We start from the raw sequence: 71,687 nt of genomic DNA, 5'->3' as shown, positions 1-71,687 counted from the left end.
TGGCACTTCCAAAGAGATGTCTGAGAGATGCATTTGCTTCTAGCCCCCACGGGGCTCCAAATTCAGCAGGAACTGAGAGCTCCTGCCACAGGCAGAGGCGCATCTTCAGCTGCCCGCCAAGTTTCCATTGGCTCACTTAATAGTTGACTGGGGAAAGAAAAATACAACCTACCCTTACTTTGTTGAAAGATTGCCAGCCTTGGAATAAGGAAGATGGTAGGTTAAGACCTAGGATTGTATGGGAATTAACATAGAGAACAGATCTCAGGAGGATAAATATTTTTTCTACGCATGTTCCCCTCCTTCCTTACGTTAAAGCACTGCACTGTAATATTGCAGAAGGACTTGGGAAAATAAAAAGGTTACCTCTGTTATCTTCCCAGTTCTCTCACTCCATCAAAACCTTCCCCCTTGACAGCCATTCTGCTTGTCCAAGTTTTACTTCTTAAGACTTTAATCCCGTGCTTGCTGTCTGTATTGATTTAGACAGCAGATGAGCACAGTCTACTTCTCTGACTGGGTACTGATCTACTGAACTGCTGGAATAACAAATCAGCAGAGCACCTGCTGCTGGTGAGAGCAGGATACGGCAAGCAGGCCTGTGAACACCCTGGGGAGCAAAAGGATAAAGTGTGTGGGGTGTCCACATACACGTAGCATGTGTGTGCATGTACAGCTGGGGGCTGAGGCCTCCTAGGGGATTTGTCAGTGTGGATAAATGTAACTGGAATACTAGGGTAGACTTAGCTAAGAACAAATTCTGACTCTCTCTAAAGCTGTTCCCTATCCTTACCTCAATACTTTTACAATAATCAGAGAACCGGAGAGAGGAGCAAAGTTGCAGTAACCCCACATGCAACTTAGCACTCTCAAAGTAATTTGGGCGACACATAATTCACTGTGCTTAAATGTACCCATTTATTGTGACAGATCTGTGTAAAGGATCACTATGCATGCAGCTAGTTCAGTAGATCTGAAAGGGCAATAATATACAACAAGGTGACAATACACAAAGGGCAATTTGTGCACTCATGAGTTGCACATGGTGCCTTAGGGTGTTTATCTTATTACTCCGTTTCACTTGTCCGTCTGTCTGCCTGCCCAAGCCCTCAAACATTTCAGAATTTGAACAACTGTCCACAGATCATATTACAGAGCAGATAAAATTAACAATCATCATGAGAAGAACATACAGAAGTATGATTAGAATAAACAGCTAGCAATTGAAAAATGATTAACATTTCCCAGCCCTCAGACAAAAATATCTTAGGGATGTTCTTTCTTCTTTGTCATGGTGACTGATGACTTGTCTGTGCAGACAGGCTGCAGTACAAGAAGAACTGATAAGCACAATATCCCACTATTAAATAATCATCAAGGAAAATGTGACGTTTCATTTGTTGCACAAGAAATAATTCTCCATCAGCCTGACTTTTTGAAAATTATTTGCATCTGTGTGAGAGGGTGAAAAACCCCATGTTGGTCACATGTTGTTAACAAACACTTTGCACTGATGTGAAATGGAAAAAATGTCCTAGGGGTGAAACTGTCCTCATGGAGTCAGGATATGTGAGTTCTGTTTTAATGCATTCCTAGCTTCTATTCTTTCTGTTTCTCATGTTCTTACCAGTAAAATGAGGTTTATGAAATTTTATGTGTGCGTTCACATTTAAACTGCAAACATTTCAGAAAAGGAGCCATCTCTTTGTTCTCTCTTGTAACGTTTACAGCCATGAGGACACCCTTATTGCCAGGAAGTCAATGGAGTCCACACAAGCTTTTGGTATTTCCAGCATTCTGTTTTGCAGTTTAATTTAACACTTTCTGAAAAAATATCCTTCTTCTGGTTGTTTTGAGCTGCCACTTCCTAGGTCTTTTAATGTCCATAGTTCTTGCACTGGAAAAATCCATGAGCAATTTACTCCAACCAGCCTTTTTATGTTACTTGTGATTTAGCAGATTTCTGTGTGCTTACCAACAGCAGTTCACCCTCCTTTTAAAAAAAAAACCTCATTTTTATGATGCTCCATATTTAACATCGCATGCAGTTATACCCAGTTCTGTTACATCTGCAAGGATCTAAAGTAGCTACTACGCAGCAATGTTTTGACAATGGCATTTTGAACCAGGTTCTATATGCTATTTAGTCAAGTAATCAAAACAATGACATTTAAAGATGCTTTTCTCCTTCAGAGTTCCTGAGCTATCTCATTCGTGGAACAGTTGCCGGCTGTCTGAAAAAATCACCTTGGCTCCACCCTCAGATGAGTGTTAGACCCTTCTGCAGAGGTGTAGACCCAGCCTTGTGCTGTGAGCTGGTGCTCTGCCCTCACAGCCTCTTTGATTTCCCTCAGCACTGTGGCTGGGCAATAGGTGAAGGAGAAAAGATGAAAAATGTTCCTTTCTTATTCTAATAGGAATTTTAGTCTATGGGCTTGAAACATAAACTAATGTGTTAATTTGTTACAATGGTTTTTATCCTAAACTTTCTTCAATTTGCTATAATTATTCTACCACTAACTCTGAGTACTTACCTTTCCTCTGCAATTCATACTATGGGAGTTTCCTCAGGGCTAAGAGAAATACATTTTTACTTGGATATTATTGTTCTAACACTGTCAAGCAAGAAATCATCCTCAACAAATTTTATTTCATAATTTCATTTAATTTCATTTATTTTATTTATTAAGATAAAATGAGTTCTGAATTCACGGATTGAAATCCTTAGTTTGAGTGCACATAATTCGGATTACTATCAACAGGAGTTGTGTGTTGAATGGATGAAGTGCTGCATTATGATAAATATCCTGATGAGGAGATTCCATGCATTCCAAACTGATGTGCAGTTACTTTTGAACTTAATTTCTCTGAGGCAACTTTCTCTCTATAAAAATGTGCTAATAGTACCCTCCTCCTGAGCAGGACACAGGTCTTCTTGGGCAGTTCAGTTGTCAGTGATAAGTTGCAATGAAGAGATCACGTTGAAATGATGAAGAATAGCATTCAATAAACAAGAATCGAATCTCTCCTTGAGCAACAGTAGAAAACAAATAAATGTGCTGATTTATGTGACTGTATGCTTATACACTGAAACAGGCACAGAAGGCGAAACAAAGCAGAGCAGGATGAAGCAAGGTTATCTTTAAAAAATCATAATTATGCATCAAGTGTAGGATGGTCTAACTTTTGAATATGATAGTTTGCAACTTTAAGATTGCTGCCATACTGAATTGGCACAAACCACTTCCCAACAGGGAGCAAACAATGCTGAGGATGCTGCCTTCATTCATGTCAGCAGGAAGCACGATCTGGAATTCACTGGAATGAGGAAGGAAAGAACAAACCAGGAGGTTCACTCACTTCAGAAGTGATGTGCTATGAAATAACCTGATGGCACAGTGCCTTGTCACTGCTGTAATATCTACCACAAGGAATTGGCTTCCTCAAGGAACTGGGAAGAATATAGCAGAGGGAACGTTGAAATATAGATGATGGTAATAAAATGAACTCCAGCTACCTGAAGTTGGATTCAATAGGTTGGGTTGCTGCACTAGAGCTCAGGAAACTTTATTCACTTTCCACTTGTGTCACTGACTTAGTGTGTGACCTTAAGGAAGTCACTTACAAATCACATCACCTTAGCTTGCCAACCTGCATGCACCCTTTAATAAAACCTGCTTTGAAACTGGTTAAAAGATGTGCACACCCTCTTTTTCTCTTACTTTTTCATTGAATTCTTTCTCAGATTCTTCTCAGAATCAATGGGTCGTTGCTTTCATCACCGCACCTGGAAAAGTCACAGAACCCAATTTGACCCTTTTACCCAACAGACAGCTATCTGTATTGCCACAGAGTGGAAGCAGGTCAAGAAGAGAGAGAAGTGATTTACTCTAGAGCCGAGATTATTTTAATTTAGGTGTTTCTTTACCCCATTAAGCATTTACACCAAATATGGACCCTGACAATTGTATATTACAGCAAATAAATATTCATTATATGTGGTAATAGATTGTTGAGATAAGTAATAAATTAAAATATGTATAGAAGCAAGTATTTTTATGTATAAAGTGTCTATAAAGAGATGAAAGCTTTTAAAAATGATATGCAAAAGATGGGTTGAACACTCTGAAATCACTGTTTCATCTCAAAAGAAAAAAGAAGGTTTTTTTTTTTTTTGTTTGTTTGTTTTTTGCATCAGAGGAGGATGTTTTATGTTCCGTGCAGTCTTCAGTCTATCTGGATATTTTATTATATTTATTTTTATTTTTGGCTGAAACAACATATGCTGATGTAACTTATCTTGTTATATTGTTTTTAGCAAAAAAAAGATCTCTATTACAAGTGAAGATTGCCAAATGAACACAAACTGTAAGCTCATTAAAGACATTCAATTACATACCACAGCAAAGGGAAATGATTTTTGTGAAAGCAAGTATGTACGGTCAGCAACTTTTGTTTTGTCTGATATTTTTTTTCCCTGTACTTGGTTGGAAACGTAACTGTGCTGTAGCCATGGGACAGGCTAAGCCAGTCAGACCAGCTTCTGAGCAATGAACAATGTTTCCACTGCTAACTTTGCTATGGCTGAGGTCCTCTGTAAACATAGCCCTGCCAACTATATCATTTATTATGAGCTCTCTGGTTAATTTATCCATTAGCACGTATCTTTACGAGCACAACACTGGCCTGTGTTTCTTAGCAGCCTGCAGTGTTCACAAATGTTTATCTCTACTTTTCCCAGTCTGAATGTGACACTACTTCTCAAAGGACCATTCTACCCTGCAGGTTTGCCCTAGCTAAATCACTACAGCAGAAAATGGAAAGCCTAAAGCACTGTGCCCTTAAGCCTGTGGGTAGTTACAGCAAAACGTACTGTACATCTCTCAGCTTTCTATCCATCCTCAGTTTCCTACTGTGTACTCCACTCAGATTGCCCCCAGTTCGATGCTCAGCATAAGACTGTACAATTCCGCAGACGTTGGATGCACCCCAGCCCATTGACTCAGACAGACTGCAGCTGTTACTGTCCTCATCTTGGCCATGCTCTTGGGATTGTGTTTTCCTGTAGCATTAGGATAACAAAACACCTCCAGAAGGATTTAACAAGCTTTCCATACTGCTGTTCTTTGTCAAACACAGTGTCAGTTTCCTTATTCTTTACTGTTTGTGAAGCAACAAGAAGAAAAGATGTGGAGAATCCCTCTGAGCAGTTTTACTGAAGGCTTCAAAAGACTAGTGGCAGAAAGCTTGTTTCATAGCACATACTGTAAAGCTGAAGTGCAAATCAAAGCAATGTGAAAATATACAGAGAAAACTATTTTCCCTTTTGTGTGGCACAAACCATCTATGCTATTCTGGAAGAGAACACAAACAGTATTTCCTAATATTACTTTATTTCAGCTGCTGAGGAAATTATTGGAAATATCAGCATTTAGCACTGGTAAATTTTCCACATACAGTTTTTTTTTCAGTTCAGTAGATTTCATTATCATTAAGATTTCCTTCCCCATATCCATATCTTCAGTTCTCGTAACAGTAACTGAGAAAAGGCAAAAAACCATCAGACACTTGTTGCCATTCCATCTGGAGGTGATGCATATTTCTCAGCATATTTATTGTAATATTGACATGTGCTCTAGCCCTGTTACTCTTGGATCAGGTTCTGACTAAAGAAAAAAGATAAGGGAAATCCAGATTAATTCCACTGATTTAGGTGGAGATATTACAGATTCAGATTAATGCATCAGTTTGGATGTGTCTTTCTTGTCTTGCAATCTACATGTGTAATCTACTATTATAACCTAAAGTGAATCTTTAATTGAAACATTTATACAATATTGTTATTTGACATTAATCATATAATGGTTTAACTGTGTCTTCATATATACACTGCTATTGGCATTTACTTTTTTCTACTCTGTTTACCTCAGCAACTTGTGCATATAAAACATACAGGAAAATGTGGTACTGATGATTAAAAAAATGGATTAGTACTTTACTTTAAAATGAGTTTAGATGTAGCCTTATTTATTATTCTTCTCTTTCAGACATTTTACAATACTGACAAATGTAATGAAAATAAAATGCACATCTACAAGACATTTATTATAGTCATGGGCATATTTATGAATATGGCTATGAAAACAAATGTGTATATATAGACCTAATATATAAATATAACCTAGCAAGACAGGGTGATAGAAGAATCAACTGAACAAATTATACAGCATATTTTAGTCCTCTACAAATAGCACGTTATGCAAGAAATGTCTTGCATAGCTTCTTTCCCCTGGGACAAACATGAAGAAACAAAATGTAGGTTGCGTCTTGTTGCTTAAAGAAAATCAATTTTGTTACTCCTCTGCTGTGTATAAAGTCTGTAAATTCTTAGGTGTTATGATGGAGACGGCATTTTCATTTTAGTCTCCTTCTATTACAAGTGAAAAAAGTCACAACACATGGAGCCAAGAAAAATGAAGCAAAACACAAATTTATCAGCTACTTCATGACAACCAAGATGGAACTCATGACAACTTATTGTAATATAGCCCTAATGAATTAGAAGACATAATTACTGAATTAGAAAAATGAAAGTTGCTTATTTTCTCTGCTGCTATCTCAGGATAGAAGTATGAAACCATGGCGTAGTATGTCTTCCAGATGTAAGAAGTTTCATTTATTTACTTTAGCTTCGCAATAGACACCTTGCACTCACGGCAGATGAACTACAACAGGTTTTGGGCAGTTCAGAAATAATTCCAAGGTACTGTAGTAGTTGGCGCAAGAGGTTACTTCTTCCCATTATCACATCCTTCTGCGCAGAGCTGCAACTTACACTGAGATAACTGTATTAGGGATGAGGTCTCACATGCAGGAAGGAGCAACACTTTATCTCCAGAAGCAGAAAAGTGAAGGGAAAAATCATGTAACTGGAGAGCACGATATGATAAATTATCATATTTGAAAAGAGTTGGTGATATATTTGGAGTACACGGTTAACAACAGATAAGAATAGCCTCACAAATTGTAATGTAAGTCAGGAGGGGATAGAAGATAATAATTCAGAAATAACAAACACATTTTGGGGCATTTTTCATTCCCATGCATGCCTCACAAATGGAGGCTGTTTGCTACCACACCACACTTAGATTTGACATGATGTGCTCTGAGAGCTGAACGAGTTCAGCAAGAGCAGGTTAGTGTTGCAAGCCTGTTCAGTACAGCATAGCTCACAGAACAAAAAGATGATGGTTAGCTCAGAAATGACTGTGAGGAGAACACAAAGACAAGAGCCTGTGGGAGAAGAACAGACCAAAGTGTGAAGAAACCCAATGATGTCAAAGTGCCCTGAAGCTAAAACACAAGATTGGGTAATAAGGTTTAAAACATGGAACAGTCTTTCATACTACATTTATTGCCCTGGTAAGGCACTTTGAGGTTAAATCATTTACCTTAAATGTCTAGTAGGTGCTTCAGATGGAAGAGGATTAGCAAAGAAATCGTCTCATAATTCCTTTGAATACAAAGATTTGTGAGAGTGAAATTTCATGGAGTACCAGCAAAAGTAGGTGGTAATTCAGATCCTTTATCATAATAAAATATGGAGTTCTGGCCCAAGCACAAACAGTCAAGAACCATGTTCTTGAAAGCTAGATCAAAGAAGTGAAAAGAGAGGGAGGAATACAGAGAAGCTGCTGCGTGAACTTGAGCAGGCTGTGACTTAAGAATGTCCTTGACAAGAGCTATCTTCTAGGACACAGCACAAAACAGAGCACTTTTCAGAGCACATGCTGAGTACACAGTGTAAGAACTTGCCCAGCAAAACAGAGATTTCAGAAGAAGTCAATATGTTATCCTTTCACAGCTTCACTGAACAATATCAACTAGATTAGGAAATGTCATTATCTTTGTAGCTGCATAGGGAAGCCTAAACCTATGTCTGCAAAACAAGATCATCAAACACTGTTTTTGTCTCAACAGTGTACTTCAAATTGCTATAAAGTAGGCAAACTTGTCATAAGAACTCGGGAGGTAACTCTCATCAAATGTTTGCATTAGAAAAGTGCTGGAGAAAAACAGTTAAGAGTAGAAGTGGAGCAGAAAAGGAATGAGTAGAAAGAGAGAGATGGTGAAAGATGGAGAGAGCAGCAAAAAAGGAACAAGGAGAAATGAGAAATAATGACAATGGGCATGAGATTAGGGCTTTAGATGTAGAAAGCAAGAAAAAAGGAACGGAGAACAACGCAGGTGCTGCTATGCTTTCTGAAGAACAGCATGGCTCCACAGAAGGGCCTTATGAAGACGTTTCACAAAGTACAGAAATTATTTTATTATACAGACAGCTGGAAATAAACTGTCCAAATCTCACAGGAGAGAACTTCCCAAAATCAAATATAAACACAACTTTGGATTCCCAAATAGTTTTTGTTCCTATTTATCGAAAAGACAGAGATCAGATACAAGTATTAAAAGGAATGGAGACAGCAAGAGCAGAGACAAGCTTCCTCTAAGCTAGCCTATACCTCACATGCAGTGCTGGCCACATGAAGAAAGAGTGTCAAAAAGAACATGAAATGACTCCAACATTTGACACCAGGCAAGATGCAAAAGAGAATCCTAAAGGTAGAGGACCTGTTTATTCATCTCGTACCTTGCCTACTGAAAACCATCCACAACCAGGAAGCTTCAGCATATCCTTGGGATACAGTGCAGTGTAACTACCAGCTATCACACTGAGCATCTTCGAAGGAAAAGGTAAGATTATGAAATTACATTCCAGAATATTTTAATATTGTCTCACAGTATTGGATTAACTGAGAAGCTGATATCAATTAACATGGGTGGTAAATATAAATATTTAAATTGTTATTTATAAAAGATACTCTGAATGAAGCATTCCTGCCTTTCTGTATTTGCAGAACATACTTTGAGACATATAAATGACTGAGATAGATTCTGCAAATGCTTATGTATGCGTTTATCTTTAAGCATGGGAGAAATCCCATCGGCCCGGAGAGAACCACTGGACTCCCCAGATTATAAACATTGAAGTTTGCAAGCTTAGAGTCTGCACGCAAGATTTCTAACCTCTGGACAGTCTTTTACTTTTAGAAGTTTTTTTAAAGATATTTTTATTCACATCTTATATTTCAGTATTTATGCAGCTCCATAGCTATCCTTGTTGTATTGCAACTTTTACTCATTGCCAGGTTGATGAATGCATATGCATTAATACTTCAAATCAGAGTAAATTTCTATTCTGCTTTTTTTTTTTTTTCCTTTCTAGTTAGGATGAGGAATGCATATGTACTGTTATTATTTTTTGGGTTTTTTTCCCCCCTAAGTGGGATCTTTTTCTGCCTTTTCAATGTCTTTCTTCCCTGCTCAGTACCTTTTCACACATTTTTCTGGGTATGGCACTGCTCTGGTTGCAGAGCCTTGTGCAAACATAAGGGCCTGTGCATACAAAGCACAGAAGAATGAAGAATGTAAGTTGCTTGTAAGCTTCTTCATTTTATCACTAAACAACTTCAGATTAGCTCTTATTGGATAACTGAAACGAACCGTTTATTCATTGCTAGGCCCTGACACTGCAGATCTTTATACACATTCTTAATATTATCGAGGTGAGTAGTCATTGTCTTCAGCAGAGTCACACTTGCATTAAAATATACATAAAGATCACCTCAGCAATAAAGTTCTATTTGCAGAAACTTAGGTAGCTAATCTGATCAGAAGACCCAGTATGTCTGCTTGCACTGCTCTCTGCAGTGAGCTTCCTGATTAATACATCTTTAACCTAACTTAGGAAACTGACAGAATTTACATTTAAGTGCAATGTGTTTGCTCTGCCAAGTGAGTGATGTTGGTACAGACAACAGAGAAGCAAAGTTTAAGGAAAATATCCCCGGAAATAATAGACTTGGTATTCTTTTTGTCTAATATGTTTTCTAGTTTTTTTTTTTTTTTTTTGCCTCCGAGTATGTCATCAAGGTTGTCTTTAAACTATACAGACTATTCTTAGACAGTTGGGATCCTTGATTAATCAGACTTGGAACTTTAAGGAATTCACTGAAGATTAAAACAAAACATCAGAAGTTGGTTACAATCCTTCCCAATCCCAAAACAGCTAAGAGTAACAGCATTTAGCCAATCCTTTTCATTACAATTTTCATAGATTCTGAGCAAAGAGACTGATTACAGCTTCATGTCACAGTTCTCTTTCCGGCATAAAGCTGGAAAGTCTTCCTCTTGCCATCAGTTAAGGACATTACTGTTAGATTAGGCTGTATTCATTGTAAACTCTAAACGTTGCTCCTGCTGATGAACAGGCACACCAACATGGTCCTTCCCCTCTAGCTCATTCGCCCTTGTATTGGGAGGTACTATTGTCGAACACACACAAACCTGTGCGGGTGTTGGTACCGATCTGCAGCAAGCTGACTCAGGCTGTGACAGATCTGTGAGTAAATGAAGGGCAACTCAAAAGACATGTCCGTTTTCAGCCAGACAAGCACCTCAAGCCAGCTGGTTCTCTGTAACAACACTAAGTGCTGCTGGAAAGGATGGAAGTGGAATGGGTAACTTAAGAGTAAAGACGAGAAAAACAACAGAGCAGCCTGGAATGGAAGTGAACTGCTGCAGAAGCAGAGCTCTACTGCTGCCTTATTCCTGTGGATGCCAGGGGATGGGACAAGTAGAAGCCATTTCAGTTACAGGCCTTTTGCGTTTCTTTGTATCAATGACACCTGGGCACTATCAGCAAACAGAACTTATTTACACCTCTAAGACAGCTGTCTCTCTTTCAAAAGTGTATTTTTTTTTTTTTTTTCATTCTCCCCACTCTCAGAGCTGCTTCTTCTCAACCTTATGTAAGCCTCCTCTCTGCGGGGCTGCGGCGGGGCTCGTTGCCACACAGCGCTCCTGGTGTAGCAATACACATGTCACCACAAGGCTGCCACCTCCCGCTCCGTCCTCATCCTTGGAAACATATAATTCCGTGCTTTCTCTCCAGCCCTCACAGCGCGTTCTGAGAACAACGCTTAAAATCCCCTCTAACTTTCTCAGACGGCGTCTGTCCCACTCAGCCACGCGCTGCTCCCAGCACGCTTCGCAGTCAGGACTGCCTGATGTCCCACCCCGCCCCCAGCTCACACCGGAGGACAGACCGCACCTCACGCAGCGAGGCCGCCCTCCCCTACGACCGTTAAGCACGTGCCCGGAGGCGCGGTGCGGGGAGCGGGGTGGAGGAGAAGCGAAACACCCTCACCCACCGCCTGGGGGAGGGTGAGTCACGTGATCGCAGTGCCTGCACATGACGGCGGTCACATGACCGGGCAGTGGGCGGGCTGTGATCACATGACGTGCCGCTGGCGGCCGGCGCTCTTTGACGTCCCGGGGCAGCCGCTTCGGCCCGGCCCGGCTCGGCTTGCGCCGCCGCGATGGCCCGCGCCGCCTTCGCCTTCGCCCCGCTGCTTCTCGTTCTTCTCTGCCTGCAGCTGGGGAACGGCGGTGCGGCCCTCGCGACCCTAGACGAGCCCTTCTTCCAGGATCTGTGCAGGTGGGCGGCAGGGGCGCGGGGTTGGGAGGGGCTCGAATCCGCAGTGCCGAGCATTTGTCCGCAGGCGTAGCGCCGCGTTCGGCACGGCGAGTGCCGGGATGGGCGGCTCCGTGAGCGCCCCTCGCAAGGAGCTACGGCCGGGGGCTGTGGCCGGGGCCGGGCTGCGGTGTGTGACTCTCCCTTGGGAAACGTGCCCGTGTCCGCTGCGCCGTGCGTCGCCTCCCAGCCGGGTTCTTGCCGGGGGTACCGCCGCATACCAGTAATTGAGTTAGTTGCGAAAGCCTTGAATAACGAGAGCCGCTGCATGGGAATGACTGTTGGTCGTGTTTTGGCCTGTTCCGGTAATGCGTTCAGCTGGGAATCTGGTTTGGGAAATATGTCTTGCTGGTCTTCATTTCTTCAGTAATGAGCTAGACTACGCTGTGATGCTTACAGGAGTATTTTATCTTCATCAGTGTTACCAGGCAAGCAGCAGCGTAGCCCCTGAGCACATCAGGCAGGTGGTCTGGGTCACGTGAGCGAATGGCAGAATCTGTGGGCACAGCGATTAAAAAAAAAAAAAGTGATGAAAGGGAGGAGGGCAGAAGATAGCTTTTCTTATGAGGTTAACCTATGAGCATAAAACGCTTCTGTGGGGTAACTGCCCTAATTGTGAAATTGGGACAGAAGTGAGAAGCTATTGTGTCTCTCGAATTCTTAATTCCTCTGGCTTTAAAGTGTGTTTTCTTTTCTTTTTTTTTTTTCCTTCTTTAATTGCCCTAAATGATTTGATTGTAAAACAGCTCCTATATTGAGAGTAGTATTAAGTCGTGCCAGCATCTACCTTGGTTTTGTTGCATGTCTGTTTGTGACTAGAGAAACTTTTAGGAATGGCATTGAGGGACACACTTGCCTCTAAAAACCTGTGCTGGCTGTCCTGCCTGGCTTTTTTCTTTCTTTTCTTTCTTTTTTTTTTTTCTTTCCTAAAGAAAAGCTTCAAAAGAATTCTGTCTAGTAATGTGTAAAGGGTAAAGGAAAAGCCAAACCTTTCAAACTGCAAGCTCTTGAAGATGCTGCGGAGATCTGTTCTGCAGGAAAACTGCTACACTATGGGGGGATGATGTGGTTAAGTGGCTTGAGCACTTATGCTGCTCTCTGAGGTCTCATCTGTAAGTTGTAAGACCTGATGTGGATATGCAGGACAGCTCTTGGACCAGTCTAATCTGTCCCTGTGCTGTCTTAGTAAGATTTTGACTAGTTTTACAAGAACTGTCGTCTTGTGTCTTGGGTTCTGTGTGGCCTTTGGTTAGGCTGGTGAAGCTGTAGCAGGCTCTCTAGTGGCTGAATGTCAAAAGCTGCATGAGGAAGGAAAATCTTGGAGTTGAGAATAGAGGTCATTAAGCTTTTAAGTAGTAGCAGAGAGGCACCTAATCTGGGTTCTAGTAGTGGGAAAGAAAGATTACAAATCTTCTGTCTGTTGGAACTGTAGTGTGAGACTGCCTAAGCCTTCGGTAGCTTATATTGCTTGTTTCTTGTAGCCTTATCGTGGGTATGTGTGAACAATGTAGAGAAGTGGAAATAGGAAAAAGCTTTCCTTTGCTGAAACTTTGTTGAATGTCACAGCTTGTGCTCTCCTAAAGCTGACTGTGCTGCTGTGTGACTTATAAATAGAGCCAGGGTTTATCTGTTGTTGAGGTGCATTGGGGGTTGCTGCAATGTCAAAATCTGGGAAAGGCTACAAAGAGTTTGGTTGGATATAGGAAGTTACTAGTCAGCTGTTCTTTAAATCAGTGTACTTCAATATCAACAAGATGAAGCTTGACAGTTCTCTTTAAAAGAAAAAAAGCAAATACAGGGTATGTTTTGAATGTGGTGGTATGGTAGGAAAAGTAAGCAAGCTCCTCTGCTGTGCTGAGTGTATTCTAGTGTAGATTATTTGGTGACAGATAATGTTTGTCTCCTGTGCAAGGATTAGAGTCAGTGTGTAGATTTTATAATTTAGATTCCTGAGTGAAAGGAATACTCAGAATAGCTGTAAGTCACAGGTCTGTTATTAGGCAGAACTGCTAACTTTTGAGTTGAAAGCCTAATGTTGAATTTTGAAATAATGCACTTGGCCATTGACGTGAACAGAACTGTATGTATGCTCCTTTCAGTATTTGTCATGAAACCACATATGTGCTCTTGTGCACCACCAGAAGCCTTGGGTTTAGTGTTTGGTGTAGCCTCAGTGCAGAGCATGTGCTGGCAGAGATGACCTGTAACTGAACTTGCTTGGCTCCCTTAAGTGCTTTGACACGTTTAAGTGGGAGATGTCATAAGTAACTCATTACCAGACCTAATTGTGTATGTACATGATTGCTTCATATGCCTGGGAAGCTGCTACTATAGTGGCTTAAATATGATTTCTCAGCACATGTGCTTCAATGCCTCTTGTATATTTGAGGTACAAATTGCTATCTCTTTTTTTATGCATTCTATAACACAACGTAGTGGATGAGAATTAGACTGCATCACAAAAGATGAAATGTCAAAGTGTGTGCAAGGATTGAGAAAGCTGAATAGCTTATGGTGTAGCTGTAAGACTGCTATGCATGATGCATAAAACCTTGCCTGGAGACATGTGCTGTGCGTGGTGGCTGGAAAAAGTGATGAGTAAACTTGAGCAGAGCTAAGCATGAGTAGTGATAGATCGGTGTTTTTTCATCTCTTGAGGCATAGTGATAGCTTTGTACATTGTGCCATTTGAGCTCTCTCTTTCTCTAAAGAGAAATGTCTTTGGTAGAGGAACAAGTTTGTGCCATGCATGTTTATGCTAAAACGTTAGCCACACCTAATAGTGATTTCCATGGGAAGTAGTGGATCTAAGTTGCTGGCATAAGATTAGGGTGGGTCATTCTGGAAGCTGTTCCCAAGCTTGTCTGCTTGTGCTTGTTGAACCTGTTTGCAGTAGGATCACAGAGGTGTCGGTCCCTGCAGTGTATTCTAGCAGAGAAGTTGCTGGATGTCTAATGAGGTATAGTTCAGTGATTTTTTTCTTTTTAGGTTACCTTGTCTCTGAGTTGAGAGGTCTGCGTTATACCATTTCAAGAAAACCAGCTGGTATGGTATGCCTGGAGAGCAATGTCTACTTTCTTGAAACTGCTTTATAGCAGTTGGGGAGGGGATACTCCTCTTCCAGTAGGAACTAAAGAAGTAGGAAGTGCAGCGTGGTTGTGAGAAAGGCAGCCCTGGTCTGTTGAGTGCTTTGTTTCCTTTGAGGTGGTTTACCAGTACTCAGACCTGAAAGCAGGTTGTGGCTCTAACTTGGTGCATGTGCTTTGGCAGCTGCTCATCTTGTTGAAATCTGACAGCTTGCAGTGCCAGAGCTACTCGTTCACAAGGTAAACCAGACTCTCTGAAGCTCATATGTTTTCCCTTTTTCACGCTACTTTTGCTTCTTTCTTTTGTCAAACAGTAAAGGCATATAAACAGAATGCATAAAGGCCTTACAATTTGCTGGAAAGGATTTTTATTTTCACTGCTTCATTACTGCTTTGGCATCTTGAATCACAGAAGATCACAAGTTGGAAGAGACCCACCAGGATCATCAAGTCCAACCCCTGGCTCCACGAAGGACCAAAGACTGACCTGCAGGCAGGCCTAGTCTGAGTGCTTGCTGCTGCTGTTTACACAGCTGCTTTCAGCCAGGCCTTGGCCCTGCCTCAGTGGGAGCTGCCTGCTGCAGCTGCCTTGTGCCAAGCCGTGGAGCTAGCCTGGCCTCCTCTGCTGCGCAATGCCTGTTGTTGTCACTATGTTAACTCTGAGGCAGAGCAGTTCTTGGATCTGGCTTGTGTTGTAAGTGGAGGCCAGAAATAACTAATGGAGACTGGGAGGGAAAACAAGAAGAGAACTTGTCCCAAAAGGTGAAAGTAGAGATGTATTTTGGGCCTCTAATGAGACAGTTTGTGGCAGATGTTATCTGTAAACAAGGCATCATGTTATGATTTCAGCAGAGATGGTTATTTTGCAATTTTCTTCAGGGCATATACTTATGAACTGCACCAGAAATGGCCATTTCAGTGGTGTGAGCAGGTGGCTTTCTTGCACTCACAGGACAGAGGGCACCTCAATATCACATCAGCTGTGCGGTGGCTCCCATTAGGACTGCTGGGGTTAGGTCTGTACTGCATGTCTGCCTGAACTTTGTCCACCTGTGCAGTCTGGTCATTGGTACAGTGGTACTGAGGGATTTTCCAACTCTTCCTTTCTCCTAAGTACAAACTAAGTTCACGTTTGTCTGCAGCTGACGCTTTGGAAGTGACATACTACTTCTCAGATTGTGCTTGCTCCTTCAGTTCTGACTGTGGCCCACAGCAGGCAGTGAGTTAATTGCTTGTGTCCTCACCCTGTAACCATTTCTGTCTTGTTAGAGCTGTTGCTATAGTAGCTCAGTTGGGGTGAATCTGGGGTGTCATAAGCGTAAGTTACTCTGCTAGCTGGATAACTGGCCAGAGCAGGTTGGGGAGGGGAGGATGATACCATGACGTAGTTGCAGGCAGGAGGCACTTTCTGAGCAGCTGGAGGAGAGCCCTTCGTGTGGATGGGCTGCAGTCGGGATGGCGGTGAGGCTGTGAACAGATTGTTTCCATTACTGGATGCGGCAGAGATCAGTTTGTATTCGTTGGAAATAGAGCACATGCTGCAGGGCTGTATGTGAACCTATCCCCAGACACTGATTTAATGTCAGAACTTTACTTGTGTAGGAAATTGTTCAGACTTTCATTGTGAATGCGTATTTTGCATCTGAGTTTAGAACAGCTGCTTAGATGGTATCCAACCTGCTGTTATGTAGGTTCAGTCAATAAGCCCTGCCCCTTCTGCTCTCTTTTAAAGAAAAGGCTCTTGAGCTTCTCTGAAAGTGATGGTACTCAGAAACTACTGTAGGTGTTCGCTTATGTGTACCATTGGAGGTGTGGTTTGGAACATGATGAAGCAAGAAATCCCACATTTACTTCCCTGGATTGTTTAGAAAAAATCCTCAGACTTCTTGTGTAGATGTCTGAAGGAACAGAGAGGCTCACTTTAGGGGCTATTTTGTTTCTGTTTTGTGAGCATTCTCATCTTGTTTCTCTTCTGTTTCTGGCATGCCGATAAACTGGCTTAAAAGGTATTGATTTCTTCTCTTTCATAACATGGAGCTGGAAGAGCAAGAAACTAATCTCTAATAGATTATAATTCAGTTGTATGAAGGAATCAGATTCTAGTTCAATTTGAAAATAAATTTTAGTTTCCCAATCACCTAAAAGTGCTGAATAGCTACATTTACTCAATCAGCAATTTATTATCACCTTAGCATTATATATTACTACTTCTATTGTCTTTCAAAATCGGTCAAAAAAGAGCACTGGAGCCTTTGGATTTTTTTTTTTTCAGCAGAATATTAACTTTCCAGGGTTGTATTTGAGGAAATTGTATTGTGATTGAAATATACATTTTCCTGGAGGGAAAGAATATGTTTTAGTCTTGATCTCAGTCTTCAAAGTCCTTGAAGCCAGAGCCAAGTTCTTCCAATTTTGGGGGGGAGAGTGGGAATGGGGGTGGAAATCATATGTTGTTGTACAATAATTCCTTCCTGTTTTTTTTTTTCCTGTACTATAGCTTAATTCCTGCATAGGCATTGTTTTTGACCTCTTCAGAAACGCAAGAAAGTGGCTCAGAGAACTAATCAGTATGATTGTAAAATGTCAATTCTTCTACTTGTGAGGGTAGAATAGTGGCGAGTATTTGTCTAGGATAGAGTCACTGTCCTCGAGTCTAATCATGCTGATAAAAAGTAGTTTTTATTAGTGTTTCAGGTATGACTTAGAACTTGATATGTTGATTCTTATTACAGAATTATAAGGCTCAAACAACAAGAATTCCTTCTGTGAATTGAAACCATTTCTACTTGTTCTCTACTTATTCCAGCCATTAGCAGATCAAAATTAAGGCTGCTGTAGTACAAGGAAGCCAAGAACCATATAGTCAGTGATTAAATGGAAAATAGTGTGGTATTTTACTGCTGACTCTCTGATTAGAGATGCAGTACAATGGATTTCAGAGGAGATCTTAAGGGATTCAGAAATCTAGAGCAAAGTAGCTGAGCTGCTCCTGTCTTAGCCAGGAATTAGGCTTCCAAAGTGAAACAAGAGTGGGTTTTCTTCCTGGGGGGATCTAGGATATGGCAGCACTGAGGGATATAGCACCTTTGAGCTAGAGATCAAGGTAGATTAACTGTTAAGGGTGAAGCTTCTGATCGACTTCTAGTCTGTTGATGACTGAGAGAGGAAAGCTGCTTTCTTGTTAGACTTGTTACTAACCTGTAGTGCAGGTCAGATTCATTAAACCCTAGGTGAGCTGTAAGTATCTGGAGTACCTAATAAATTGCTGTGTTGCCTTCTGTTTCCTGATGTGATGAATCTGCATTAAATCCTAATGAAGTTGCCATTTCAGATAGAAAAGCTAGGGAATCTTTTACACTGCAAAAATCAGTATAATCCCCAGGATGCATGCTCTTGCCAGAACAAGAGGAGATGTAGCTGAGCCAAGCTGATGATAGTGATTATTTACTGAGCTGAGCCTTCCTGATGGAGCTTGGATGGTGCACTATGCCAATAAACCAGCCTGTCTGAGGAGCTCCTGACTCCAGACCAGTCGATCTGGGCATAGTCCTAACTTGGGTGGTGCCATGTTGTATAACTGATCATGTCAGCATTGTGATCTCAGTGACTGTGAGGAGGGAAATGTGTCTTTAGTCCTTAAATGTGTCCTTGGAGCTACTACACTACATTTTATTTTTTATGTTCTGTTACTGTGATTTATTCCCCATTGTGTTTAACCAGAGTCTTATGTTCCTCTATCAGATTTTGGTCAGCTGATTTTTTTTTTTTTTTTTTTTCCTTGATGTGGTTGTACCTTACTAGTATGATCTCTTTCATTGAATCTCATAGATAGCTCTGCTTGCTTTGCAGCTTCTGACGTTACCCTAAGGAACTGTCCTTTGAATATTGAGTTGCATGAAAAACGCATAAGGGTGCAGCGAAGTCCTAAGATTCTTACAGTATTTGAACAGAAAGATGCAAATAATACTTCTAAGTCTAATTTTTCTCTTGAAGGTGAATGGATCTGCAGCTGATGGGGATGGGATGTGGACTGCTGCTCTAGTCCTCTGAGACTTAAACTTCCATTGTTGTTGGGTATTGCTGAAGGGCAATTGCATGCTGTCTGCCCAAGATGTTTGACAAGTTTATCAGGCTTTCAAGGAAAAGGACTCGCCACCTGTAATCTGCTTATTCAGAGCAGCCTTTACAGGGATTGGAGGGGAAAAAGTGATTGGTTGGGTGCTGCAAGAAAGATGAAATATATGCTTCTCAAGTGGCTAAATTGGTTTAGCTCTTGGCCCTGGTTCAGTAACAACTGTTTCTGATACTTAATGATCTAGAACATAAATAGGGAACTTGATGTAATGGTACACTGAACTTTACAACTTGGTTATTACAGGGACTGGTGTCTAGAGGATGGCAACATAAATGTGGATATTAACTGACAGGCTTTTTTCTTTTCAGCTACACATGGGAAGCAATTGATACAGACAAACGTGTGCTTTATAAAATAAACCTCTGTTTTGGTGTTGAAGAGTGTGGAAGATCAAGTGCAGTCTGTGCCTATGATGTTGATAAGAGAACGTATATGTCAGTAGGTAAGTAAAGAAATGTCCTTTCTTGTAGGTATTTCAGAGTCACATTAGTACAAGGCCCCATATCTGTATTTTTCCGAACTTCTTAATATATTAGTAAAGATTTTTCTTTTCTAAACAGTTCAGAACTTCATTCTATTGTGGGTTTAATGTGTAATTCATTATATTATTTCACATAATTCAGTGAAACTTATTTACTGGTTTCACTACTGGAGACCTAGTGCTGCATAGTTCCACGCTATCTCAAGCAGAAATAAACATGTCTACTTGTGGTAGGATAAACAGTTTGCATACCCTTGTTTGAAGCTTGATACTAAACACTGGAAAAACTTAATTACAGACTAGCTTGATGTTACGTTAGCTCTTTGACAGAGTTAGGTAACTATGTCATATGCAGTCTAGAGTACTGCTAACTTTCTGGGATGTCTTTAGGTTATTAGACGCAGGGGAAGTGAATGATGTACAGCCTTCCATTTTTCAGTTTGTCAAGTCTGATGGCTGCTGTAGTAATCCTGAGATGTCCTTGATATCCTAAGTGTGTGATGGACTACTGGGTGCTGAGTTAAGTGTTAAACTGGCGTATTCCAGGGCGCATGCCTGCACGTGGTATCCTCAATTAGAAACAGCTCATAGTTTGAACAGTACTTGTGTACTTATTTTCATAGGTATTTTTCACTGTAGAGGTTACTTCTTCAGCTACTGAAACCAACAAAGAGGCTTTCTGATAGCTACTTCTAACAGTAATGTGGTAGCTTTCTGTAGAGTATTATCTTTTCAGACCACCTCTTTGATCCTGCAGATCTGATATGTGAATTTGATTGTGTTGACCAATCTTGCCTTCCATTGGCAGATAGCTCTTAAGAGAAGCTCTGAGTCATCACTAAAAGTGTATAAGCTTGGATTGCTGGAAGATAGTGAGAAAAAGGATTCTCAAGTGCATGCAGACAGCATCTAGTAAGCCACTCCTCTCCCTTAGCTGCAGTGATACAATCAGTGCTTTTCAAACTAGTTGCAACTTCAAATCACTGTGTGATGAGTAAAAAGCATGTCTCAACTCATGGCTTTATTATCTTTTTGTAATGCATTATTTCTAAGCCTCAGAGTTTTCTGGAATGACTGGTTAGATACAAAACTGCCATCTGAACTTAGATGTGTGACAGAGTCTACCACTCTGAGCAGCATGATGTTTTACTAGACCACTTGACACTGCTAATGTTTTTTCATTCACAAAATATGTAAGAACTTTGTTTCCTGCTGAAGTGGATCTCGCTTCTGAGCATTCAGTTGCAGGTGGATCACAAAGTGAAAGAGCATGCAAGCCACAGTTTTAGCGTGTTCTTTTTAATGGGACTGAAATGTGTCTGCCTGGGTGCAGTTTGAAGATGATTGTTCTCTCCAGGGAAGTGTTGTGAGATCTAGAGGCCTGTGTAGGTGTGACTCACATTTCCTTTTTGAAAGGAGGAGTGCAGATCTGTGTCGTAACTGTGAATGGTAGCAAATATTCCACTCTATGCAAAGCAGAGTGTCTTATCACCTGACTGCTGCTGGATGGAAAAGAACTGAGCAACAATCACAGTAACTTGGTCCTGAAGAGACCAAACAGAAATGAGACTCAACGGTTAAGCCACAAATACTGCTCGAGGGTTTTTTTTAACCACTCTGCAATAAACTAGGGAATCAAGGCAGTACAGTTAACATTGAAATTGCGTTTTATTTTTTCTCTGTCCAGATTGCCAGTTCTGTTCTTGTTCATGATTTGAAACTTGTTACTGGCATCTGCCACTCATCAACATACTGCCCTTGGTTGTATTGAAACTTCAGCACCATCACACTGAGTTGAGGTCATGCTGGCAGATTATCAAGCTTCTTGCTTGTCAATAAGTCTCTCTTAATGAGAGAAGGGGAATCTAGCTCTAGACAGATATGGATTCCCAGTGTAGGTTCTTGGCTAAGACAGCTAAGCCACATACCTGTCTTAAAGAATTCTAGCTGGTATGAACTTACTTCTGTGTTTAAGACTAAGTCCAGCTGGAGGGCTTTGATTTGGGGGAATGAGGAGCAAAGTGCCAGTTAACAAAGTTTATTAAGTAGTAAACTTAATTCCAATATGAGCTCAATTGGATTTCTTTTCCTTTCTTGCAGAAAGATGTGTTCACTGCAAAGAATAGATGTACTTTTAAATATTAGTTATGTGAGAGGTAATAGCTGTAGGTACTGATACCTAGAACTTTGGTAGGGATTAAAGCTGTGTGGTCCATGATTATAATGATACTACCTAAGGGAAGTCTTGTGGTCAGTGTTGTCTCAGTGGGACAGTGGGTCAGTTTTGGTACTGAGATTCCAAAGGCTTGTCCTAGAACAGGACCTTCAGCTTTATTGACAGACAAGACATATATGACTTGATTTCTGTTTAGTTTGACTACTACTACAGTTAAAGACAGAAGCATTACATATTAACCTGAGTGGTGAAAATTGCACTCTTCCAGCTGCAATAGAACTGGATATGGAATGATAACTGCCATCTAAATGTCTCTTTCTTACGGACAGCTGTTTGGATGCCTTCCATGATAGCCTTTCTCCTTCCAAGCAGCTGAAAAGACTAAGGAATAAATAAGTAAAAGTTGTTGTGGGCAGTGCCTTTACTGATCTAGTACAACTTTGTAAAGTATCTGATACTATATTTTTTGGTAAGCTGTAGTAGCTGACTTCTGTGATGCGTAATGGAAGGACTGCATCTCTAAAATCAAGATGAAATGTGATTGATTGAAGGTAAAGATTCTCCAGAACTGGTGTTCTGGAATGACATTCATGGGAAGCTGACAGTGCAAGGAGGTAGTTTGGTGGTTTGAGACTGTTCCCCCAGCCCTGCTCATGGGATGTGTAATGTGCAGCTGAAGAGAGCAAAAACCTTAGCAAGTTCCTAAACTAGATTTAAGCATTCACAGAGGAGGAAAGTAATCTTATTGGCCTGACTTAAGCAAGACATACTGGTTTTGCTTGTTTTTTGTTTATATTTTCCTGCCTTGAGTATAACTTTAAATGTGGAAACTGGAGTCAGCTAACAAACCTTTAGAGCAGTGTAACATGTTCTCAGAATTGGGAGAAAATTAATGTGTACAGGAGCCTAAGTTGAGTCCTCAAGAGTGCTTTTTGACTAGAAAGTTATGTTGCCTTCTTTCCCTAGTGAAGAAAAAACATGAATCGGCACCAGTACTGGAAGCCTTAAAACTTGAAGACAACGTTTTGGTGATGAATGCCAAGACATAGGAAAGGCAGGAACTGCTGATAGCATCTAGGTGCTGAAGAACTGGTTCTGAACTGCAGCTGTGCTAACATATGTAACTGCAGCAGGTTCTCAATCTGACACAAATGCTGTGCACCGTGGATATGTGCAGGTTTACTCTGCTACCTTTCTTCTGGGTTGACAAGTTTCCATTCTTACGTTCCCTTGAGAAGGCAGATGGTATGGAATTAGATATCTGTCTTGTTGCCATGATTATATAATGGATACTGTGAGTGGCTGCTTAGGTGTTAGCATCTTAGTGTGGCTTTGTGTAACACAGCATCAACAGACACAGCCTGCACTACTGATGAACTGTTGTATTGGTTGGCTGTCCAGTTCTCATTCTGATTGCTACCATTTCAGCTTGATGACTATAGTAGATTTCTCCCTGCAATGTTTCAAAGTAATTGATAGCTATCAGAAACTATCACAAATACATCTTTTTCCAGTCTGCAGGAGTGATTTGGATGATAGTGCTGAGGAACCTGATGGAAAGAAGCAAAAGAACACTGTTGCTATCAGCACTATCACTGATGCTATCAGCAGTTCCTGCCTTTCCTATGTCTTGGCATTCATCACCAAAACGTGATCCCACATTGTTAGGGGAAGCACTTGCAGCTGGTAACAGTGGCTGGAATGGTGTTCCTGTGAAACGTTGCCTTGATTGTTTTTGCCCCTTCCTGCTCTAAATGGGGAGATAATAGGCTGAGCAAAGTTATGTGAAACGGCAAGTGACCTAGACACAAAGCTGCTGTCTGCAGTGATGGCAGACTTGTCGTTCTATAGCACAGACATAAAAACAGAAAGGAGAAAGCTAGGTGATACTGACGTTTTATAGTGCTCTCTATTTCAACCCAAATGTGCTGTAGCAGCAAAATCTACCTGCAAAAATAGGCAGTTAGCATGCTACATCTAAAAGGAGTTGGTATTTAATGCTGACCAAAGTAGGTTTGAGTAGAAACGTTTCAGTGGATTGAGCTGGTTGTCGACATGGCTTGAAATGTGCTTCACTTTTTCCATTCCTGTGAGGTGCTGGGTAAAGAGGGACATGCAGTGATGTATCACTAACCCCAGCATGTGGGCTGCACTGAAGGAGATGAGAGCTGCAGGAGGGCGTGCATGCATATAGCGGGACTGTGCTGGGTTCAGCAGTATACGTAATTCCATACAGTCTGTGTGTCCAGGCACCACTGAATTGTTCATTAAGTGGATTCTCTCTGATATTGTGCTGACACTAGCCATATAAAAGGCGCAACGGCTGAAAAGCTGATAGAAGCTGATGGGAGAAAGGAGTGAATTGTGATACTTGAAACTAGTTCATAAGTTTTTCATTACAAACCTTTGAGGAAGTAGAAATGATTAGAAAGATCAAATACTGTCTTAACTGGGACCTATATTTTAAAGATCACAAGAATTGCAAGGAAAGTCTTCAGTTGTATTCTGTTTAAGACTGTTTTCAAGTAGACTGATATGTCTCGTGCTGCTCTGTGCTTGACCCTGGACTTGACTCTCTGTGAGCTTCTGTGAAGGTGTAGTACTGTGATAAATTCTTGACTTTTTTTTCGTACCCCAGGTAGCTTAACTTTGCGAGAAATTTCTAAAACTCTTTTGGTATTCAACACTACAAATAAATGTTCCCAGCAAGGCACTCAGCACCAAATTCAAAGCAACATCAACTTCCTGTGTGGGAAAACTCTGGTAAGTCTAAATCACTTATTCTTATCTTCCGTGGAAGTAGCATGTCCTTTTAACTTGCTTTGCATGGAGACTTGCTGTTCTAGTGGGTGTAGTAATTATTGAGCTTCATAGTTTAAGGAATAACCAGTTACAGTTTAGTACCAAATTAAGGATGTGATCCAAAGCAGCTTCCAAAATACAGTCAAGCTAGAAAATAATTGCAGATCTGCAGCTTAGCTCTGATCCTGGTCTCTTCTGGGTCTTTAGTATTTTCAGAGGGATTGCACTTAATGCAGTGTTGATGAATGAGTCAACTGTGTGTTGTAACAATAAGAGCTATTTTTTCAATAGTGGCTGTACTGAAGCTGTGAACCTGAATTGTCAGTACTGAAGAACGTGACTGACCTCTGGTGTGGGTCAGAATAGTACGTGTTAGATTTTGTCCGCATATAGCTGAACTTAGTGCTTGTACATCAGCCGGGTTCTGGAGGCACAGTTGTTAATGGATATCCACTGTGAGTGCCAATATTTGGAAAGTGTTTGTATGCAGTTGATCTTGTGCTGTTGGAGTTGCAGCTAAAAAACATTTAACTGATACCACAGCTTGATATTCTATACAGATCATGATCTGTGTGTGTATTTGTGTATCTGATTAATGCTTATTAAGGCTGCTTTTGTAAGGCATGCTGAACACCATTCCCCTCTCTTGGAAACTTAGCCAGTTGAAACAATTTGCTGTGCACCAGAGAGGTTTAAATGCTTCCTGTGCTGTTTTAGCAGATGATTCTTAAAAAAATTCTTGCTCAACTTCAGCTGTAACACCACATCATAACTGCCTGCAAACTTCTAATTAGCATGGTTTTGACACTTCCTCTCCATTTGATGTAGTCATAGGGTCTGGAACAACTTGTCTCCAAGGTTAAATGGAGGGGGGAATAAATAGGTTGAAGTGTTTCTAGTTGGAGTGATGAAAGAACAGTGGGAAAAAATGTGATTGTCTTTTTGTAAGCAGTCGTTCAGTTGAGCCTCCAGCCCTGAACTGTGGTAGAATTCTTGTCTCAAAATAGATGCAGATGTGTTTAATGTGAGCCTATAAGTAGTGGACGTCAGAGGTGTAGCTGAAGAATTTGCTAATTGGCCTTCTCTGTGGGGTGAAAGATAAAGAAATGGCAAACTACACGTTGCCTTGCTGTTCATTTCTTTATAGACGCTTATTTTGGTGTTTTCATTTTTAGTAGTTGTGGCTGGTGCTCCTGCCAATAGCAGTTGGCATAGTGAGTGCTTCTGAAAGATACAGTACAATTACTGCATGTTAGGATTGGCAGATGTTAATTTGAGAGCTTACATATGCAGAGTGAGCAGGATTTTGGCAGTCTGCATTTTGCTGCATTTACCAACAAAACTGCTGAAAACATACAACCCAGTGATCTTGCTATCAACAAGAATGTATGTTTTTGGTTTGTGACATACCATATTCTTAGTTCTTAATGCTGAGAGTGTGTGTGTGAGAAAAATTGAAGTCTGTTTTTCAAGTAATTAACTTTTTTCTCCTTTAAATAGGGTACCCCTGAATTTGTAACAGCAACAGAGTGTGTACACTATTTTGAGTGGAGGACCTTTGTTGCTTGCAAGAAAAACTTGTTTAAACCTGTGAAAGAGGTAATGTATGTACTATCCATACAGAAGTTACTTTTCACACTTCTGGTAATTTTACTTTACCAACCCTCCTACCCAAATAAATGCCAACAACCTCAACAAACTTCTTCATAGGTATATAAAACAGCTGTTGGAGGTTGGTGGAGCTGAGGATTTTAAGCAGCTCTTTGACCTTTGTTACCTCTGTGGCTTATAGTAAAACTCCTGTAAAAGCTGGAGCAGAACAGATTAACTTTGGGTGCTTTGTTTTAGCCAGCGTATCTAGCTTTACATCTGTCTGGAAGTACTTCAAGAAGTAAAAGCCTTTTCCATTTATTGAAGTAGTTCTATAAATACCTGCTCATAACTTCTCTACCTCATTAACATGAGTTACATGTAACTTTTTTCTTTTAGGTGCCTTGTTATGTATTTGATGAAGATTTGAAGAAACATGACTTGAGTCCTCTCATCAAAGTTCCAGGATACTACTTGGTGGATGATTCTGATGATGATTCCCTGTTTATAAACGTCTGCAGAGACATAGGTGTGAACACTTGCTTGTTCTACCTGTCAGTATGTACATTTCTACCAGTATGGTAGTTTCCAGTTGAGGCTGTTGAGTGACCAAATACTAATGTTTTAGGAGCTGTGCTTCTGTTTCAAAACTATTTCTGATGATTTGAAGGCTGCTTTGTGTGAAGCTGCAGCTTGCACTCTTTAACTATTGAGCTGTTTAGAGATACTCCTCTTCTGAAAGGGTGGGGACTGTTAGAGGCATTTACTTAAGCTCTTCCACTTGAGCCAGTCTTGCAGCTGCTTCTGTTTGCTGCCAGATAAGACCCAAATAGTTTACAGCATTTCTTGTGCTCTGAATTTATTGCTTGCTTTGGGCTCCCATTCAAGCTGCTGCTTTGTTTCAAATGAATATCCCATGGTGCAGCTAAAATAGTCTTGAGGTGCTTTGGTAAATAGAAGCATCTAGCTAGCACTTTCATGTCAGTTGGGTGTTACATGCTTTAGAAATTAAAACAGCAAAAGTGTTCCTTTGAATCTTGCTGAAAATACTAGTTTAGTTGTATATTTGCACTGATTTTTTTTTTCTTAATCTGTGCAATTAAATTTATATTTTGAGCCCATATCAAGAAGTTTTATATAATACTTCCAGTTTTAGTAGCAGGTCTGTTTTATTTATAATAAACAAAACCGACGTAACAAAAAAAAAAACAACAAACACAACAGCAAAAATGTCTGCAACTTTGCTCACAGCTTTGAATAAGGTAATTAATAAGAAATAAAGGAGGAGAAAAAATCCTTTCTAGATAGAAGGGGTTACCGATTCCTTGGAATTATTTCATTGTTGTGGAGGGTGTGTGGGGGAAGTAAGTAGTTAAAACACTTCAGGAAGTGTTAAAGCTATATGCATCCAACTGCTGTACTAGCAACTGGAAACTAACTGCAGCAAGGAAGGTGGACTTGCTGTCCTAAACAGGGAAGCATGAGCTCCCCCCCATTGAATATCACAAGCATTTCAGATTTTGTCTGATGTAATATGTTTTAAAAGCATCTTTAGAAAGAGGTAAAACAGTGAGCCTGCAGATAGAATGGCAAAGTACTCTGCAGAGCTGAGCTAGATGCTGAATCTCACTTTCTGTATTTTGTAACAGGAAGATCAAGTGGAGAAACCATAAACTGCCCTGCTGGCAGTGCAGCGTGCTTGATACATGAAGGTCATGCATATGATGTTGGTCGTCCGCAGGATCAGCTGAAACGCCATGACAAAGACAGGTGATTGATTTATCTGATGATATTTCTGTGAACTAGTCAGTCATCTGGATGGGATAAAACATTAACTTCTAGAAGACTCACGTTGCCATTGCATGTTCAGTTTTGAGGCAGTGGCAGAGACTATTACTTCAAATACTGGGAGAATAGTCTTTTTGTAGATCTTCCATTATACTCTCATAATGGAACAGATTTTCTTCCTTCTCAGACTCCTCTTTACAAAATTGCATTGTTCAGAGAAGCCAAACGAAAGTAGTGTTCTGTCTCTCTAAGCAGAGGAATGAATTTTAACTGTCTGCCTATTGTATGAGGCTGAAGGGTAACTGTACTTGAATATTGATGCTGACTCTGTTCTTGTTGCTGTGTTTTATGTTGTAAGTGTAGCTAAAAATAGACTAAAATAAAAAAAATCTCATGTTATTTGCGAGATCTAACATGGTCATATCTGAGCCTAATCAAAACAGACCGAAGTTTATAACAAAGAGACCAAAGTCTCTGGTCTTTCAGTGATGTGGCTCTTCATTTTTTGAGGGAAAAGTCATTGTGTGCCCTGAATCACACTAGGGTGGCCTGGAAAAGGAGTAACATGATTGGGTATATCTGTATCCTGTGATGTAGAGAGGCCAGTTGGAGGTGCAGCTAAGCTGAAGCCAGATAGTTGCTCCTCCTGATGCTGTTTTTTGCCTGTTAGATTGCACAGAACAGCTGCACTTGCTTGGAAAGTTGTATGGATTTCCTTGTTTTCTTGGTCAAGTCAACTTCTCAGTTGTCCTTCTGTCAGTTGCTGTGCATCCTTGTCCTATTCCCACCTTGTCTGATCCATCCCAGTTGTCTTGCTACTGTCAGCAATCTAAGGAGTTTGCCACACTCTAAATTCTGGGAGCTGGATGGAAAGAAATTCTAAATATGGAGTTAGCAATGTGGCAAAACATTATTACTGTATTTTACTTCCAAAGTGGCAGAGCTGTTGATTGCACCTGCTCTCCAGCAGTCTGAGAAGAAAGCTATTTTTATAACTATCAGCCAAATTCCTATACTGTATGCTCCCTGCCTTGTAACTTGCCATCTTAACTGCTGTGCAGAAGGATCTATGTTAAATAATTCTGGGACTCTCTTAGTAGTTACTTACTGAAAGAAGTAAGGACACTTACAAAATTAACTTTCAGAAGTGGGACAGTTTTGGTGTATTTTGCAGAGGATAGATGTTACTCCAAGAGTATTCTTTTATGTACTGTCTTGTTTTTTTGATTTGCCTTTTTCTTTTTCTAGGCTGATACTGAGTTATGAGAGAACGTACAATGATGAAAAGCTGAATTTCTGCTTAGGCCATAACCCAGCAGTAACAATCACTTTTGTTTGCCCATCTAAGAGAGGAGAAGAGGTAACTTTCCTGTTTTAGTTTGTGTTAAATGGTTGTTCTCTAACTCCTGTTGTTCATTATCTTTTATTGAGAGCTAAAGGGAATAGAAAATTCTTCAGTCTTGCAGATTGTGGAGAGTGTAGGATATTCAAAATAAAATACTCTGTGGAAAAACTGTCTTCTGAAACTTTAAACAAGAACTCGTGTTTTGATGTATTTAGTTGCCCTATTCTGGGTTAATTTTTTTCTCTAAGAAGGGGATGGAGTTATTACAGTGTTAATCCTTGGCACAGAAGCCTTGTTGGCTAATAAGGGCGTTTGCATCCTCAGTGAGGCTGAACATGCTTATAAAGAAACAAGTTACGTACGAACAACTATTAGTCTAACCTGCCTCAGGGAAAAAAAAAAAACTAGCTAGCAACTGTATTTGGCAGAAGTTTATCACTTGCTAAGCAGGCTAATGATCTCCTTTTACTTTAGTCTGTAGTGTTAAGCAATGTATTGGTTTTGGCAGTACTGTATCGATACAGTGTTAGAGGTGATGCCAGGTAATTTCAGCAACCTGCACCCCTTTAGTTGGACCAGAATGGATATTGTTAGTGCTCTGCTGCTTGATGTTGTGATGCTTTTCGATTATATATTTCAATTATTACTTTGAATTTCATGTTTTTATACCTTACGACCTAGATAGGTACCATGTATCGTACTCATGACTGAAGAAGCAGACCACAGATTTCTCTACTGTCGCTTTGTAATACCTCAGCATAGCTATGCGCATGCAGTATGAGTGGTATTACTGACCTTATCTGTGCATATCTGTCTGTTCTAGTTTTGAGTCAGAGTTTTTTTAAATATTTCACTTCTGCAAGAAGAGGTACAAAAATATTTCACTACCTGACATCTGATAAGTGTTGGCTAAAGAATTCTGAAATACTTGTAATGTTCCTTTAATCAGGATGAAAGTTGCTATAACAGTCCAGTATGTAAGGCTGCTTTGTCTTTAAAGGATTGCTTGATCTCTGTTCTTGTCTTCAAGGAATCCCCTTAGACAAATACAATCCAAGCTGCTGTCAGCAGTTGTGACTCTGTAGTCCCTGCTTTTGCCAGCATGTTCAGGAAAAGTGCCTTTTTAGTATATTATTACTCTACTCATGCCTGATGCTTTGCCTCTGTTCAGGCTTTCAGTAGTTTGTCACGTAATCAGTAAGAGCTATTTTGGAGCTCTCCATACCAGAGAGGCCAGAGACAGCATTTGCAGGTCTTAGGCAATTTGTAGATGAAACTAGTCATTACTGGTCTTAAATGACTGTAATGCTGTCAGTGTCAATGCTAGATTTGTAATTGCAGTTTTGATCCTTTTTGTATCAGAGTGCAGGTCCCAAACTCACAGCAAAAACAAATTGCCGGTATGAAGTTGAATGGGTTACTGAGTATGCCTGTCACAGGGATTACCTGGAAAGTAAGAGCTGTCTTCTGACTAATGAGCAACATGATGTCTCCATTGACTTGAAACCACTTACTCTATCTCCAGGTAAACTCACTATTCTTATTTTCAGTGTGTGGTACTACTAATTGGTTTTCTGGTTCAATGTGTAGAGTTAAGGAAAAATAACCTCTCTAGATACTTGAGTCATATCTGACTAGTAGATTTTTTTAATGTCTGTTCTACTGGAACATTTTTCCTTTTTTTCTTAATTATTTAGATTATGTCACACCATATTTAGCCAAAGATGATAAAGAGGAGTATTACTATTACTTGAATGTATGTGGGAGAACTGGTGCGGGTAACTGCAAGGACAGCACAGGATACGCTTCAGCTTGCCAAGTAAAATCATCGGATTACCAGAAGAAGGTGACAGGAAGATTTGAGAACCAGACTCTAAGGTGTGTAAAGAATTCTTGCCGGGCTCTTCAGCTCTGCTGAGTTGTCTGAATGACTGATCTTTGTTTCCTACTTTGATGCCCTTATTTGTCATGTAAGAAATATTGGATACGGAACGCAAGTATTTTTGCTCACTGTTGTATATAGAAACATTAACGGTATATTGCCAAGATGAGGAAGAAACTTTACTGACTTTATCAGAGCTGCAAACTGTGTTGTGCTTATTTTTGCCCTCCTCAAGTTTTGAATGCAGTGTGACATTAGGGTTTGATATTTAGAAGTTGTCGTCAACAAAAGAGCATCTCTAACTCATTTGCAGGAGCATGAGTTAATTGTACTCAAGACTAGTGGAGTTTAGAATTTAGCGTTTTTCTTTAAGAACCTCAGGGTTCCCAAGTGGCATACTGGAATAATAGCAAAGCAGAAGTAATTCTCGTGTAGGTATAATCTTCTGTTCTGTCTGTATGCGTGTGACAGACCTGTGGGAGCTGTTCTCTAGAGAGTATGACTTCTTCCACCTGCAAAAATAGCCATGAAATAAACTAATAGGAAGAAACATTCCACTAAAGCTGGGGTAGCTTTAGAATATTTTTGAACCTGTATACAAATCTCATGAAGAGTAGACTAAAGTCTGACTTGAAGCCTTTGTTGCAGTGGGAATACCAATATCAGTGTCGATAAACCAACTGTATTCCTCCTAGAGTGAAATGTTGTTATAAGTGTTTTAAAAAAAAAAAAAAGTGGTTTATGTTGCATGGAGAGCAGTGTGACTGTGTTTGATCCTATGTCTCTATCTAAAACTGACTTTTCACTCAGATATTCTGATGGGGATCTCACTTTAATTTATCCGAATGGGGATGCGTGTAGCTCCGGCTTTCAGAGAATGACTGTCATAAACTTTGAGTGCAATGAAACAGCAGGTGAGTGTGATGAGCTGTGATCACTCTGCTCTGAGTTTGAGCTTGCTAGTAGACCTTACATTAAAATGAATGCATGCTTTGAGCCATAATTAATGCAAAAAATACTGTTAGAGTAAGCACTTAATTCTGTGTGGCAGGATTGTTTTGTGCTGTGCAGTAGCATTGATTTTTATTTTGCACTCAGTGGTCAAGAATATTAAGTTATGAAAGGGCCTGGTTTCTTAGCTAACAGTTTATAGATGAAAAAATAGAAAACTTGTTGCACAGGAACTGTGGTTTTTCTATTCTTGCTAATTCTCGAGTGTTCTTACTTTTCTCCTCTTTCCCCCCACTGGAAAGCTTACCTATGTTTATCTGTTATCAATATTAAGGTAATGATGGTAGAGGAACTCCTGTGTTTACTGGTGAAGTGGACTGCACCTATTTTTTCACTTGGTATACAAAATATGCATGTGTTAAAGAAAGAGAAGATCTTCTCTGCAGAGTTGCTGATAAGAAAAAGCACTATGATTTGTCACCTCTGGTCCGCAGTTCAGGTATGGCAATGAAAACTACCTTTCAGTTACTTCTGTTCTGAATTTATATGCCGTGTGTCATTGCAATTCCTTAGTTGAACAGTAATCAAATTTCGCTTTTCTTAGTGTTTTTTCTGGGACACATCAATTCCTTCTTCAAGTAAGAACCTTAGGAAAGTAAACATATGTTTAAAGACAATTGGGATGGGTGATTTTTCCGTTCTTTATGATAAAAGGCATTCTAGGGTGCAGAGGATGGAAAGATTAAACTAGATGATATGCTCATAATGACTGTATTTCAGAATCAGCCCAGAACTGGGAAGCTGTGGACAGTAATCTTTCAGAGGAAGGGCGGAAGCGTTATTACATCAATGTCTGCCATAAAGTGCTGAAGAGAGGAGGAGCTTCTGGCTGCCCAGATGATGCTGCTATTTGCTCTGTAGGTGAGTCCTTTTTTGGTTTTCTTTAATTAAGATGCTGAAGGTTTTGCAAATCCTCTGTTAATTGAAAGCAGCTGCTCTGACTGTTTCCAGTTACTTGAGGAAAAAAATTGGGAGTATATTTTCATTGTGCTTCTAAAGACTGTAGAAGACATGATACTAGTAGACTTTTCTGTAACTAAAGAATATTACGCTCTTTTCCATGATTAGTAGTATAGTGTTGGGATGGTTAAAAAAAAAAAAAAAGAAAAAACCTTGCAGTTTTATATTTTCTTTCCATTTGTCTGGCTAATATTTTCTTCTTGGTGTAAAATGCTTTCTGGGGGGGAAAAGTGACTTTCTTGTATTTGTAGATCACGAAAAAAAGAGCAAGAATCTTGGAACATTTGTTTCTCCACCTAAGAAGGTTGGAGAAAATATTCAACTTACCTATTCAAATGGAGATAGCTGTGGTGTTAACAAAAAAATCAAAACTGTCATCACTCTTATATGCAGACCAGGTAAGGCCATGTTCTTTGATCCAGTTAAAAACTGGATGTCATCTTGTATTCCTAGGCACGAGTACTAAATCACGAGTACTAAATCACGAGTACTAAATCACGAGTACTAAATCACGAGTACTAAATCACGAGTACTAAATCACGAGTACTAAATCACGAGTACTAAATCACGAGTACTAAATCACGAGTACTAAATCACGAGTACTAAATCACGAGTACTAAATCACGAGTACTAAATCACGAGTACTAAATCACGAGTACTAAATCACGAGTACTAAATCACGAGTACTAAATCACGAGTACTAAATCACGAGTACTAAATCACGAGTACTAAATCACGAGTACTAAATCACGAGTACTAAATCACGAGTACTAAATCACGAGTACTAAATCACGAGTACTAAATCACGAGTACTAAATCACGAGTACTAAATCACGAGTACTAAATCACGAGTACTAAATCACGAGTACTAAATCACGTATGTCCCTAATTTTCTTGTATACAAAAGGTGAAGAAATGTGGTTTGTTTGCCAGGATAATAGTAATGTAACTGCTTTTATGTTTTATATAAGTACTCCTTAAAGACTCTTGAGCAATCTCTTAAGCTGAGATTCTATCAATCAAAATGTAAGTGTAAGTGAGTAAAGGAAACACCTGGAAGCTATAGAAAAAGGCACTTTCTATTTCCAGATTGTCTTGGTCCTGGAAAAGACTTGATTCTGAAATGCAATTGTATACTTCAACAGTCTTTTCCAATAAATGTATTTTGTCTCTAAATTGCTTGCAGTGTACACAAAACTGAAGCATTTGCATGACTTGTTAATATTGTTCATCTCCATGTAATAGCCCATGAGGGAAATAGGAATCTTGGATTTTTGTACCTCAGCCTGAGGAAGATAACTTTTCCAAGTGCGCTGGTCATCAGATCATGCCCTAGTTCCTGATAAAGCTATTGCTTTGTAGCAGAGCTCAGGTTTGCAAACACTCTGGGAGTGTGAGACATACTGTTCAGTCTGTTCCTGAGTACTATCTTCCTCCTCTTGGCTAAGCTGGAGGAGGAACAGGGTGCAAGGAACTTGTGTAAAGCATTTTTGATTTTGTGCTCTTTGTTTTTAGAGGAGAGATACCTTAGCTGTTAACTCTAGTCTGAGGTTGGGAAGGAGTCTATTGCTAGCCTTAAATTCAGTTATTCTGATGAATTACTGTGTGCAGTTTAACACATTGCTCTTATGATACCAGGTGATCTAGAAAGTGCTCCGATCTTGATATCTGAGAGTGAATGTTCATTTTCTTTTGACTGGTATACTGCTGCTGCGTGTGTCCTGTCTAAAACGGAAGGAGATAACTGTCAAGTCTCTGATCCTCAGGCAGGTAGGTTAAGTATCTGCATGTTGGCTACATTTAAAGGTCTTGAGGAAAGAAATTGTCATCACTTACTCTTCTTGCTGTGCAAAACTGGAGTGAGTTTAGTGCAAGTCTAAGAACCTAACACTTCAGCACAGCCGTTTTAACTGCATGTGTATGGAAAGTGAAAACAGCATGAGCTTTGATACTCTGCTAGTGTATGTGAGAGAGTAGGTGTTATTTGACTGCAGTAATTTTTTGTGTAGGAGATATGTTTTGTATTTGAACTTGTGCCTTTCTGGATCAATTACATGAACGAAGACATGTTTATGGGGATCATGTCTGTATGTAACAACTGGTTGTGTAACCAGTAAAACTGAGATCTGGCAGATGGTAGGAAAAAGTGGAACTCATAGCTTTTTCTTCCATGTTAGGCTTCTCTTTTGATTTATCACCATTGACCAAGAAAAACGGGCACTACACAGTTAACACTGCAGAATATTTGTTCTACATAAACATCTGTGGCAGTGTGCCTGATGATTTGTGTCACATGCAATCAGCAGCATGCCAGGTAACACAAGGGTGAGTAACTAATTCTCTTGCCTGTAATAGATTTCCTGTTGTGTGATGTGTTATCTGTGTAACAGCAATTTGCATTTAAAATTATTATTGCACTACTAGAACTCAGGGAGTTTGCATATAAAACATGTAAAGTAGCATGTGGTAGCACAGTAGTTAGGCTGCCAGCTATTTCAAGCAAAGTGCACATGTGATCTTGCATTTAGCTTTTGAGACTGAGTGTTCGTTACTTCTTCAGATATGTGACTTCTTTTTTTTTTGGGTGGTCTTATGGGAAGCCAGGAATTGGACTCGACGATCCTTGTGGGACCCTTCCAACTCAGGCTATGCAGAATTCACTGCAGGCACTAAAACTACACTTTATGGGGAGACAGGCTAAACCTGACAGAGCTAGCATTAAGTTAGAGTAAAGAAAACGTCCTAGACCAAACTTGGACTTAAGCTAAGAGCATGTGAATGTAATTATTGTCAATAAGTGGGAAGACTTGTGGTCCTAGATCTTCTGTGCTCAGGTAATTGCATGGAACTAAACTGAGCTTAATATTTAAAATATGCAGTTTGAAAATATGAATTTCCTGTCACTGCTTTAGAGAATGCAGGATTAGTGTGTTAGATATCTTAATTAAGGTATGATTTCCTTTCCAAAGGTCACCTATTCATGTGTTAAGTTTCCTTTTGGTGGCACTCTTTCCTAGCACATCCTAGTCTAATCAGTATAACTTAATCCTTTTTGTCTTCTTATGGAACCTTCCATAAACATACCTATGTGCCTATTGTTTGGAATACTTCTCTTTAAGATAATTAAATTTGAATTTGGTTCAATCCCAAAGCCTGTGCTTTTTCTTTTTTTTTTTTTTATTAGAAAGGATCAGTTTTGGAGTCTTGGACTACCTAATTCCAGACTTTCGTATTATGATGGTCTGATTCAGTTGACCTACAAAAATGGTACTGCTTACAACAATGAGAAGAAAACACAGCGATCTACCCTTATAACTTTCCTGTGTGATCATCAGGCTGGAGTAGGTCAGCCTGAATATCAGGTAAGAAGTTATGTATGAAAAAGGCAAGTTTCTCTGTCCATAGATTTTGATAATTATCACTGTTAGGCTATTGTAGCAGAGATTTATGGACGGAGATTCATGGATGCAAATACCCATAGCTATAAAGCAAGCTGATAAAGGAAGCAGTTATTTCTCTTGGTGTATCTGTCAGTGTAAAACCTGTTTTGCCTAGTGAACAGTAAGCTGTTGACCTGTGTCAGGGTCCTCTTGCCTTGCTTATTCTCTAGTTTCTAGGCCATGTTAGAAGAGGTTAGAAGTGCTTTCCATCTTCTTATGTTTCTAGTGAAAAGAGCAAATGTACATACTTTTCAGCTGAAGAAGTAACAAGTACTAGGACTGTCCTGTAACACAGCAGTTATTGTTCTGGTTCTGCTTTTCTGGTGTGGGATTTTTTGAAGTATTTCTGGTGTTACAGAAGGGAAATAATGACAGGATCAACATGGAGACAAACAGAACACAAATTAATCTGAGGAAATACATCCTCCAAACCAAAGGGAAATAAGCTTACTATAAAAAGGAATAGCCTTGATTCAAGTAGTAGTTGGTATGAAAGCATATATTGACCTATTTGGTTTTTGCTTTTTTTTTTTTTAGGTAGAAGACAACTATACCTACAACTTCAGATGGTACACTGAATATGCCTGTCCTGAAATGCCACTGGAGTGTATTGTGACAGATCCCAACACCATGGACCAGTATGACTTGTCAAGGTAAAAGTAAGAGCCTCTGTGTGAGCTTAGCTGTTCTAGGTTTGTGTTCTTGCTTATACCTTAGCACTGCATGATGTTGGCTTTGTGTGTAGGTAGCATTAGAAAAGTCATCTGTTATAACAATGTGAACTGCAAGTATCCTGAAATGTAGGTATTTCAATCTAGTATATTGATTCATTTCCCGAGATATAAGCTGATTCTTTGATTTTACTGTCAGTCTCTATTGAGACTGACAAAGCAAAATGAATAATGTGTATTCTTAGCATAAAACTTTTTCTTTCTACTAGCTTAGTAAGATCGGAGAAGAGAGGTGAAAATTGGTATGCCATGGATAATTCAGGACCAAATGAACGCAAGAAGTACTACATAAATGTCTGTCGACCTCTACTTGCTGTTCCAGGATGTGACCGACGAGCATCTGTATGTCAGATGGAATATCGGCATGATCATGTGAGTAGCCCTTCCATCCATCCCAGCCCAGTGGTGATTTGCCAGGTGATTAAAATAAAGGGGTCTACAAGATGAACTCAAGAATTTTGGTACAACATACAGTGGTATCTGGGATATATATGATTCTTCCTTTTTTTTTTTTTTTTTTTTTTTTAAAGCAGACAGGCCGTTCTTTGTCATCTATGCTGCTGCAGCCTCAAAGACTGGTAGCATTATTTTAGGAACATTCTATTCTGGATATTGTCTTGCATAAGACTTGGATTGGAATATTTGCCACTCTGCTCTTAACATTTAAGCTTTTGAATAGGTTAGTCAGAAGTTGCCGAGAGAAAAAGGGTGCTGGTAGTGTTCTACTTACATAGAGACTTTTAAGCTTTGCTAATCATGCATATGTGCAAGGTCAACTCTAAGAATGGCTTCAGCATAGTTTTAAACAACTATACAGACTATGTTGTATTTATCGCCACATGAGATTATCAGGCTCCCTAAACTTCTAAGCTGTGTAGCTGATGTGATGGGGTGGTTGTTTTGAGGCACTATAGGCACCTTATCATAAAATAACTGGTTTGTGGCACTTAAATTTTAAAGATGTGGACCTATATATTTTTCTTCTGCTCCATATCTGAGAGATTTCTAGGTTTGAGTTGCAAATGCAATGGAGAGAACCTTCTGTATGCAAGATTATTGTATTTTTTTTCATTAGATATTCAGAATTGCTGACAGTTTTCTTTATTTCTAGGATTCTTACTACGAAGTCACATCCATCAGTAATCTTGGTGTTGCCAGCAAAGAACTAGTAGTTGAAAGACTTGGTCACATTCTTCTAACCTATGCAAATGGCTCTGTATGCATCAATGCTGATGGAGAGAGAACTTCTTATAACACCACCATTCACTTTGTGTGTTCCAGAGGCACTCTTGTAAGGACAAATCATTCAGTTGTTTTATCATAGTAGATTTTTTGTCACATAACATCACATAACAAGAAGCTACCTGAAAATTAATAGCATGTAAGACTTGTGATTAAGGGAGGCTACTTGAGGGCTTACCTTTTATTTTTTTGCATCTCTGCTTTAAATTGGGTATGTATTTTACTGGATTCTGAAACTGAGTATTTTATCATAAGAACTAGGTAGAAGCTAATAACCCTTGTGGGAACTGATGTTTCAGACTAATGTAATTAGCATGAAAAAGTACCTTTTATAGTTACAGACATTGCAGAACATCTTAAGAGGAAGAATGTTGAAAGTGCATTTCTAGACTGAGCTGTATCTCTGCAGCTTGATTCTACACGAGCTCTTAATTCTATAGAACTTGTACTGATACAAATCTACATGTTAAAGTTCAGATTCTACTGGTGAGAGGGGACACTAGTGAAGTTTGCCTAAGACTTTTTCTGTTGGCTTGTGAATCTGCCAGTTTTGATTCCCTTACTTTAGTAGGAGAGATGGTGAAAACCCGAGTCTTAGAGCAGTTATGAGCTACTTTAGTTTTGTGTGAAAGCACTGAAATCAAGTTTGAGTAACTTACTTCAGTTATGTCAGCGAACAGTATTTTATAGTGCTAGATTTTTGTTTATAATTTATATACCATATATCCCAAACCCCCTAGGGCTGAGGGCCATTGGTAGGCTATTTTTAAAGCAGAATCTCACAAACATGAGAAGGTCTTGGCTGTTACTTTTTACTTGATTCTGACCTTCTGTCCGCAATTCATTTCCAGAATAGCAGCCCCCGGTTTATATCTATTCAAGAATGTGTGGTTACATTCTTATGGGAAACTGAAGCTGCTTGTCCAGTCAAGGAAACAAAAGATGATTCTCAGGTAAGAAAATCAAAATTCATGGTCTCACAGAATTGCAGGAGTTGGAAGGGACCTCAAGAAATCAAGTACAACATTCCTGCTAAAGCAGGTTGCCTACAATGGGTCCCACAGGTAGGCATTCATATGGGGACTGGATATCTCCATAGAAGGAGACTCCACAGCCTCTCTGGACAACCTGTTCCACTGCTCTGTCACCCTTATTGTAAAGAAATTCTTCTGCATGTTAGTATGGAGCTTCCTACGTAGAAGTTCTAGGCCATTACCTTTTGTTTTATTGCTACACACCACTGATAAGAACCTGGCCTTGTCCATTGGCCTACCACCTTCCTTTAGGTATTTATAAATATGTTTATTAGATCCCCTCCCAATATTCTCTTCCTCAGGCTGAACAGACCCATGTTACTCAGCCTTTCCTCAATATGGGAGATGCTTGAGGCCCTTTATCATCTTTGTGGTCTTCCATTGGACTTCTTTTAGGAGTTTTTTAACAGGGGTGCCTAGAACTGAGCCCAACAGTCTAAATATGGCCTCACCAGGGCATGGTATGTTTTTCTAGCGTTTGCTGCGTTTTCATTACTCTAGGAGAAAACTTAATTACAGTGAAATATGAAGTTGATCATGGTAGAACTTTGTGCCATCTTATTGTTTTCTTGAAGTGTGCACAAAGCATGTAACTTTGGACAAAAGTGTTCCAGTGCTTACTCTAAGAGCAATTTGCAGGACATATGAGGCTGCTAGTAAAGTTGAGTGCTTTTTTAAGTATTATCCTTTTATTCTTGTTTGTGTATAGCTAATCAAATTAAGATCACTTTGTACAATGAGCCACTCAGTTACTCTGTTTTACAAGTCTTAAAATATCACATTAGTGTACAACTATCTTTCAATTAAAACATTTGCTCTAGCTAACCCGATAAATGACATCAGTTAAATTACACTTACTGGCATATGACCAATATCAACAGACAACTGTGCAAAAGAATTAAATGGAGAGTTGCTACTACCAGAGCTGTAATGTAATTGTCCAAATTAAGTTGCTGCTTGGTACACAGGATACGTATACACGCAAATCACTTCTTTGGCTCTCTGAGCTAGGTAGAAATAGAACATTAAACAAAAAGTGCAGAGGTAGAGAATAATACTGTTAAAATTCTTATTTTATAGTCCTGCTCTGTGCGAGATCCAAACAGTGGATTTTTGTTCGATCTGCAGCCATTAGCTGCAGAGAAGGGCTATACAACCACTGGCATTGGGAAGACCTACTTGGTAAGGATTCTGACTGTACAATCTGTTGCTTGTGGGTTCTGCTGTTGCTTTTTTTTTTTTCTTCTGGTCATACTTAGTGAGTTGGAACTTTTACTCCACCCTCTTATGAAATTTAAGTTGGCAGAAGAGCATTGTACTTAAGAGAAGAACAGAAGATAAATTGATTCATCACTCAAAATAGTATTTAAATAATATCTTGTTGTATAGCAAAGCTGAAAATTAGTCACACTGTAGAGGCACCTCTATGCTATGCATGGCTAGTTATATACTCAGTTGTATAATACTGGTTTATTTACTAATGCCAAAAATGGGCAGTGTAAGCTTATGAGTGATTCAATTTATTCATGTGAGTCATTTTAAACGTCAGTCATCTTAATGTGCTTTATATGTCTCGTTAGTTTTAGACTATCCACAGATAGTATCATAGGATTTTTGACCAGCTAAATCACATCCTGTTCTTCCAATGGAGTGAATTTGTGGACCCTGAAGGTGTTGCTCCTGTATAGATAGTTGTCTTGCAGTTCAGAAGTGATAGGCATTTTATGATGTATGAATTATGATATAATTTCAAAAAATAGATTTTAACAAGAGAATTTCACTGATGCAGAAAGACTACCTGAGCCTAACTTTTCTGAACCAGTTAACATTGTGTACACCTGTTTGTTTTTAAAAATTCTAGTTAAACATATGTGGGCCTATGCCAGACTGTGGTAAAATAAATGGAAAACCAGCTGCTGGATGTGAAGCAGACAATCTGACATCAGTGAGGATGGTAGAATTGGATAAAACTCTTTATCTGTCTAGTGAAGGGTTTCTAACTCTTACCTACAGAGGTCGTCTTCTTGTTGAATCAGGTGAGTCCAGGAAATGTGCAGCGCGGTGTGTCACTAATATTGTACTTTCTGTCAGTCTTCATTTCACACTTTGTGTAAGTTTAATGGGTTTAATGCTAAAACTTAAACAGGCTTAGCTCATATGAGCATCTCATGAGAAATCAAATCATGCTAAATGATTATGGTTCAGTTTTCAGAAATAAATGTGCACTTCAAAACTGCTGAAAATGGACAAAATACAGCACAAGATGTTTTTCCCCTTACTAAGTGGATGAAAAATACCTTCCCTTAGAAGGGGAAATAGGTAGTTAAATAGAGAAAGCAAGTAAAATGAGCTCTGACTCTTAAGTGAAATTACTGCTTTAGAGATTATTCACAAAACCAAGTCTTAAAGTAGTTTTATTAATGAAAAATGACCTTTCAAATATCTTACACTGTTATTTAGGAGTTCATTGAATAAGTGCTTTAGTATCTCGTGTACCTGCTTGTGAATTTTAGTCTGTTTTGTAAGTGACACTAATGAGAAGAGGTAAAACCCATCAGCTAAACAAGCTCTCCAACTGTACAAAATGAGTCTTGAGGGAAGTATAGGGCATCTTACAAGGTTCTTTCAGGAAAGTGTTTTAGATTAAGATGCTTCTGAAATGTTGATCTTTCTGTACAAATTACTATGATTATGTTATTTTTTACAGCCATGAAAGTGATTGAGTTACCATGTATTTCACTGTGAGAGCTTCTACCATTTTGTTTACTTTAGGATGCAGTAATGACAAATATTCTCCCTATTACTACTTATGGGCTGTGGAGAAGACTAAACATGTGTTGCCTAAAAAGTGTCAATATTCTTTGTTCTCTAGTTATTACACAACTTAAAGAACTGCTCTTTGTGTGATGCAATCTAGGAGCTACTGGTACAATGGATTTGATGTTTTATAGGCTTTCTGTTTCCACAAATCTGTCAAAGATGTGGGAAGTACAGCTCAGTGAACGAAATTACGCTCCTTAGAATACGTCTGTGTTCTATTCTCTATTTTGCAATGTTATTAGTGACTGCTGTGAATTTTAGGACAGTTATTTAAAGATGTTTATTTTGTCATTTAGAAAATGTAAAAACAGAAGGTAGTGTTGCCCTTGAAGCAGTTTAACAGGAAGCTGTTAGAAAATCTTAAAATCAAGTGTTACCTGCTGCTGCTTCACTGTAGAATATTTAAGTTGAAGTTCAAGCTAAGTGTTTGTTTTACAGGAAAATCGGACACATTCACGGTGACTTTCATTTGTAATGATTCGTATCCTGGAGAGCTTAAGTTTGTGCGTGAAGAGATCAACAGTATGCTGAACATTCATGATACTTTCTTTGAGTTTCACACAGCTCTGGCTTGTGCTCCTGCTCCTGTAGACTGCCAGGTTACGGGTAAGTATGTACCTGGGATTCAGGTTGGCTCTGTGCAGTAACTAACAGAAGGATTAACTAATCACCACAGGCTTTTATGGAGGTAGCCATTTAGATGAAGATTTAAGGATGCCTGGACTGAGTAAGTTCAGTACTTGACATCTTCATAAAGGTGGAGAGGGAGAACTAATTTGTTCGAAGGAGGTTTAAGGGGAGGAAGAAGGAGGAAGCTAATGTAAAAACATAGGTGTGACTTCAGCCTAACTGAAGAAAATGGGTTAAATTGTATTGTCTCCAGAAAAATGAACCTATGAATTAAAGTAGCTACTTGATGATGAGCAGTTTAGCTACCACAAGGGAACTTTGTTTTTTTTTTTTTTTTTCACATAGTATAGTTGCTTCTTTATGCAAGCAGTACCCTTTCTCTGTGGGTATCTAATTTGATTCTGAACAACACTTTGAATTATCTGTATTTGTCAATGAATTGCATTGTCTGAAACTCAGTACTGTTGCATCTACCTTAGCAGCTCTTTCAGCTTTTACTGTATGTGCCACATCTCTTCCAGATGCTGCTGGTAATGAGTATGACCTAAGTGATTTGAGCAAAGAGAGTGAACCATGGGTTGCTATAGATACTTCAAAGAATGCAAAGAAGCGAACGTTTTACTTGAATGTTTGCAAGCCTTTGCCTTTTGTGCTTGGATGCCCTGGTAAGCCAAATGGCCAACACTTCTTGACTTTGAGTTCTTGTGTCAGACCTTCTATGCAGAGTTTTTTTAAAAAGATTACTTAAATCCTGCCTGTTCAGTTGCTGAACTTAACATACCTTACCTAGGTCTGTGCAAGGCTGTAAAAGTACTACAGAGCTCTCAGACTGAGAGCAGTCTTGATACTAAACAGGAGTCTTGTACTGAGATTTGTAGAAAGGCATTTGGGGTAAATGTTTTAAGAGCAGTATTTACAAGTATCTTGACTTTCTGTTTAAAGAGGCAGGCTAAAAGTTGATGAATGAATTCTGAATTTCTAGCAAGTTTCTAGCAAGTTTCTTACTTTAATCTATGTAACAGATTAGTACAGCTTTAAAGGTCCCAGTGAATACAGGCCAGTGACTTACTTTCTGTTTCAAAGCCTTTAGGCAGACAATGTCTCTGCATTCATAAAAATGCATCTGCTGTGTTGTGCTTTGGGAATTTGAACCATTCTGAGTGCTTGAAGCTCTCTTAAAGCTACTCCATTATTTTGTCTTAGACTCAATAAAGATAACTAGTTGTCAGAGCTTTGTACTAAAATAAAGTTTTCTTTTGCTTTCCTGTAGGTGGTGCCATAGGATCCTGTGTGAAATATGCTGATAAAAGCAAGAACCTCGGAGTCATTCAGATAAATCCACAGGCTGCTACTGATGGGTCACTTAGCATTACTTACTTGAACGGCGATATGTGTAAAGATAAGCAACGCTATTCTACACGTATAATATTCCAGTGCGATCAAACAATGGTAATTTGCTTTGCTGAAAGCTGCTAGTAAAGACTTGAGCTTGGACTTTCAACATAGACTGTTTACTATCTTTTTTTTTTTTGTAATGGAGAGGTTGGTTCTAAAATGCAGTGTCTTGTATAAAGGCTTTTTCTCCTGTTTCTCCTTTCAACTACTTTCTGGAGTTTTTGTGCACAACAGTGGTCTCTGAATTTTTGAGCCACCAGTAGCAGCTTTGTGCAGAAAAAGTACTGAACTGAAGTTTGGTAATAGAGTCTTTAGACTATGCAACTGCAATAAAGGGTTGTGTCTTGTATGAACAACTATACTGAAAATCCCAAAACATACGTCTCCTTCATACAACTTACTTTTCTGTAGGGATCACCAGTTTTGGAGCAAGAAGGTGACTGTGAGTTTGTATTTGTTTGGAGAACCTTGGCAGCCTGTCCTGTTCACAAAGCAGAAGGTAACTGTAGTTAAGCTTCAAAATACAGAGCAGATCTGTACAAGAAGCAAATTCCTAGTGGAGCTGTACTTGGTTTTTTGCCCTGCAGATACTTCAGTGATAGATGCTGACATTGAAGTCCCTTTGGAGCCTAAGTCCAGCAGAAATATCTAACCTTAAAAGTGCCATTTAGGGTGATAGTTAAATGGATTCTTGTATTTGGGGGAAAAAAAAAACAATAATATTCTCTGACCAAATCAGAGTGCTACCTCAATTACAGTGAGACTTGCTGGTGTCTTGCAAATATTGGTGCTAGATTTAATGAATGTTATTGATCCTATGTCTGTCAAGGCATCCTCCCTGAAGAGTGGAAAGTGTTGTGAACTTGACTCTTAGTAAATGATGGTGGAGAGACCATAGAGGACAATGAGTTTACAGTTGACTTTAGGACATGCAAGAAGGAATTGAGTTTTAGTTCTGGTAGTCAGTTGGCTCTTAGAAAGCTGAACATGCAGATGTCTTCTCTGTCTTTACAGGCTTTATTTTACAACTTGCAGATAATGCCTTGTATAATATCCAGACTTCTGGTGAAGTACCTGTTTGCAGCTGTACTAGATGTAATTGACACTGTCAGTTACCTACATGTGGCGTAAGAGGAATACTTGCTAAGATGCTGCTCTGTCATATGCAATTACTGAGCAGGATGCAGTTGACAAGAGTCATGATTTTGAAGGAAGAGAAACTTGTGTCATCATCTCTTAGTACCAACTTGTTAGGTGATTAATGAAAAAACAGTAATCGTGTGGCGCTAGTGACCACTAGAATTCAATCAGCAGTAAAGACTGTAAACTTTCTGTTAGCTGGTTAGACCCATGAAGCTAGAACTTCCTCAAACCTTTTATCTTCATAGACCTTGATATTCCCTTAAGCTTGATATTCCTATATTGATTATTTACTAACTCTGCAGACCTCATAACTACTTAAAGAAAATGCAAGACTGACATCTAGGACAACTTTTTCTTCAGCCTTGACCTCACTGTTCTTTCCAGACAATTAAGCAAGTCCTGGACTTGGTATTTCTGGTTCTGCCCATTACCTTCTATGGTGAAGGAAGAGCCTGTAAGGACAGCTTGAGATGGTTTTTGAAATATAGCATAGCATTTACGTTTTGTGTTAATGGTAGTTATGGCTCATAGATATTGTATTTTAAATTTGTAACTTTCCTTTAAAGGAGAGGATTGCCAAGTGAAAGATCCAAGATATGGTCATGTTTATAATCTCAAGCCACTTTCCAATAAAGACATAAAAGTGAGTACAGATGAATATGACTACTACTTCAGAGTTTGTGGAGAAATAACAGAACACTGCAGATCAGAGGCTCATTCTGTGTCGTCATGTCAAGTAAAGAAGAAGGACACCACTTTCAGAAAAGTAGCAGGTATGGCACTTGATTAAAAGGAACTTGAAGAGTGAAAGAATAGTAAGAGCTATTAATTTATCACATAGTAGGCTCAGTTATATGCTGGTTCATTCTGTGTGTTTTGTAAGATAAAAATACCCTACTGCTTTTACTTCATTTGCAAGTAAAATCTATATATAAAGAGAGATAGTGTGAAATCTTGTCTTACCATGTAAAAAGGATTGAGTTAATTCGTCTTATACTGGGATGTAAGAAATAACTAGGTTGTGTTTTAGAGGAATGTCTAGGTCTTTCTATCAGTACTTTATTATGCGTTTATCTGCTGCCTGTGTAACTCCATTGCCAGATGTGTTACTGCAGTTCTGTGTTTACTAAATTAGCTGTTTAACTTCCTTTTCTCAACTCTTTACTTCCAGGCTTGCTTACAGAGAAACTGACTTTCAAAAATGGTTTAATAATGATTAATTACACCAGCGGAGAGCAATGTCATAAAATATATGAACGATCAACTGCCATATTATTCTACTGTGACAAGACTACATCAGAGGTTAGTTGCAAAACATTAAATTCCTGCATATACTGTCTTCCAGAACTGCTCTCTTCATAATGTGCAGGAGGGTAAGATGAAGAATGTGAACTGGCTTTCTTCAAGAACTGGTTATTCACTTACAGACTAGGCAGGAGATGTGAAGCTCTTCTGAGGCTTTAATAAATAACTGAACTTGCTATTTACGGAAGGAACCTTCCTCATGCTTCAAGAAAATCAGAGCGTGGTGTTCTTTAGAAATGTCTGCTCCTAGCAAAGCTCTTGGAGATGTCAGAGCAGTCTGTTTGTTGGAAGTAAAAGGTAGGAGAAAAATCCACAGAAAATCAGGAAGTGTATGGCCAGACAAAAAAAAAAAAATTGGGTAACTTGATGTTTTTAATAGCGCTTTCTATTCTTATGCTTACTTCCCTGTTCATAAAGAATGGTGCCTAAGTTTACTTCTGGTTCTTTTCCTTGCCTCATAGAGGAACTAGTAGCTTTTAGTGGCTGCTCTTTAATCAGTATTGTGCACATAGATAAATTCAGGTTTGGGGGGAAAAAAACCTGTGTTTTGAGCTTCTTGAGCCATATTTTTCAGATCAGAAGCATAGTATGTCTCTAAGATGGTATGTAAATAGAAGTTGCTGCACCTTCTTGAAGCAAGATTGAGATGTTTTTGGTAATTTCTATGTTTAAATGAGAGAAAATAAATTCCTCTTGAATTTTGTTCTTTCAGCCTGTATTTTTGAAGGAAACTCCAGATTGTACATATATGTTTGAATGGCACACGCAATATGCCTGCCCGCCTGTTAAATCTACTGAGTGTTCCTACAAGTAAGCTGTTTTCTCAAAAGTAAAGTTGGGCTGTGTGACGGTGGAAATGAGTATATAGCCTTATTGCAATCTCATGCAATACCACTACTGTAGCTGCTGTATTTTTTTTACTTAATCTGTTAGTAGCTAAAGTGACATTCAATCCTAAAGCAATATTTTGAGTAATCTTGTCATGTTATTTGTACTTTCTCAAACTAATATTTCACTAAAGAAAAATATTTCATTTGGGTGTTTCCTGAGGAATAAATTCAGTATAAAAATGAACTATTAGCTATGTTGATATCGGTGCTAGAAATCTGAATATACTAGATTTTTTTTAAGTGTGGATATTCAGTTATAGCAAACTTGAACAAGGAAGCCAGTGATACCTATTAAGAACTTCATCAGACAAAACTCCAAGAAAAATGCCAGTTTTCTTCTCAACTAAATATTAGCTCAAAAAGATTTAGTGATGTACTCAAATATGGCTAGCAGTTGTCTGTGGTATCGTGCTTGGGTGCTAGCCTAAAATGACAGTCAACTGTGTGTTTGTTTGGCATGCATAGTGTGTGCTCCAGTGAAATTAAAAATGACTCATACATTATATGGTCTGTGTGTACATGGGCAGTTTGCAGTAGATTGGGTGACTTATATCTGTACTGAATTTGAGGCTTGTAGGGACCAGCGAATCTGGTGCAGACTCTTCCATCACAACAATCTTTGTAGAGTTTGTGAGATAAAGTTTCTTTTGAATGACAACTCTAAAATTGCTGGAACTACTTTAATACCTCTTAATTAAAATTTTCTGTTTTACAGGGATGATGAAGGAAATTTTTATGACTTTTCGTCTCTGACACGGCATAGAGAGAATTGGGAGGCAACAGATATATCTACTTCTACAAAGAAATACTATATTAATGTCTGCAAGCCTTTAGTGCCATATGGTGCTGCACGTAAGAGTGAAATGTTTTCTAGCTACAAATAGAGGTGGTTAGGGTTGGAGGCAGGGGAGGAATCTACAATGAGTGTAATCTGGGTGCTGGTTTGGAAGTAGATCAGCTGTGGTGTAACTGAAAGTGGATTTTTATTCCTGGCAAACTGGCCTTAACTTTTGGAAAAATAACGCATGGTTTTGTTCATCTGTGTAGGTTCCTGTCCTCCTGATGCTGCTGCCTCCCTTGTGGAAGGTATCAATTGTATAAGCCTTGGAGAAGTGGCTGAAGGACCCCGGTGGGAAAATGGCATTTCTACTCTGAAATATATTAATGGGGAGCTTTGTCCAGATAAAATTCGCAGGAAAACAACAATATTGCGCCTCAAGTGTGATGAAAGCAAAATTGTAAGTAGGCTTCTCCTTTTAGGTTTTATACTTTGTGAGTTATTTCTGCCACTGTGTGTGGGGAGGATGGTGAAGCAGTTCTTAGCTGTTCCCTACTCTTCAGCTATTTGTGAGACAGCTTTATGAGCAGACTATTTTAAATGATGAGCATCTCTTAAGAGAGGTCTTTTTTGCACAATCTGCTAGCAGTTTTTATCATCTGGAATGCCTTTAAAATGTTTGCATCTTGAGGGTGAGTGTATTGTATCTTGGCAAACACCTAGAGCAGTGCCAATGTCTAGTGTTAGTGTTTGTAGTTTTTAAGCCTTGGTTGCTCATCTTTATGCCTAACCATTAATTACTCCTATTTGAAATGTTTCATCCTCAGCTTTTGGACTTTCCACTGTTAAGTTAGGCTGCCTTTAGCTCACTTATTATCAGTTGCAGTGAAACTGATGAGGATATTGTACCATCCTGTGCATGTGATACAGCTACACTGTGGCAAACTACTATAATAGTTAACTTGCTGGTCCCAAATGGGCTGTTAAGTCCTAGGAGTGATGTCTGAATTGAGCTCAGCTAGAGATTTCAGGTCTAACCCTGTGACACGAAACCTTACAATATCACTTTGCAGAGATGTAGTCTGTCACTGTTTTGTGTTTAGGAATCAAAGCCAGAACTTATAATGGCCATTGAAGATTGTGAATACAGCTTCTTATGGTTCACTGCTGCTGCGTGTCCTCTTAAAAGCAACATGCAAAATGACTGCCGGGTAACGAATCCTGCAACAGGTAAGAAGAGATCCTGAGAACCAAGTATGTGCGTGAAGCAGCTGGAAGCAGTGTAACTGTTTGCTCTCAAAGAATTTTATTAAACGAGGAAAGTGTGAAACATCTGGATAGTGACAACAATCTTACTGTTGGTGGGTAGAAATATTTTGTATTAAAATAGCTGTTAGAAAAGATCTATAGAAAGCTTGCAATACATCTGTTCTGAAACTAGCTTTATTCTAATTCTTGATAAGATCTCATAATTGCTAACCTTCTAAGTTAGCAAGCAAGTAGGTGCTGTTTGACCTTCCTACCAAATGAAGTTACTGAAAGCTTTTAATACATATTAATGTCATTACTTTAAATCTGCAAAAAGATTAAACTATACCTTGTTTTGTCTGTAGGCCACCTCTTTGATTTGACATCACTGGAGCGAGAGTCTGGCTATACGATCACTGATGCACACAACAGAAAAATTGAGTTGAATGTTTGTGCTGAAGCTAAAAGCTCATGTGCTAATGGAGCTGGTAAGCATCTCACACCACTGTTATTGTAGTAGTGGACTGTGACATACCTGAAAGAAATATTCATATACAAGCTTACAGTAAAATGTATATGGCAAGTTTTACTGGCAACATAAGGACTGAAGAGAGCTGCGTGGCTGACTGGCTTAGAAAGAGATCCAAAAAGCTGTTCTGAGTAGTAAAGCAATGTCTCTTCTTCAAATTTCATAGAGTCATAGAATCATAGAATCACCAGGTTGGAAACGACTTATAAGATCATCTAATCCAACCGTCTTCTCATTACCACTGCTAATGATGTGTCCAGATAATTTGAAAAAAGTATTTTCTGTGGAAGTTAAAATAAGGCTAGAACCTTAAGTTCCCTGTTGATCAGTAAGGTAAACTGTTTGGAAAGCCAGTTGCATAAGACTTGATCTGTTTTGTTCTTTTCTTATAAACTGTAGCTGTCTGCATCACTGATGGTCCAAAAACATTGAATGCTGGAAAACTAAGTAAAACTTTAACTTATGAAGATCAAGTACTAAAGCTTGTTTATGAAGATGGTGATCCTTGTCCTACGGACCTCAAAATGAAGCATAAAAGCTATTTTAGCTTTGTATGCAAGTCTGATTCTGGGGATGACAGCCAGCCTGTTTTTCTGTCTTTTGATGAGCAGACATGCACTAGTTACTTCTCCTGGCATACTTTCTTGGCTTGTGAGGAAGAGGTAAGGATTACTTCTATGTGAAATACTTGTGTGACTAAATTTCTGAGGGGAGGGGAGAGATTTAGGCACAATAGTAGTATATGCTTTAAATTTGTTGAGGGAAAGGTTTCTTCATCTAGTATGGAACCCAGGTTTATTCTCAAATACTCATAAATTTGTTCAGCAGGGATGAACAGCACTTGGCAAACTTGTGAACATGGTGAGCTAAGTTAAAATTTTACCTTTTTAGATCAACCTCAGTCTGGAATCTCTTTGCTCTTCTGTACAGCTCAAATGAAAGCCATATGTAACTTCTTAGGAATGCTTAAGATTCTCCAGGAATCGGGAAAAGGTTAAGAGGGATTAGGCTGAGTTGAAGATAGAAAGTGAGACAAGTCCCAGGCAGAGAGATGCTAAGTGAGTGATGAAAGGCCAGGCAAGTCTGATCAGGTTTGCAAGTGCAAGGACTATCTGATAAACTTTGTGTTACACTGCAAAGGCAAATCCTTTGTTCGTGTTATCAAGGTGAAATAACTTGATCAACTTCAGGTGAACGGGTGTTCCAGGCAATAGTCTGAGATAGCTGTACTGTAATGAATTTTAGCTACTTAAATTGTTACTGTTAACAGTTGCACGGAGTAAAAGCTAGCCTTAGGAGTAGAAGGTTAAACGTTTTAAATTCACAATGTAGCTCAGGGAACACAAATGTCTTAACAGCACTTGAATGCTACCTTTATGAATCTCTGATCTTTCTTCTTACTTAAATACTTAATGTTGACCGTTGTTCTCTGACAAGTTTTCCCCCTCCACAGATATTTCAGTTCTGCTATAGCTTTAGGTCTGTTAAGACTTTTCCCAGTTTTTCCTTCCCTGACAGATAATATCCCCACTTTCAGTCTTGTACAGGAATTCTGCTTTATGGAACTCTGGTTTCTTCTCCAGTATGTTTAACATATGATACAATACAAATCAGCATTTGAAAGCATTATTTTCTAGCCTGTTAATTCCATTCAGTTATCACTTACAGATTTCTGATCACTTCACAGTGCACCCACAGTAACTTTTAACTTGTTTCAGAATAGTAATGGCTAGGTAGCAGTGATGATCACTTCTACAAAAACTAAACAAAAATGGAACAAATAATGAAACTTCCAGTATGTAAACACAAATAGCCTTCCAAGATTTCAAGTGTCAGTAAGCTTATGCGGTTCAAAGAACACTTGAAATGGGTTCTGAGGAAACAGTGCTCAAGTCATCAATTTGCAGTACAGTAACTTCATGTTGTTGTAACCAAACATTTTTACTGGAAATTGTTGCCATCTTCCCGACATCACTAGAGCCGTAGGATCCATTGCTCTTGTGAAGACCATAGTGACTATTTGTGTGGGAGGCTGCATGGCAGAGTTTTAAGTCTCAATGTTACTCTGGTATAGACTGAATCCTAGAATTATGTTTGAGAGCTTGATTTTTTTTTTTTTTTTCCCCATATGTAACTTGTAGATGCTTAGCCAGACAGGAGCCTTAAGAAATGCTGCTTTACTTGAATGAAACTTTGATGTTTTTAAATGCAGTTCTGCTTCTCTCTCTGTGAAGGGAAAGGATGATTGTTAATAAGTCAAAGGAAACAATAATAGAATAAAAGCACTAAAACATGCTTTCTCATAGGTGAGCTGCTCAGTTTTGAATGGCAGTTCTGTTATTGACCTGTCTCCTCTGATCCATCGCACTGGTTATTATGAGGCATTTGTGGATGGAGATGCATCAGATGTTTCTCCGGACTTCTATATCAACATTTGTGAGCCTCTCAATCCTATCAAAGATGTTAATTGCCCACCTGGAGCAGCTGTTTGTATGGTTCCTGTTAATGAATTGCCAATAGTAAGTATTATGTCTGGGATTGTGGGAATTTGCATTTTCCTGCTAGTTTAAAACAGGTCTCTAATCACAGATACTGATTTTGAACCTAGTGGATTGATGAGGGGATAAAAAAGGACTACAAAATTAAAATCTCAAGATTATTTTTCATTGCTTTTCCCTATGAAGTGGTAATTCCCTATCCTGAACCTAAGTGACTTTTTGGATGTTGAGAGTTTCCATGCCTTGATGGATGTGGAAAAAACTGTTTGCAATCTTGTGTATTGCTGCAAGCCACGTACTGAGCCTGGAAAGCAAAATGCCTGCTTATTCTATGGTGCAGAAATTGTGCATTTGATTCTATTATAGCATGTTTGCAATACGAAGCAGGGTGCGTCCTAGCATGCTCCCAGATGTATTCAGAATTTTTAAGTAGCTGACAGTTAGATGAATAACGAGGTAGTGACAGAATATTGAGAAACATCTGTTAACTTGAGAGATGTTGGAAGCTCTTATGCTTTGAGGTCTTATTTGAGAGCTTTAGAAAATGCAGGTAAAAAGTTGAGATGGTTTTCCATGAACAACCATTCTGATCTAGGGAACTTAGTGCGTTGTATTAACAACATAACTTTCAATTGTTGATATTGGTACAATGATATTAAAAAAAAAAAAAAATGCTTTAATATGCAAAAACTCCCTGGCTTTCATCAAGATCAATCAAAGGGCGTTAAAGAGTCTTTAGCTGCACAGCTTCTGTTTTGATATGATTGAAATATAATATCTATTCTTCAAGTACAGTACTCACTTTTTAAAAGTGTGTAGTAGTGGTGCTCCTTTGTCAACCAAACAATCTCTGAATCGATCTGAATCTCTATATTGCTGTGAAATCTAGGTATGTCTTATGTCTCCTAATATGCATTTTTTTGCTTGTGCAGGATATTGGTCGTGTTACTCAACCTCCCAAGTTAAATGAGGCAGTAAATGAAGTTTACATCACTTACAACAGCACTACTCCCTGTCAGATAAACAACAAATTGAACTATACTTCTCTTATTGTATTTCACTGCAGCCAAGGAACTAGTCTGGTAAGATTTGTTAAACTGATGTTGATAATGGATTTCAGTGGGAACTGAATAGTAACCAGCATTAGTATTGCTTAAGACTAAAGCTTTTTTTTTCTCTAGCATATAAGGATGGACTTGTTTCGTGTACTCAAGCAAGGAATATTTGTATTCTTAACTAAGCAAAATTTCATAATGCATGAACTTTAGGCTTGAAAGTATCAAGTACTGATGGTTTTAAGGATTACATTCCACTGAAGTGACATAGTGATAATTTACTGCTGGCATTAAACTTAATGTTCTGTTACACTTGAAGTAAAAAACAAACAAAAAAACAGCACATGAGCTAATACAAGAACTAGTGTAGTTGTTTACTAAGCTGTTACTATGAAATTTTTCACCTGTGATGTAATTCCTGAACATACACAGCTCTCAAAATTTGCATTCAGATACTAATAACTGTTTTCTGTTGACACCAAACACTTTGAAGCCACATGACACTGTGAATCTGACACTTCTTGACTTTTGAGAAAATTTAAGAAAAACGGTGGAGAAGCATTTGAGTATATTGACAAATGAGAACTTGTTGAAAGTGCTCAGTAGGACCATTTTTCATCAAGACAGAAGATGAGCTGAAACAAGGCAGCTTTGAGTGTAACGCAGGCCATGCTTACTTTTATTTAAAATCAGATGACAAAATAAAGAGCCTTCTGTGTCCGTATCTTAACTTTGTGAACTAGATGTTCTCTACTGTGAAGTAACACAGTTCCTTTATGCTTTGTTCCTGTGTGCAGCTAAGCTGAACATAAAAATCTTGATCCTAATTAAAAAGACAGCTAGCTTACTTCAATTGCTAGTTTGTTTTCTGGAGGTAGTTTAAAAGTTCAACTCTTCTTTTGTAGTAGTAGTTGTAGTATTAAGATATGGAATTTGTCCTACAGTCAGGAATATCTAACCTCAGTTATCCAAAAAAGTATTTCAGGAGGGGTAAGAATAATGTAGAAATAATGAAAATTTTCCAACATTAATCCTAATCTTATCTCTTGCTGTGCTCTTCGGCAACAGGGTAAGCCAAAGATGATAAGAAAACTTGACTGCAGTTTTGTGTTTGAGTGGGAAACACCAGTTGTGTGCCCCGATCGAGTGAAAACTTTGGGCTGTTCTGTGAGTGATGAACAGTTACACTATACTTTTAACTTGACCAGCCTTTCTGGAAGATCATTTGAGGTAATGCTTTCTTAGTGTTTTTTTTGTTGTTTGGTTTGTTTGTTTGTTTTGTTTTTTGTTTTTAGAATTCCTGGGGTGTGAGAAGAGACTGAAATGTGTGCTGCAGCTGTGGTCAGCATTTGAAGTTATTTGCCCTTTGGCAGAGGGAGTAGTGTTTAGAGCATTGGCTCTTAATGATTTTGAGAGAAGCTCAGGAATCTACTAATATGTAAAGGAAGTAGAACTTTTCACTGAACAGAGTCCTAATTTGGCTTTGAATATGATGACAGGCCTGCTGAATATGCTGTTTCATTGTCCCTATGGATGTTCTTTTATCTGAAGCTTTGCTACATTAATGAAGGTTGGACTTACAAAATCAGTTATCTGCGTTTATGCAATTACTGTACGAGTCTCCAAGTACTTTGGTGGTTCTTCATGTGTACTGACTTCAGACTCCAAGAGGCAGCCTTGTTTGTGATGCTTCTGGGTGTGTCCCCACAGGTACTTTCTGGATCCAGCAGATACCACGTTAGTGTATGCAGTAAGGCAGCAGCAGATGTGTCCCAGGGAAAATGCAAAGATGGGGCAGTGTGTATGACATCCGGAAGTGGTGTGTCCTCATTTGGAAGCATAAAGGAAATGAAAATGGACTATAGCCACCAAGATGAAACAGTCATCTTGCAGTATACAGGAGGTGATCGGTGTCCTCCAGGTGAGATTGCAATGGATGGTCTCATTATGTAAAGTCTTGTCATTCTTCTTACCCTTAAATCTAAGTTTCACTGCAAAAAGGAGGGAAGCAACATAGATTTTTTTTTTTTCATGCCTTAGTAGGAAGTTAGTTTTGTTCAGTAGTATGCACCATACTGAACTGCAACATCAACATTTATCTCCTAGGAAAATGTGCAACAGTTTTGTAGGGGTGATCTGGGCTAACTGCATACTGTATTTTAGCTGGAATTAGACTCAGTGTTTTAGTGCTTACTGTTTGCTTGTGATTCTTCTTGGATAGTATTGAAGCACAGGCTTTAGATATTGTCTTGGATCTGGATGTGCATGCTGTTCTGTATGTTGTTAAGAGAACTTACCTTTCTTTCTCAGTGACAGAAAAGGGAGAGCTTTGTGTGTTTCCCTTCAAGTACAAAGGGAAGAGCTATGATAAATGTATTACAGAAGAAAAGAATAGGCCATGGTGTGCTACAGCTAAGGACTATCAGGGAGATGGAAAGTGGGGATACTGTGTGAATGGTAAGAACTTCTTATATCTCACCTATAATGATCTGAGTTAATTGTGGGAGGGCAGCAGACCTCTGTAATGCAAATAAGAGAATTGATGGGAATGTGCAAGACAATCTATGGAATAAACCTATTTTATTCAAATGAGTGAAAAACATTAATGCCTTCAGAATGTGTGACTTTGAGTCATTAAGTGGTGGTTGCTTTGACAGAGATCAGTCATTTTTGAGGGAAGAGCTACATAACTTCCTAAAAAGCATGAAAATGTAACCTAGGGAGGAAAATTGCAAGGTAAAGCATTTGTGCTTCATCTGAAACTATATCTGAACAATTGTGAGGTATCAGACTTTAAAATCCATATGTGTATGGAAGCCTCTTGCAAGGTACTCTGATTTCCAATTTCTCCTCTTATAGCAACTGCAAGAAGGGCATCTACTATTATTTTTGTATGTGATGAAAATGCTGGCAGTGGGAGTCCACACCTTCTGAGTGACATACTTGGCTGTGCTGTGACATTTGAATGGAGGACACAGGCTGTTTGTCCTCCAAAGAAGATGGAGTGCAAGTTTGTCCAGAAACACAGAACTTATGACTTGAGAATGCTCTCTTCCTTGACGGGCTCATGGGTCTTTTATCACAATGGAAATTCGTAAGTAGCAAGCGACTCTTGGGCAGTAGCTTACTGATCAACACAGCTGAAGTTATAATGTGACACAGTACTTCTGTACTCCTCTTTAAAGGAGAAGTAAATCTAAACTAAAAGTTTTCTTAAAGGCTTTCTGCTTAAAGGAGATAATGTAGCTTAAATGCAATTTTTTGGATTCTTATTTATGTTGAAAAAGCCTTACTGATTCAGTTGTTCTCTCTAGAGTCAAGCATGTAATATTTTGTTTAAAGTTCAAGAAGGGCTTGTTCTCAATTGTAAAGGCAGGGTAGAAAGATCTTGCCAGTATCAACTTAAGAAAACGTAAATGTCAGTCAACCTTTCCAGTTAGCAAATAGAAATGAATCTGCAAGAATAAGAGCATCTAATTCTGAAAGTATAGTAAACTGTGGGGTTGAAAAACTGTTTCATTTACTGTCTTGCTTCTAAATTTTTTTTTCTTACAATAAATCTTAAATGGTATAGTTCTAAAGGAAGAGATTTAAATTGATAACACTATAAGCTTTGTAGATTAAAAGATCAGATATTTCTTTACTCAATTTCAACTTCTAGTTTTGATCTAGGTCAAAACTAACTAGTATACTAGTATAGAATTGTGTACTTGAAAATGATGGGAATAATCTATTTGTTAGCATATGGTCAATTCCTTAGCTACTTTGAGTATTTGATCTTTTAATATAGCTAGCTTCCTGTAAGGAATCTATGAAGTTCATGTTTCATTTTGTCAGTTTAGCTGAAAGTAACTTTAAAGTTTGTCTGTTATGTTCTTTGTTTAGGTACTACTTGAATCTCTGTCAGAGGGTATATGAAGGACCCACTGGCTGTCCTGAAAGGGCCAGTATTTGTAGGAAAAGCAACAATGGAGATGTTGAAGTTCTTGGACTTGTTCATACACAGAAGCTGAATGTGACAGGTACGGTTACTGTAGAGTGCTATGTTCCTATTTCTGTAGAGAGCTATGAGGTAGCAATATCATAGAATCTAGGCATAAAGATTCTTAAATACAGGGTTCTACTCATCTTCAAAACGTTTTTGTCAGTAAGTCTTCTATTTATTTCTGTTTTAAAACAACAGAAGATTCTGCCACGCAAAACAAAGAGGCATTTAAGGTGTGAAAAAAGTGTAAAACAGTGTCATGAAAGCTATAATAGGGGAATTGTCTGAATATCAGGATTCCTTTTTTTCTTCTTTCCTGTGATATGGTGGTGAGCACTGGCTCATCTAGTTGCCAAGAGGCTGTGGAGTGCTTCCTCCTTTGAGATCTTCAACAGCTGCCTGGATGCGGGGTTGGGGCAAGTATGAGGGCTATTCTGAAAGTAATGTCTTATATTTAATTATGTTGGCTCATGATATCAGGTGAATGTTAGTGACGTGACAGAGATGCAGATTTGTATGGCATGCAGACTCCTGTTTATTGCTGGTGAAAATGTATAGCTAGTGCTGGTGACTACATTGAAAAAACAGTGTTTTGTAGCTGAGAACTTGCATCTATTGTAGTTTCCATGGAAATAAATAAGAGGCATTACTTTCATAGTGACCTATATATTTATTTTCAAGATGTCAAAAAGGGCATCTTAAGTATAACTGTTACACTCATACTGGCAACATGAACCCAAGGTATTGCGAGTACAGGGGTTTGAGGAGTGATTTTTAAATCATCAGCATGGAAGCCTCAAGTCACACAAGTGCTGTAATTGATATATGATCTTTGGGATGGGGGGGACCTAGAACATGATGTGAAGTAATGAAGTATGGGGAATGCACAAAGGGAATTTGACAGCTGCTTACGAAAACCTTGAGTATTGCTATTTCTCTTCTAGGTGATACAGTGTATATTAGTTATTCTGGTGGACAGGAATGTAGGAAGAACAAGAAAATAATGACAATTATAGAACTGAGGTGTGCAAAAACAGTTGGCATGCCTATGCTGCAGAGGTGAGTAACAAATCAACATGTTGCCGGCTGCTTTAGTCTGTTGTACTTTTTAATAAACTGAGTCTCGGGGTTGTGACTGTTCAGTTGGACAGCCCCTACAGTAATCTTAGTCTATATTTGTAAGACATAAATATTCTGAAGTTTCTGTGGCTGTTTACTTTCATAAGCAGTTATATTCTTAATATCTGCTTAGGCAAAAATCTAGGTATTCTACTTCTGAATTAGGCTGAGATACTCTTTTGTTAGTAGTAGTACAGCTGCTCATAACTTTACTGCAAATCTATTTAGCAGACAGTACTTAGCTCAATTATTTAGCTAAATTGATTTTAAAATAAAAAGTTTTTGCTCCATTATTTACCAAAGCTTTCCTATTACATCAATATAGATTTTATTGACTAGGTATTGTCTCAATTGAGACAATATGTGCATGGTTGCAAGAACTAAGAAAGCTTGATGGACTTTTGCTATCTGGTTTTGGTTGACAGGATTTTCCTTACAGAGTAAGAGAGCTGAACAAGAGGCTCCACATGAGGAAAAGAACCAGGCAGCGAAATCTGACTAATTTCTTGTTCTGGCCAGATGTGCAAAGCATTAAACCTGCTTAGAGCAAGCTGGCATGTTTGCTAGCTAAAGTGTTTAAGTATCAAGAAGTTATTGTGTGACTTAAAACTTTTGAAGCAGGGAGGTTAAGTGCAGTCAGATGACTGCAGACTGCATGATGCTTATGCAGGAGATTCTCATTTATGAGCCAATAGCTGTGTCTTCTCTTAAGATAGTGCGTGCTTGTTACTATTTCCTGGAATGATCAACTGTTTGTTATTTGGCAGGATTGATGAGGAAAACTGTGCTTACTACATCATTTGGGACACACGTGCAGCTTGTGCTTTGAAGCCACAGGAGGTGGAGGTAGTGAATGGAACAGTTATTAATCCTGCAACTGGGAAAAACTTCTCATTAGGGAATGTCTATAACAAGTAAGTTTAAAAAAAACAAAACAAATACAGTCCTGTAGAACTCTACTGCAAGAAATGAAAGCTTGATGTGGATATTCTGATTTGCCTTGAACATTCCTAGCTGTTAAATGGGGATTACACTGAGTTTTGTCAGCCTTGTACTACAACTGACTTAAAAGTCTGGTTCCTACTGCAGCACACAGCTGGGCTTAAAGCTTTGAGCATATTCTAGGGAAATTAAGACAAATCTAATGCCTGCATGTATACCATCTTGACCTTAGAACGCTTTTGGGGGTTATTTCTCTTTTCCATAATATATAGTCATCAGGTCAGTGTCAGATCTTAATTTTCAGCTACAGTGCTCCTTCATTCTTTATATAGTGCCTTTCATCCTGCTCAGCAGATCTATATGGAAACAGGAACCCCTGCTTCAGAAACCCTAAAGGAGTACAGCTCTGGAGGAATAGTCAAGTCTGACTGAAATTTGACAAGGCAGGGAAAGAAAGACCAGCAGTTACACTGATGGCACAACACATTGCACGTTTTTTCTGCTTCAGAAACTCTTATAAACTACTATGTTTAACGTCAATTGTATCATTGTGGAAAGAAATCTTTCTATGAATGTTATGGGAAGAATAAACTCTGCCTGCAGGATCGGTGCAACTGAACAAAAGTATTCCTCTGTGCTTGTAATGTTATCAAATACAATCAAGCCTGCTTGGAAAAAGGAGTAAAGGAAGTCAGGATGAAATGAGAAATGTGGTGTAATGTGAGGTTAAAGTCAAGTTGAATTTCACAAAGCTCAGACTTTGAGCAGGTGTTTAGAAGAAATAGCTCTGAGTTTGAGAGCATTCTCAGTCTCACCAGCAGCATGAAGGGATATGATTGTAAATGGCAGTTGGGTAGTGCATATAGTGGATCCAGTTCTCCTTATGGAGAAGGTGGTTTGTTGTTAGTTTATGAAAGCTAAGCCATGCTGTTTATTACAGCTACAGAATGTACTCAGTATGGATTATATGGTCAGTAAGGTAGTTTGTGTGAGAGCTGCTGAACAATACTTTTGTATTCAGTTTAATTGTTCATGTACCCATTGAGGACAGTATGACTAGAAAAGTTTGCTTTTGGTTCATTCCCAAAAGGCTTACTGCTAAGTATAATAGTCAGTGGTAATACTCAGAAGAAACCTCAGTCCTGCATCTCTTCTGGTTGCTGAATCTATTGCTAATCTGTATTGAACTAGTGGTAGCAGTTACCACTACTGCTAGTGTGTTGAGTTGGGAATTACCAAAATTTGCATGTTTAGACTTGGCATACACCTGCCCTCTGCCTCCTCAGGTTGTACATGGCTTCTGGTGACATAAGAACAAACGGAGATCAATATGTATATGAAATACAACTTTCTGGTATCACAAACTCAAGTTTCCCAGAGTGCTCTGAAGCAAACATCTGCCAGGTTAAAACTAGTGAACGCCGCTTTCGGAAAATTGGATGGGCCAAAAAAGCTAAATATTATGTTGAAGGTAAGTACTTGCTTGTTATCTGGAATTGTTTGATCCTCTGCTTGAATTAATTCATTGAAAAATGATTCATGTTTCATGATATATAAGCTAAACGACTTCTGTGAAGTTGTCTTAAGTCTGTCTTCCAGGATTTATTTAAAAAAGTAATTTTGATACTAAGAAAAAATTGTTCGCTATGGAGATAGTGAGAATATAGACACAACTCTTCAGGGTATGGCCTTAATACTGTTTTTAAGGAAGCACTGAACTGTAATGTTTTCTTCTTGTAGATGATGACTTGGATGTCATATTTTCATCAGACTCCAGATGTGGTAAAGATAAATCAAAGTTTGTCTCTTCGTCAATTTTATTCCACTGCAATCCTCATGTAAAGGAAGGCATCCCTGAATTTCTTCATGAGACAGCAGACTGTCAGTATTTATTTACATGGTATACATCTGCTGTGTGTCCACTAATGTGAGTAGTTAACTTTTTTCTGAATGTAGCACTTCTAAGCTAAGGGGTTTTTTGGTCTCAACACAGCAGTTGGCAGGAGTGAAAGCTTTTAAAAACAAAACAAACTTTCCTATTTGCACTGAAAATAACGAAGAGGTACAGTGGAATTGAATACTCTTCTTCCCAGTAAGCAAAAAGTACTGTAGCTGAGATGCTGTTCTAACCTACTGAGAGGAGTAACGAGCATTTAAGTGAGTTTTTTCTTCCTTGCCTTTTTCCTCTGCAAAAATTCAAAGCCAGGGCAAAAAAACTGGCTTTCCCCTCTATCTGCCTGTTCTTTAGGCCAGACTGAAAATCATTGCAGGTCTTAGAAAATGAGGCACTTCTCCAATGGAACTGATCCTTTTTGGATCTGTAGAAAAAAGGGAGTAATGAAGTGATGTCTGGCAGTAGTTTAAAAGCCAAACAATGCGTCTCAGTGGTTACCTGTGTTCTTGACACTGTGGGCAGCTTTGCTGCAAGTAATGAAATAATTCTAGGACTGTTCACTTTCTGGTTGCTGTCTTAAAAACGCGGAAATTGTTCATTCTGGTTTAAGCAAGGGATTATCAGTGAAGACTGGTCCATGTATTGCCTCTGTCAGGTGAAAGAGAAATAATTGCTGTAGCTTATGTAGCTTGCTCAGGTACAGCTTTGATTCCAAAACAGCAGCTTTGTGAGGAGTGAGTAGCTCCTTCTAAGTTCTAAAGTGTTTAATCATACTTAAGTCTCAACTGTAATCTCAGTTTTATGTGCTGTTTCAAAGCATACCAGAATGTAAACACAGTACATACCTTTTTTTCATACTCATAAACAGATTTTAGAAGAGTTTTAAGTTTTGACAGGATGGTATGATGTTTTAAATTTGAATATGTTTCTAATTCTGTCTGATATAAGATCAGTAGATCTTAGTCTTTTTCTTCCATATTTATATTATTAGATCAACCATTGCTCCAGGAATCCATGAGGGCCAATCTGATCAGGAAGCCCAAGTATATAAGGGCCTTTCAAGGAGAAGTCAGGCAGTTGGTGCTGTGCTGAGTGTCCTCCTGGTTGTTCTCACTGCATGCCTAATAATCTTGCTGTTCTACAAAAAAGAGAGGAGGTAAGTGATTGGGAAGCTTTGAAAGTCTTTTATAGGGTTTGGTTTCCAGAGACTGAAGTTCTGTTTTCTCAGTTGGCATCATCAGCTGTCAAACAGCTATTTTTCAAACTATTATTGTCTGAAGGTCAATACGAAGAGGTATGGACTACAAAGATAATTTGAGCTAGTCTCTGTTGTGGGCAACTACTAATAAGGGAGGTTAAAACAATGTGAATATATTGTCAGTATTTGATGCAAATCATGCTGTTTCTCTGCTTTACGGACTTTTTTTCTCATTTATTTCCTTCTTTAAGAATAAAGGCCACAGGCGTTTTAGTCACCTTGACGCTGTGGTAGAAGGGAAGATGTGCAGCATCATGAACTGAATAGTACTAATCACAGTGGCTTAGAGCCAAATGTCACAACGAGATAGCTTGCAGCTTGCTTGGTAAAATGATTTGTTGATGATAGGAATCACCTGGAGAGAGGTGAAAGCTGATGAGGGGAACACATTCCTTCCTAATACAATATTCTTTTTTTTAAGGGAAACTGTGGTAAACAAGATAACAAACTGCTGCAGAAGAACATCTGGTGTTTCCTATAAATACACAAAGGTAATCAGTGGCATAATCAAATGCTTTGTATCTTGTCAATAATTTTAAGGGGAAGCTTTTCTAATAAGTAAAAATCTTTAATCCTTAGCTCCTTCAGTACGAAAACAAACTATGGAAAGTCACATAGCTTTTTATATCATTTATATGATGAGATGGGAAAGGAAGAATTGAGGAAATGAACAGTCCATAAATAGCCAAATAATGTATCAATCTGCAGGAAGAGATGGTACATTTCAGATATGGTGAAAAGCAATAATAATACTGTGCAAGAATATGCTGTTATACCTAAACTAAACTCAAGGTTATGTGGGGTGGGTTCCATAACTGGGGAGATTAGTATACCGCTCCGTGTTTCTGCACACTAAGTCTTGCATTTTTTTTTTTCTTTCAGATAAACAGTGAAGAAGAAGCTAATGAGAATGAAACAGAGTGGCTTATGGAGGAAATTGCAGCACCAAATCAAAGAACAGTAAAAGGAGTGCAGGAGAACGGTCACGTTACTACCAAGTCTGTTACATCTGATGCTTTTACATCTCTCCATGTGGATGACCTGGACAGTGAGGATGAAGTGTTAACCATCCCAGATGTAAAGATTCAGACAGGAAGAGGACTAGACAAAAGCAAGCACCCACAAAAGAAGCCACCAAGCTTTGCCAGTGATGACAAAGCTTACTTGCTGAACGGGGGAAAGGAGAGGAAAGCAAAAGCCAAGCTTGGCCAACAGCAGGCACAGAACTCTACAAATTCAGTATCATTTCATGATGATAGTGATGAGGACTTGTTGAATGTTTAATAATCCCTCTTGTGCCTAATCAAATATATATATGGAGAGATTATATATAAATGGGACAAACAGTTTCAACCAAATATGAGGACTTCAGACTGAAAGATTTTTCTGAATTTTGCCTTTAACAAGAAACCATTGAAAAGGGAAGGAGAGAAAGATGTCTTGGTTGTTGTTTACAATGATCTGTTCAGTAATGACTGGATTTGTAGCATCCGGTAGGCTGAGTTATGTTGACTCTCTCTAGCCAGGACAACTTTTTTAAGCCTCAGCATAGATATGAAATACTTCTTTAAAAAAAGAAACCTTTCAAAGGTCAAGATTAAAGCTGAATTAGGCCCCTGGCTCCTGAGATTCAAATTATCTAGATGACTACTAGCATTTTAACTCCTTGTATTTATTGGTCCTCACTACTCAGGTTTGCTTATAGCAACGTGTTCTTCCTGCCGGCAGGGTATTATTCTATGGGTTCACCCTTCAATGGGTTCATCCATTGTAAGATGAGGAAAAATATAACTTTTCTGTGTTGGGATAATTTGATGTAAATTTTAGAACTGGTCTAATTTATCCTGTAAATTTGAATATACATTCTAATTTAAACAGATCATTGGTTCAAAGGTAGTGACTGAAAGGTACAATTCTGTATAGCTTTAGCCTGAGATGATTGCTGTTCTTTGCATGATGTTTCTTGGTACTGGTCATACAACTGACTTCATCAGTATTTGCCTAAGCAGCTGATAAGCATCCAAAGACTTCTTTTCCTCTAGATTATGACTGGATTAGAGTGACTACAGAGAATCAGTGTTCAGGGCCATAGAAGCAGAATTCCTAGAATACAACCTGATACAGCCCAGTTTGTCATCATGAAAGAAAACCTCAACAACTAGAGGAGCCCCAGTCCCCCAGTCTGTACAATGCCTCTCTGTCATTCATTAGGAAAAAAATATTGGGCTATTGTTTCTGAAAGCCTAAGTTCAGACTCTTACACAGCGTTTGTGGCCGTGGTCATTGATTTGCAGTGTTGCTGGCAATGAATGGAAGTCAGATTTCCTCTAGCAGTTTTGCTCTTCTCCAGGTGTTTGTTTAATTTATGGGCAATATTAAGGCTTCAAAAAATTCTACAATTGTGTTTTTTAGAATTTTTTGAAACTCTTCATTGTTTATTTTGGCAGGCTTATTCAGTTTCAACAATGGTTTCTTTTTATAAAAACTCCATTTTGAATCAAAATAGTGTAATATAAAGTATTTAGCAATTTCAATAAAAGATATGACGTGGGTATTCCAAATCCCACATCTCAAGCCTGGAATCTTTTTTATGCTAGTTTAATACTGCTCATCAGCTTGCTGATTTATGTCCTTCTCTGTTGGCATAGCTAATAATCCCATCACTCAAAATGAGAAACGAAGCTTTATCAAAGATCAGAATGGGTATGTGTATGTGTGTATATATAGGTAAGTCTCACTACTACGGCTTTCTCAGACTGAGGATATTTTTTCTCCTGCACTGTTACCAGAGAAGTCTCTAAAAGAATTTGTCTAAAGCTTCATCTTATTGTTAAAACAGAAGTAGTCTTTTTCATAGTTAGCGTTAGGTTACTTTGGGGGGTATGAGAGGCTTGACAATGTGTTTTTAATGCTGTCAGTTATCACTGAAAGTGTTGCTTCAGTATGTGTTGAATGTTGCTTCTCCTCAAATACACAAGGTTTGAGTTGTAAACTGCTGCATGAAATAGCTTAGTATATGACGTAACACCAAATAGTTGCTTTATTTTGACTGTGCATAATAAAGCTTATACAGAACAGGTACTGCTCAGAATAAGCATCCCCAGGTGAAGTATAACAGTAAGACTTTCTAGTAATAAATAGCTGGCAGCACTGACTGACTCAGGTTTGGTATCAGGACTTTTGCTTGCTATTTAAGCACTATAGGTAGACCAATTGTTATGCTCATTGCTAGATGAGTGACTTGTTTCACCAAGCTGTTTTTCCAGCATAATATGCTGTTCAGACATGAGGTATGAAAATACTGGGGACCAGAGGAGTACAAACAAGTCTTAGGTGCTAATGACTGTGTGTTAGGTGACAACAGTGCTGCTCCTTCAGAAGGAGGCCTCTCACCTGCTGCTGCAGTGTTTTTAGGAACAGTCCGACAGCTTTCACCAACAGATTCCAACTTCACCCAATTTCCAAGCAGGCTTTGATTTCTGTTTGCTTGGCCTCACTGTCTGCAGATGTACCTCCTGTCACAGCATGGTGAGTGTTGTACACCCATCCCACTGTCTCCGTGCTGGAGCACAGCAGCTGGGGAGGTGACATCTGCCACGGGTTGGAAGTAGCTGTGGGCAATGTTGCGTTGGCATTGGAGTAATGCTTCTTTAGGTGGCTGCAGGAGCAAAGGTCTGGTTATCTGGCTCCAGTGGATCTGCCTGAAGACAGGAAGAGCTGTGTGCAAAGCGCTGGTCCACAGAGCAGGTTTCACACTAGGCTGTGCATGCTCTGGGGGCCAGTGGGTGGCTCCTGTGGGCCTAATGCACAATGGGAAGAACTGGTGCTTTTCCTAACCTTCTGCAAGAATAGCTTTCTAACCACTGTATTAGGAAGAAGTCATCAATAAAGATTAATTCAAATAGCTAATGTTTGAAAGTTAGTATTGGCTAACCAGCAAACAAACAGCATCAACAACAAAAAAATACAACAGAACAGCCACAGCACTGTTTATTTATGTTTTGTGAGAGGTAAGGAACACATGTGCTCTGAGTAGGGGTTAAATGCAAATTCTGCCTGGGTGAATTAAGGTCTGATTTCAAATGAAACCTTAAAAAAAAATCTTGCAACATGTAGTTTAATAATTTATGGAGTTAATCTTGACTTTTGGTCAAATGTTTTGTTACTTAAATAGCTTTGCTGCCAATTGAACGTGTCAGTGTTGCAGACCAGAGTGATAAGGATTTGAGGTGGTTTTGATGCCAAAATGCCAACTCTGGATGACATTTTAGAGCACATCGGAGAATTTGACAGGTTCCAGAAACAAACCTTCTTCGTCCTGTGTTTGCTTTCTGCTGCCTTCACTCCAGTCTATGTGGGCGTCGTCTTCTTCGGGTTCACCCCCGAGCACCGCTGCTTCAGTCCTGGCGTGGCGGAGCTGAGCCAGCGCTGTGGCTGGAGCCTGGCAGAGCAGCTGAACCACACCGTTCCCGAGTGGGGCAGCCATGGGGCCGCCTACAGCAGCCGTTGCAGCAGGTATGAGGTGGACTGGAACGCAACGGGTGTCAGCTGCACTGACCCCCTTGGCAGCCTTGTGGGCAACCGGAGCTCTGTCCCACTTGGCCCCTGCCAAGATGGGTGGGTCTACGACTACCCTGGGACCTCCATAGTGACTGAGGTAAAAGCATGTGTCTGTCTTCTTTTGTGGTATTGTTTCTGATAAGCTGAGGGGTGCTGGAGTTGGTTGATGTAGTCTAAGCTGTTAGAGAGACAGGCACTTACCTGTAAGAGAGGATCTTCTCTCTTTGTGGACTTAGTCTGAATGCTCTGCAAATCCTCTTTGCTCTGTCCCTGCTGTAAAGTATTATGCTGGTGTGCTCAGAAGGTATCTCCAGCTGAGGAGCAAATAAACCCACAGGTAGATAAAGTCTCTTTTAATGAAACTCCCATCCCACACAAAATCCTATTGGTGGAAGTGTGTAAACAACCTGTGTGAGAAATCAAGAGCCTGCAATACTCCAACAAAAGTGGCTGATCTCAGCAGGTGCCTTTCAGAAACTACATGTGCTTTCTGTGACCCACTCAAACATGAAAGTCTCGAGTTTGCTTTTTAGTTTTGGATATGATTGAATGACTGTGGGTGGGGAAAAGTGCCTTTCACGATTACAGCTTAATTCAGGAATAAACAGCAGAAAAGCTAATTACTTTGCATTCTCAGAACATCTGAGAGTAAACAAAAAAGATACTGAAGCTACTTAAACTACTTCAGGTTTTAAAGTATTCGACATAATAAGTTATCAGGAATGAGAAATTTGATTTCATGTTACATTTTTTGTGGGTAAAAAACTGACTTGTGTGATCTCTTAAAACCTTCATGGAACTTTCTAGCATAAATGTAAGGGCAAGTCCATTCTGTGTTCAGGTGATCTGTAGTCCTGTGATACAGTGTTTGCTCTAAGTCCATTTCTTGCCACAGAGTATGGGCTGTGTGACATCAAGTTGAGGAGATAAGCCACCAGTTCTTTTCAGATTTATTCTACTGTTGGAAAAGACCTCCAAGATCATCCAAGTCAGCCACTCTCCTGCCACCAGTATTTTCCTGCTGAACTCTGTCCTTTAATACAGCATCTAAATGTTCCTTGAACACTTCCAGGGATGGTGACTCCACCATCTCCCTGGGCAGCTCATGCCAGTGCACGACCACTCAATTTGAGAAGTTTTTCATAACGTCCCACCTGAATCTCCTCCGGTGCAACATGAGGCCATTTCCTTTAGTCTTATTGCTAGTTATGTGAAAGAAGAAGCTGATTCCCCACCTCACTGCAACCTCCCTTTATGTTGTTGTAGAGAGCAATAAGATCTCACCATCATCCCCCGAAGATGGTGATAGGACAAGGGAGAATCATTTTTAAATTAAAAGAGGAGAGATTTAGATGCGATGTCAGAGGGAAGCTTTAAAATGAGGGAGTGGTTAGGCCCTAGTGCACACTGCTCAGAGTAGCTGTGGATGTCCCATCTCTGAAAGCATTCAGGCTCCAGATTCAATGGGGCCCTGGGCAGCCTGATCTAGTCTGTGGCAGCCCTGCTCATGGCAGGGAGTTGAGACTAGATGATCTTCAAGGTCCACTCTAACCTAAACAATTCAGTGATTCTAAGAAGTACTGCAACAAATGCATCTTTATTGCAAAGACCTGAGTGAGCGTGCTCTGGATGCGCTGTCATCTCCTGAGATTGTCCAGTTCCAGATGGCACTTGAAATTAGCTGGCACCAGAGAACTCACAGCCTGTGTGGATTTGTGCAGTCCTCTCAGACTAAAGCTGTTTCCCCTTTTCTTTGAAAGGTGGTGCAGGGCTAGGCCCTCAGGTCACTTCCTTCACCACAGGATATCTGATATGTCATGCTGCATTTTAGCAATGTACTTTGTTTTTGATTGTGACTGGTTCTGTTAAAGCTCCTTATGTACTGCCTGTTAGCCAAGCAAAAGAGAGAGGGTAGCACAGAGTAAAGCACATCACTTTGCTCAAAGGTAAAAAATACGGAGAGAAGAAAAGCCTCATGTTTGCCCTTGTAGAGCATCAGGAAGAAGTTTATACTGCCCAAGAGCTTGATCTTATTTCTGATCTTGGATACTTAGTGAGTATCCTGGGTGCCAATAAGATGAACATTGGCCCAGGAACATGTTTATGTCTTCACATGAAGTGAAGGAGGTTGTGGGTGTGAGCAAGCTCCTAGTTCCACTGTTATAGTTCTAACTGTGGTTGCTCCTTTAGTTTAACCTGGTGTGTGAGGACTCCTGGAAGCTGGACCTCTTTCAGTCATCTGTGAATGCTGGGTTCTTTATTGGCTCTGTCAACATTGGCTACATAGCAGACAGGTATGTGTGGGGTGACAGCAAAGCCCTCTGGCCTCCCTTATCAGTGTTTAGTGGCTGAACTTGAAGGCAGAGAGAAGTTGTGCAATGGGCATCGTCTCTGCTCCCTCCAAAGTAAGGCCATCCACTGGCTGTTCAGTCATGGTCAGAAGAGAGTACTTTGCCTTAAAGTGAACAAACTGTCCCTGGTAACAGAACAAATGGTACAGAACAGAAAAGATTTGTGCAAGTCCTGCAGAGTTGGTGTGGATGACAGGCCCAAACTTCCCTGCTGGGCCACGCAGGAGTCCTGGGGATGTTAACAAAGCTGGGAGGTGCTTGTTTGGAGTCATTTCTTCATCTTCCATACTAAGTGTGGCTACAGCCTGGAAATAATCTTCCTTCCTTTTGAAAAACTTTGAAATTGTAGATGCAGAGATTTCCAAACCAGCTGCATCTGTCTGGCAATCAATGAGTCCCAACATCTTTAACATTCTGTACAGAGCCATCCTTTTTCAGGCAGCTGGGGCTGAAAAGAAGCAAATGCTGATATTTGAAGGCATTTTATCTCTCTCCTTATCCTCCTGCCTGGAGATGGTTGGCAAAGCAGGCTCCAAGCATCTCTCAATGACAACCACAGCCCATCAACAGCAAGAGACATACATAAGATTTTTTTTTTTTTAAGGATTAAGTTTCTAATATATAAATCTGCTACTCTGGTATGTGCAGATGTATCAGAATCATAAATTAATCTGTTCTTATTTTTCACCATATTTTATTTAATAGACAACTAAGTAACTGTTCTGAACTTGAAAACAGCACAGTCTAAACATATATAAATGTAGGTCTTTCGTTGCTCTCTTATTTGGGAAGTTTTTCTTCCTTTGAGAAACCTAAAAGCTTTTAGGGAATTGAAAAGCAAAAGCAAATAAGCGAGTGATGGACTAAAAGTCAGTGTGTGTACCTCTTCTATAGCAAAGTGGTTTTTCTTTCTTCCTCAAAATACACAGTTTGTATTTGTCTATGTTTTCATGACTATATTGTTTTGCTTTACATTTAATATCTTTTAATCCAGGTTTGGCCGTAAGTTTTGCCTTTTAGCCACAATTCTTGCAAATGTGGTCTGTGGGATCCTGCTGGTATTTGTGCCCAGCTACCTGTGGATTGTGATCTTTCGCTTCTTGCAAGGGCTGGTCAGCAAGGGCTGCTGGACTGCAGGCTATATCCTTGGTGAGTCCAAACCTTCTCACAGGAGTAAGATGGGCTGCAAAAGATGAAGGGGGGGGGAAAAAAAAAAGCACAAAACAAACACTATGAACGAAAGACCTCTTAAAAGAAACACCTCCTAAAGTTTTTTTAAATCATATGAAAACCATCAAGGGTTTTTCTCTCTGACTACTTCAGATTCTTTTCTCCCAAATGGCAGTGGCCTTCAAAGATCAAAGGTTGGCATAGGAATGCTGTTACCTCAAGGCAGGCTTTTTGTGTGGGTCAGCCCCCTGCTGCAGACTGGGGCCCCCTCCTGTCAGTGCTGGCAGGGGAAAAATAGCGGCCCCAGGTTCAGCAGCAACTGCCCTGCTGCAGTCCAGTTGCAGATAAGGTGATGACAGAGGATATGAAAGAAGCAGGCAGAGGATAGGGAAAATACAGCCTAAAAATAACTGAGGAACAGCATGTACTTGCTGAGGAAAAGGCAAGCTGTTTGGGTGTCTGTGCACTTGGATGAATGAAGGCTACCCAGGGGCACTATGAAGCAATGGGAAGATCCATATTGTGCTGGTGTTTCTCTCAGCATGTTGGCTGGCAGCTGTGTGGCAGCAGGGCCAGGACCAGCTCCACCTTCTGGTGCATGGTGGAGCTGTGTGGGACTTAATTGGCTGCTCATTTGTAGAGTTCATACTCCTGTCAAAAAAAAAAAAAGACACAAAACCCCACCGAGAAATCACTGAAGAAACAAATGAAATAGTATAAGTGCTGCCCAGTTGAGTTATATATATCTGGATTAGCATGGCAAGTAGCCCTACTAAAAAGCTCCAAGTGATACAATTAACTGTGATGGTGGCAGAAAT

At 39.3% G+C, this 71,687-nt stretch overlaps 2 protein-coding genes across 2 annotated transcripts in view; both read left to right on the top strand.

Moving 5' to 3' along the window:
- The first annotated feature begins 11,327 nt into the window (after nt 1-11,327).
- IGF2R (insulin like growth factor 2 receptor) lies at nt 11,328-65,362 on the top strand. The gene is made up of 48 exons (XM_019613523.3): nt 11,328-11,560; nt 19,126-19,259; nt 24,113-24,237; nt 25,777-25,875; nt 26,266-26,395; nt 27,516-27,636; nt 28,903-29,014; nt 30,362-30,524; nt 30,697-30,877; nt 31,692-31,795; nt 32,167-32,331; nt 32,613-32,753; nt 33,104-33,250; nt 34,491-34,622; nt 35,030-35,177; nt 36,037-36,214; nt 36,830-36,945; nt 37,233-37,395; nt 38,135-38,314; nt 39,117-39,218; nt 40,380-40,481; nt 41,161-41,335; nt 42,558-42,725; nt 43,271-43,414; nt 44,020-44,198; nt 44,556-44,643; nt 45,854-46,060; nt 46,459-46,589; nt 47,305-47,402; nt 48,198-48,334; nt 48,530-48,720; nt 49,364-49,490; nt 49,874-49,996; nt 50,437-50,699; nt 52,344-52,556; nt 53,468-53,617; nt 54,659-54,820; nt 55,301-55,511; nt 55,901-56,047; nt 56,450-56,684; nt 57,476-57,612; nt 58,520-58,634; nt 59,462-59,608; nt 60,923-61,107; nt 61,377-61,563; nt 62,522-62,686; nt 63,210-63,279; nt 63,671-65,362. The coding sequence occupies exons 1-48, from the start codon at nt 11,442-11,444 to the stop codon at nt 64,070-64,072; spliced, it is 7,419 nt and encodes a 2,472-aa protein (XP_019469068.2). The 5' UTR covers nt 11,328-11,441; the 3' UTR covers nt 64,073-65,362.
- A 1,377-nt stretch (nt 65,363-66,739) lies between these two features.
- Nucleotides 66,740-71,687, top strand: part of LOC100548843 (solute carrier family 22 member 2-like) — an 11,582-nt gene continuing 6,634 nt past the window's right edge. The window contains exons 1-3 of the mRNA XM_003204080.5: nt 66,740-67,445; nt 69,539-69,642; nt 70,694-70,848. Coding sequence (XP_003204128.2) covers nt 67,035-67,445; nt 69,539-69,642; nt 70,694-70,848 — 670 coding nt within the window. The 5' untranslated portion in view covers nt 66,740-67,034. The remainder of the gene's footprint in view (nt 67,446-69,538; nt 69,643-70,693; nt 70,849-71,687) is intronic.

The sequence above is a fragment of the Meleagris gallopavo genome, chromosome 2 (assembly GCF_905368555.1).
Source record: "Meleagris gallopavo chromosome 2, MGAL_WU_HG_1.1, whole genome shotgun sequence".
Taxonomy (NCBI): Eukaryota; Metazoa; Chordata; class Aves; order Galliformes; family Phasianidae; genus Meleagris; species Meleagris gallopavo.
The sequence above is the reverse complement of the archived record's forward strand: the minus strand, read 5'-3'. Positions and strand labels throughout refer to the sequence as shown.

Coding starts and splice junctions, on each gene's coding strand:
- IGF2R (XM_019613523.3), top strand. CDS start 11,442: ATGGCCCGCGCCGCCTTCGCCTTCGCCCCGCTGCTTCTCGTTCTTCTC. Junction 33,251..34,490: donor CACTCTTATATGCAGACCAG/GTAAGGCCATGT, acceptor TTATGATACCAG/GTGATCTAGAAAGTGCTCCG. Junction 48,721..49,363: donor AGTGTGATGAAAGCAAAATT/GTAAGTAGGCTT, acceptor TTTTGTGTTTAG/GAATCAAAGCCAGAACTTAT.